Below are 72,089 nucleotides of genomic sequence, written 5' to 3' on the forward strand. Positions count from 1 at the left end.
TAAAAATAAAACACTACCCTGAAACTAACCGGCTTTCGTACTTGTGCATGAGAGTTGTCTGTCAAATATTTATTTCACAAAAAATGTATTGCATACCAATGAACTGAGCTCAAAGCAAAGCACTTTAATAATACACTTAGACAGAGCTCAATCCAGTGACATACTTTGTACTTCAGGTCCTTCATGAACATCCATCAACCAAAACCATATCTCAATAACATGCCATACTAGATGGTTTGATCAGAAGTCCTTAAAAAGCCATGATTTTTTTTTCTGTATTACTACTTCATCGTTAAGTCAGAAAGAGCGAATAAAGACATAACATTCGGAGAATAATAAATGCATATACTACTACTTCGTCAAAGTTTAACTATAGTCTGGTGGACGGTTATCTCATTGTTTTATTACATCTCATCGTTTTAATATATCTCACTTATAATATCCTTGAACATTTCATTAACAGTGAGCGAACTTTTTGCACTGAAAGTCGGGCTTTTTCAATATTTGTACCAGCAGTTGTATTTTTTTTTTGTGAAGGATTTTAACTGATTCACTCATTAAAAACGCTCCGATTTTAGCTTAAATATGAAAAATCTATCAAATATGCCAAAAACTGTAAATTTTCAGATGGTTTTTGTCAAAAATTAAATTGGCCTCATCAGTGTTCATCCTCGACATTTATACATGTTATGTATTACCATTAAACACAACTTACATTTCAATATCAAGAATGAACACGAATGCGGCCACTTTCAATTAAGACGAAAATCGTCTAAAATTTAACTACAATTCTGAAATTGTGAAGATTTCAGTAATTTAGCATGACTTAATGATTCAAGTACCCGATATATGTGCATTGTAATGCCACAACAGCCCATATTTATGTAGCAGAGGCAAATATACCTTTCAAAAAATAACTTAAAGTTTACGTTTTAACAATCTTGTTAAACTGCTATATTTTGGAGCCAAAAAGGGGTCTTACTGAACCTACTCCTTTGCCACAGTGACTATTTTCTTCCAAAAGCTTATGAATTCAAGATTCTTTTACAGTGATCACAAAAGTTGCTCGCAAAATGATAAAAATATTTTTGAAGTTTCGCAATGAATTACGCATAGTACGTATATGTCCACGCCTAATCTAAAGATGAGTGTTTCTAAAAATTACCACAAAATATCTTTTTCCAGTATTACTACATCTGAAAATTAGTAATAACATCACTTAACGTGTAGCGTCAAATCTAATTGCTTCCTTTATGACAAAAGTCGGATAAGATAAAATCACTTCTATACGTATAAGATGTAACATTCTCAAATTTGAAAGGCCTTCTATAGTAGTCCATTTTGTCAAGTAGTATTCCTCAAAAGTACATGCAGGTTATATACTTTGTTATCAAGTTAAAATAGACACAGTATGCATTTATTATAATATCATTCCCCATTTCAATTCTCAATTTTATTAAGTCTTCCATTATAACCCTGGTCAACCAATAAAACAACTAAAATCACAAATTTCTAGAAAAAAGTGCTATGTACTAATACTGATCTAATATAATTGCTTGGAGTACAATATTCTAATAAAAATAACCTTTACTCACAGACCACTGATCTCAATATTATCAGCTAAAATACGACAAGCTTTGTAGAAAAGCTTTTACTTGTTGTTTTATGATATTCCAATATTTTGTTTATATATATAGTACTAAGTCATGTAAGGAAGATTGCTTCTAATGAGAACCATTTAAACATCCACTAAAACCATTTATATTGTTTGGAGAAATAACGCACCACAACGACCTATTCTTATCGACAAACTATCGCCAGATTGTTTCTTAAAGGAACCATTAAAACTCCAGCTAAAACCGTTTATAATGTTTAAGAATTAACGCACCACTACGACCATTTAAATTAACAAAACCATAGCCAGATTGTTTCTTTCAAGAATCATTGTAAATTCAACTGATACCACTTTTAATGTTTTAGAAATAACGCACCACAACGACCTATTTTTATCGACAAACTATCGCCAGATTGTTTCTTAAAGGAACCATTAAAACTCCAGCTAAAACCGTTTATAATGTTTAAAAGTAACGCACAACAACGACCATTTTTAATCAACAATCTATTGCCAGATTGTTTCTTATAAGAACCATTTTCAGTTCCATCTAATACCTTGATAAATTTCTACAAAAAAACGCACCTCAGCAACCTTTCTAAAATAAATGTACAGCACAACAGATTATGAATCATAAACCCCTATGGGTAGTAGTGTGGTAGACTACTTTTTATCCTCCGAAAGTCTTTTAATTAGTTCCAGGATTATAATTTAAGTAATATACTATTTTTTAAGGTTCATGATTTTAAAGCCGACCTCTCTGATCACTGCCAGGTATCCACAATGTTAAAAGTTAACTGTATATTTAATGCAGTGCAAAAAGATGTTTACTCTATACCAAACCAATATATATGGGAAGAAAATTCTGCAGAGAAATTCCAAAATGCTCTAGCTTCACCATTAGTTCAAGAAAAAATAAAAACATTTAATAATACAAATTATACTGGTGACTCAAATATTATGATACAAGATCTGAATAATATCCTTTATGAGGCAGCTAATATTTCTATTAAGAAAAAGATTATAAAAAAGGTTAATAGTCCTGCTAAAGTGAAAAAAAGTCAACAGTCAAAATGGTTTGACCTACCCCTTATAAATATGAAAAAACAGTTATGCGATAAAGAAAAGCTTTTTAAAAAATATAACAAAGATCCTTATATTAGATCCTCATTCTTTGCTTTACTGAAAAAATACAGAAAAGCAAGAAAACTAAATATAGAGAATTCCGTGCTGATCTTATAGATCAACTTGATAATTTGCGTGAGGAAAACCCAAAAAGTCATTGGACTTTATTAGAATCACTTAAAAATTCAGACAAAAAAACAGAAAAATCATCAAATATAACAAGCACGGAGTGGGCTGAATATTTTAAAGATCTTAACAAAAAACCAGTAACTCCTTCTCCTAATATAATAGAATTTTTACATAATTTAGAAAATGCTAAAGTTTTTACTGAGTTAGACATCCTTATCACAGATAAAGAAATTTCTGATGCAATTCATACTTTAGAGAATAAAAAATCATGTGGCCCAGACAGTATTTCAAATGAAATGATAAAAAACAGTCAAAGTTTTATAATTAAAAGTTTAAATCGTGTTTTTAATAAAATACTTTCAACTGGAAACTATCCTCAGATATGAGCTAATGGTTTTATAACTGCCTTATTTAAAAATGGTTCAAAGGATGATCCATCAAATTATCGTGGACTAACTCTGACTAGTTGTCTCAGTAAAGTATTTAAAAAAATTCTTACTAAAAGATTAGAAAATTTTGTATTAAAAGAAATATCATTTGTCCTGAGCAAATTGGTTTCTGCAAAGGCAAGCGTATTTCAGATCATACATTTGTATGTTTGTCATGAAATGTCTTATTGATAAATATACTCAGACAGGTTTAAAACATTTATATACCTGCTTTATTGATTTTAAAAAAGCCTTTGATAAAGTTTGGCATGAAGGCTTATTTTATAAATTAAGAAAACTTGGTGTTAGTGATCTATTTTATAATGTTGTTAAAGATATATATAGTAAAACTTTATTGTCAGTGAAAATTGATCCTAATCATGTACATTTTGTAACTGACACTTTTTCATCTTTTATAGGAGTGAGACAGGGAGATAATTTAAGTCCCATCTTGTACAACATTTTTGTTAATGATATTCGAGATATATTTGATGAGGATTGCTTTCCAGTTAAACTAAAAAATACAAAACTTAATTGTCTGATGTATGCAGATGATCTAATTTTGCTTTCTGAAACTCCTGGGGGTCTACAAGAATGTCTTGATAAACTACAGATTTATTGCAATAATTGGGGACTGGAAGTTAATATTACTAAATCCAAAGTCATGATTTTTAGCAATTCTGGTAGACTTCTTTCTACTCAATTTCATTTAAATAATACCCCCTAACGAACACAAAAAAAGTATACCTACTTGGGTGTTAAATTTAGTATTAATGGCAAATTTACAGATGCCCAGCATGAAATGTATAATAAAGGGTTAAAGGCCTTATTTAAACTTAAAAAATGTTTCTCAGGTCATAAACCAAAAATAAAAACTCTCATTCATGTTTTTGACCATACAGTTAAATCAGTCTTAATGTATGGCAGTGAAATATGGGGTGACTTTAACTTTCACAAACTAAACACTCAAGGGAATAACTTTTTAAAAAAAAACTATGTGGAGACCTGGCAGTAGAGAAGGCTCATTTAAGCTTTTGTAAATTTATACTTGGAGTAAGTAAAAAAGCAACTAATATTGCAGTTATGGGTGAACTTGGCAGATATCCTCTTTTTTTGAGGTTTTGTTAAACATGTTTAAATATTATATACGTTTAAAAAAAATCTGATGACTTATTATTAAAAGAGGCTTTCAACCTCTCAAAATCTCTACATGATGAGCAGAAAAAGAGCTGGTATACCAGTATTCAAACTTTATTTAAACATGTTAAATACTTTAGCATCAATGAAAATTATGCACTTAATTTAAAGACTAAGTTAAAAAACAATTTATGTAAAAAGATGCAATCAAAATATGATTTAATATGGCAAACTGAGCTTAATAATGATTTCAGAGGCAATAAACTATATGGTAACAAGCTCAGAACTTATAGACTTTTTAAAAGCAGATTTTGCTTGTAAAATTACCTTTTGCAGGAAAATTTTAGATATAGACATCATTTAACAAAATTCCGTATCAGTGCTCACGATTTAGAGATTGAGAGGGGAAGGTACAAAAATTTGACAGTGTCAGAATGTATCTGTAAATTGTGTGGTACTGAGGTTGAGGATGAAATTCATTTTCTTCTTCAGTGCCACAAACTTTCAAATATTCGTTTCAATTTTTTAAATGAAATAAAACAACGGTTTAAAAATTTTAGTGGTTTAGATATTAAATCACAATTTATTTGGCTAATGTCCTCTGAAGATACTTTCATACTCCAGAAACTCGGAGAATTATTGCAAAATTTAACCTCATTTAGGAAAGTTTCCTCAAATGATATATAGATATAGAAATGCCCAGTGACCCCCCTTATATTGTTAAACACTGTGCTTGTTGTATTCTTGTATTTGTGTTGATATATATTTTTTGGTTTATTTTTCTTTTATAACATTGTGTCTTAATCATATTGAATCACTTGTAATCATTTGTATGTAATTAATGTTGATTGTTCTGCTCCTTGTGGGCGCTTTGATTAGCAAAAAAATATATTTGAATTTAAATTTAAACGCTAACGATAAGGAAACTACGGAAGCCGATAAGGGCCATTCAAAAAAAAAAAATATGTCGTAATTTCGACATAACATGTCGTTATAACGACATCGCTATGTCGTAATTTCGACATAACATGTCGTTATAACGACATCGTTATGTCGTAATTTCGACATAACATGTCGTTATTACGACATCGCTATGTCGTAATTTCGACATAACATGTCGTTATAACGACATTGCTTTGTCGTAATTTCGACATAACATGTCGTAATTTCGACATAACATGTCGTAATTTCGACATAACATGTCGTTATAACGACATCACTATGTCGTAATAACGACATATCTATACTTAAAGAATATGTATTATGATTGACAAGATACTAACAAATGACACAGAAATTAACAACTATAGGTCATCATAATGCCCCCTATAATTAGAAAAGGCCCCATAAATATAACAGAGGGAAAAAAGATACCATACGGAGAGTCCCCGAAATGCTGTGTGGCAGACAGTGTTATTATTTAATTATTAGCTCCCTTGGTAAAACTCCAAATTTCATATTTAATGTATTTTATTGTTAAATAATTTACAAGAAGCCTATAAAGTATATATTTGTTAATTGCATAGCTTTTGCTATTTGAATTCATTGGTTAAAGGTTTCTTTTTATATTGTAAAGTTAAATATTTGCATCGTCGCAAAATCCTAGGTTACCTTCTTTGAATACCTTCAGTGAGAAACTTATATATTTTTGAGATTCCATTTCAATAATTATAAATAAGAATAAGAATAATGCTTTGTGTTAAATTTGTGTAATATGTAATATATCTGTTGTATATAAATGATGAAGAATTGAATAAAGATAAAAAAAATAAAAAAATTTACTGGACTTTTAAAAATATCGTTTATCAAAGGGCTATACAGCCAGACAAGGGTGTATCAGATTTTTATTAGTTGGAAAATTATTTTTTGGATTGATATGGGGACTGATTTTGCAAGCCAAGCATCCCATCTCCCTTTACATAAGCGCAAACTACATGGCATCTTGTATTAAGGGTGAATTGAAGTATTGATAGCTCTATTTCTACTTTCAAACGTTGGGCACGATTTTCCGTTACACTTAAAATGCAGTGTCAAAGAGGGATTTGGACTTCGATTCATTTTTGCAAGTTTATTCGGTTTTTTTATAGTGTTGGCTGATTCTGGTTCTGTTCGTTTTGTGATGTCATTTTATCAAAAATTACCTCGAGTTGTGGAAATCGATTTAATAATGTTTACCCTTAAAGTTATTTCAATTAAAAATGCAGTACAGTCGCAAGTAATGTAGGAAGGAAAGACAGGACGGAAGTACATGTATACGATTTTCTATAATTTTTTTTTATCATAGGATAGGATGTTTAACTCTCAAGGTGCATATCATCCACTGTGATATCATCCGTCATTGTAAACTTTCTATATCTTAATTCAACCCCAATACAAATATATCTGACACTCTACAAGGAAATCGAAAATGTTTACCCTTGGTTTAATTTGAATAGAATTGTATTTTCTCTGGCACATATGTTTTCGAAATACACCCCTTCAATTACTTGAACCTAAGTTTGAGAATTATTTCCCCAAGTCATCTTCAAATATATACATTTTAAAATATAGTAATCTACTCCTGGATCGTCCGCGAAAAAGGCAAATGTAATCCCGGGTTTTTATTACTTCGATGAAACGGTTTTCGTCGCTGTTTGGGATTCGTCTTTCAATTACCTCCATTTCATGCACAAGTTTATATTGACGAAAAGTTCCGGCTTCGCTAGTACAGGAATTAATTTTTATCACGACAGTTATAACATGAATAGCAGGACAAATCGAGAAGTAAAACATTCCGTGAACTGGTATTAAGTCTTGTTTTGCGGACGAAATTGCGAAGATTCTGTTTTAAATCCTAGGGGTTGTAGGAACATCGTGCCCAACGTTTGAAAGTTGAAATAGAGCAAACAATACTACAAGTTACCATTGTTACATACATTCATATAGTATGCGCTATATATAAGGAGATAGAAAGAATTGCTTGCCTTGGTAGGACAAATGAAACGTGGTTTATTTTACAGCTTTTAGACCATTGGTATCTGTCACTCAGAGATGAGATCTATATATAAATTTCTTACTTTACGTATCTAAAGAAGGTAGCCTAGGATTTTGTGACAATGCAAATATCAAACTTTACAATATAAATAGAAATCTTTAACCAATAAATTCAAACAGCAAAAGATATGCAATTAACATATATATACTTCATAAGCTTCATGTAAATTATTTAACACTAAAATACATTAAATATGAAATTTGGAGTTTTACCAAGGGAGCTAATAATTAAATAATAACACTGTCTGCCACACAGCATTTCGGGGACTATCCCTCTAGTATCTTTCCTCCCTCTTTTATAGCTGACAATTCGGGGGCTAATCTAATTATTGGGGGTATTATGATGACCTATAGTTGTTAATTTCTGTGTCATTTAGTCTCTTGCAAATCATAATACATATTCTTTTAGTATAGATATGTCGTTATTACGACATAGCTATGTCGTTAAAACGACATAGTTATGTGGTTATTACGACATGATATGTCAAAATTACGACATAGCGATGTCGTTATAACGACATGTTATGTCGAAATTACGACATAGCGATGTCGTAATAACGACATGTTATGTCGAAATTACGACATGCTATGTCGTAATTACGACATAATTTTTTTTTTTTGAATGGCCCTTATCGGCTTCCGTAGGAAACAAAACACACGGTGAAAATAATAATGACGCATCATAGCTGTATACCACCATACATAACAATGAACTGAGCAACGAGTTAAATTAGCTAAGTCGTTATAAAAAGTTAGCTAAATTGATTAAACTAGTTAGTTAAGTTGTTAAAACAACTTGCTAAGTCGTTTAAATAAGTTAGCTAAGTCGTTGTAACAACTTAAAAATAAAACACTACCCTGAAACTAACCGGCTTTCGTACTTGTGCATGAGAGTCTGTCAAATATTTATTTCACAAAAAAATGTATTGCATACCAATTAACTGAGCTCAAAGCAAAGCACTTTAATAATACACTTAGACAGAGCTCAAAGCAAAGCACTTTAATAATACACTTAGACAGAGCTCAATCCAGTGACATACTTTGTACTACAGGTCCTTCATTAACATCCATCAACCAAAACCATATATAAATAACATGCCATACTAGATGGTTTGATCAGAAGTCCTGAACAAGACATGGTTTTTTTTACTGTATTTCTTCTTCATCGTTAAGTCAGAAAGGGCGAATAAAGACATTACATTCGGAGAATAATAAATGCATATACTACTACTTCATCAAAGTTTAACTATAGCCTGACGGACGGTTATATCATTGTCATACTACATCTCATTGTTTTCATATATCTCATTTATAATGACCTCGAAACATTTCATGAACAGTGAGCGAACTTTTTGCACTGAAAGTCAGGCTTTTCCAATGTTTGTATTAGCAAGCCGGTCATATTTGATATTTACCACAGTGACTATTTTCTTCCAAAAGCTTATGAATTCAATATTCTTTTACAGTGATCACAAAAGTTGCTCGCAAAATGATAAAATATTTTTTAAGTTTCGCAATGAATTACGCATAGTACGTATATGTCCACGCCTAATCTAAGGATGAGTGTTTCTAAAAATGATGTTTTTGCTTGATGTAAATACAAGTAAACAGTGTATGTATCTTCATTCACAGCGTCCGGCTTTTTAAGGCGACAATCTAGCGATTTCCGTTTTTGAAGGATCTACCACTTATCTACATATGCAAAAGCTAATATCTACACGGAAACAAAAATAAACACTATGAATTCAGATTGAAGCATATTTAGAGGTTTTAAAAGCAAAATGATGATTAGGAAAACATATTTTCTTCTTCTTCTTATAGGTATGTAACCATTTAAACTTAGACTATTTACTACATTGCATTCTCTTTCTTGTGGTTTTAAAATATATTGGCAGTTAACTTATAAAATATAAAATCCCCCCATCCTATTTGACTTTTTTCTTATTGGTATTTTATATAATGATCATATACACAACCATCAAACGAATCTTATTTTTTTAAGGGGAATGTCAGGCGACCCACGTCCAACAATAACATAGGTCAAGCCAAAATTCTATTTGTAGTTCACGGTCAAATACAAAACACTACACAGACGTGTCAAAAGTGATCTCTCAACATTCAAAAAATCAGAACAAGGCAAAAAACAGTCTGAATCCCGAGTTAAGATGAATTTAATGACGGGGAATGCGCTTTTTATGTTAATAAGATGTCTGCGATCTCCGTAATATATCAAACCGACTTTCAGGATATTTTATAAGTATAATATGGTATAGGCACTTACCAATAAAAAAATAACAACGGTGTATGGTAGTCTAATTATTCCTAAGCTTTTATAGATAGAATGCTCAAATTTGGCAAAAATTGTCTGAATTTTATGCGCTACATCTTATAGGGCTAAACTTTTTTTGACGGATGACCATTTCGAAGACAGCACTGTCATCTTAATCAATAACTGCATGGAAAAACGGTGTTGTCGCTAAATATACTCTAATAGACAACAACTGTTGCTGCAATTTTAATCTGACCTGAACGATATTTTGCCGTTCTGTAAAGACTGGCATGTCGGTAACTCGGTAGCTGCTAGTAACCTTTCTTAATTTATGTATCATTGTCATTTTGTTAAGTTTCTTTTGTTACATATTCTGAAATAAGGCTCTGACTGCTTTTAAATTGAGTTTTACTGTTCGTTTTGATGTGTGTTTGTTTAATCTACATTGGTTTGAGGTTTAGGAGTAGGGTTGAGATCTCACTAATCATGTTTAATCCCGTTGCTTTTTTTAGCCTGTCCCAAGTCAGGATCATCTAGTCTTTGCTAGTTATATATGTTTTATTTATTTTAGTTCATTTATATGCTAAGAAGTTTAGTATACCGTTCATTTCCCCTGAAGTAGTACACATTTATGTTTAGGGGCCAGCTGAAGTCCGCCTCCGGGTACGGGATTTTCTCGCTGTGTTGAAAACCCATTTGTAGCCTTCAGTTGGTTTTTTTACTCTTTGGTTCGGTTGTTGTCTCTTTAACACATACCCCCATTTCTATTCTCTATCTTACCCTTTAGTTTTCATTATACGTAATTGTGGTGTTAATTGTTAAGACACTTTGGACATCCTCGAACTTCTTTATACGTAACAATATTCATGTACACAAATGTTTAAACGAATGTTCACGTCAGCATTACAATCATATCTAAGTTACAGTTGTATTTATGTCTTTTGTAATTTTTTATTGAAAGCCGATTTTTATTGGAGACCCGATAATAGGGATGTGTGCAAGACCTTAAACTACTTTCCCATGAAAACAAGCTGTACATAAAGACTCTTGATTCAATCATACTGTTCGAGGTCTAAAACAATGGAAACTTTCTCATGAGTGTAGGAACAATGAATTACTCATAGAACTTCGGAAATAGAACCGTTTCACCAGCGGAAATATTTTCAATACGGCCTTGAATTATTTCTTAAACTGACTTTTACAGTTAATGTGTGTACTTTGAGGTTTCAACTACATAGTAATAAAATCATAACATGGACTGCAACTGTCAGGCTATTCTATGCGATTTGTAGCTGCTCATTCGTGTTTAATATACTGGTCATCTAAAACTGTTGACAAGTTTCCCAGATTAAAGTAGTTCTATGAACACGAGTTTCGATCTCTGGAATCTATATGAACCAACACAATGTTTCCAATGAACCGGTACATCTACTTATAGTCTTCAAGTCACTGATACTGCTATTCGTTCAGTAGTCAATTTATTCGGCACTGGTATGACTTTAAATTACAATCTTATTGTAAAGTTTCAGATTTTGAACAATTTAGTTTTACTAATTTTAGCAAGATCTGTTACCTCCGACGATTTAACGTTTCGTGATTTACCACAGTTTTCGTCGCTCGAACAAATTCGATGAAGGTTTTCCTAGAAATACGTTTCGTACATGCTAAAATCAAAATCATACGTTTATAGTATTAATTTATATAAATAGAAGATGTGGTATGATTGCCAATGAGACACCTATCCACAAAAGACCAAAATGACGTAGACATTAACACCTATAGGTCATCGTACGTACGGCCTTCAACAATGCTATATAGATTTAAATTGCAACTTTGATAGATTTTCAAGTTATATCATTATCTGAAGAGTAAACTAATGAGTGAATATAAAACTAACAAGATGTGGTATGATTTCCAATAAGACAACTCTCCACACGAGACCAAATGACACAAAAATTAGCAACGAAATGTCACTATACGGCCTTCGACAATGATTAAAAACCATATCGCATTGATGAACATTTGAAGTTAAGGTACAGTCTTTCGAATAACTATGAACAATTTGTATTATTTGTATTAAAATAAATGAGTGTAAAATGTGTACCACTGGAAGTCATACTTCGTCTCCTTTAAATAAAGAAAATGTATAGACCACAACACTTAGGTCATATTAGTAAATCAATATTTTAAAAGTTTTGAAACATCTTCAGATTTACTGTTATTTCATTTTCGTATATATACATTTAAGCATATTGCAAAAAAGTCTTCCTTTTTTTTTATTTTAGGTGATAATTACACTTGTGTAGTCTAGCCATGTACATATCATGTGTTATCAGTAAATTTCAGCCTTCTTTGACATAAGTAACATTTGTATACTTAACATCCTTCATAGATTTACTCAACTTCCTTCACGGAAGTGTCTTACTTTGTACATGAATGTGGTTGAGGAGCTTAGTAATATGTACTTTGAAAATATTGACTTTTTTTTCAAATTTCTATTTATAATCAGTATTTTTTTATGAGGTATAAGAAACTACTTCATATACACTGTAAAAATGGTGTTTATATATTGCCAATGCATTTTGTGCACTTTTTAACATGTTAAGGTGAAAAAACCCTCATCCCTAAACAAGTTTATGTAAAAATGTTAGGAATTAAAGGATTGGTGGTTATATTCAAAACGTGTGTACATTTAATATGCTAACTTAGAAATGTGTTTAGACATTAAACATAATCCCAAAAACCTCTCGATACAAGTGTTCATTTTCTAAGCACGATTAATCTTGTGTAAAATATTTTAACAAACAACTGCCGATGATAAGCTTCAATGTTGATATTTGAGTTGTTATGAATCTATAACTAATTGATATTGAAGAGGCGTCTGGTAAACGGACTTTCAAATTAAAAGACATTAATAGCAAAACTTTGCAGCTTTCTGAAGATGAACGTTTCAAACCATACTCTGTCTCATTAGTTAATCACAGATAAATCCTATCGAACATGTCTTGCGCTTAACAGTCTTGTAAATGTAACACTATTGTTGCAGATAAGGGTAATGGTTTGGTACCATTAAAACGTTTTAACCCGCTGCAAAAATCAGGAATCTGATGTTCAGTAGTTGTCGTTTGTTGATGTGCTTCAATTGTGTTTCTCGTTTCTCGTTTTTTATATAGATTAGACCGTATGTTTCCAGTTTGAATGGTTTTACACGAGTAAATTTTTGAGCTCTGTATAGCTTGCTGTTCGGTGTGAGCCAAGGCTCAGGGTTGAATACTGTACCTTGACCTTTAATGGTTTACTTTTATAACTTGTGATTCGGATGGAAAGTTGTCTCAATAGCACTCATACCACATCCTCCTGTATCTATTATAAATACCGGAGTATCAAATGTTAAGAGCACGTCTTACTTTCCTAATACAAATATGGTTTGGGCCTATAAGACCCTTTCCATCCGCAATCCTTGACTAAAGGCTTTATTTCAAGGAAAAACACACGTGAAACTCCTATTCTTTATTTGTTTTCGAATATTTTAGTAGTTGTAATCGTCAAAACATAAACTTCATCATACACATACAAACAGGACAGTGTATTGCTCAAGCCTTTTTTACGGTTTTATAGTTTCTAACTTAAAATCAAACTATTTAAAATGACGATTTTAGCTAAACGGGCGATCTTATGGCAAATTGATTATTTCTCAGCCGAGTGAGTGTTGAAGTTGCATGTTATTGCTGTTTTTAGCTGTACTTTCATTGGGTTTAAACACTTTTTAAATGTAAATATTAGAATATAATATTATTTCCACATATAATGGGGTGGAACTTATTATTATAAAATTAAGGAAATGTAGTTTGAATGCCAATGAGACATCTATACACCAATGTTTGAATGAATTAGATTAACTAGTAAGCAATTACAGGAAACTGTAAGTCCTTCGACAATGAGAAAGGCCCCGACATGAAAATATGAAATAATTAAATAAAACTAACTGCATAATTTATAACAAAACTTTTTACGAAAAACAAATATGACAAACATGAACAAACAACAACCACTGAACTACAGGCTCCTGGCTTGTGACAAGCACAGGAAAAATGTAACAGGTTAATCATGTCTGTGAGTGCTCAACCCTCCCATAACCTTTGACAGTGGTGTAGCAGTATAACATAAGAATAACACTAAAATATCAATCATGCAGTACACATCCAACATCCTATAGATTTTGCGTGAAGACGGCATTAACAGTCGGAGAAAACATGACCTTGTGTTTAGCCAAAGTATAAGTATCGACAGATTGTAGTACCGTGAATGTGCATATGTGTAATATTTAGTATGGTTTTTATACGCCCGTCAAAATTTTGACGGGACGTATTATGGTATACAAATATCCGCCGTCCGTCCGTCCGTCGGTCTGTCCGTCCGTCTGTCTGTCCGGCGTAAACATGTCGCACCGTAACTTGAGAACGACTTATCCAAATTTCATGAAAATATTTGGTGAAAATAAGATTAAAACTTTTTGAGTTACGGCACTTTGTAACTAAAACAGGGGTGTTTTTTTTTCACATGTCGCACTTTATCTCAAAAACGATCCTTGATTATGGCTTAAAACTTTGAACACTTCTTAGTTATATTAATCTTAATATCTGTATACTTTTTGGTGATGATTCAAAATTTTATTTTTTAGTTATTGAGTATTTTGTATAAAAGGGGGAGGTTTTTTTTACATGTCTCAACATATCTCAAAAACGATTTATGATTATTGCTTAAAACTTTACACACTTCTTTGTTATATTAATCTATCTAAAAGATCTGTATACTTTTTGGTTTTGATTCAAAATTTTATTTATGTGACATTTAGTTTTTTGTAAAAAAAAATACCAGGGTTGGGGGTTTCACATGTCCTGCCGTGTCTCAAAAATAATATATGGTTATTGCTTAAAACTTTCTCAGAAACTATTGATGATTATTGCATAAAACTTCCACACAAGACGTCGGGCGTATCATGCGCTCATGGCGCAGCTGTTTATTCTTTATTGATAGCAAAATCAATATGTACACCATTAAAAACAATTATAAACAAATTTTTAATTACAGTGTTGAATAGGTAACCTTCTAGAATAAGATTATTTAAAGGATGGATAAGTCTACCCGGATAGTATCTAAATTTTCGTGCTCGGTTTACAACATAACTGTCAAATTTTAGATGTGCTATTCTGTTTGAAATGAGTTTTCTTCGTGTACATCAAAACGCATAGAACACATATTTGTATTTGTGAAAGAATTTAGTAAAGGTTTTATAAAAAATAAGTGATTAAGAAATCTCTGACTTTATAATTTACCAGCAATACACGTTTTACGCTCATTAAAATCCAAAAGGTCACTTTAGACTAAACTATAGTGAATGAGTTGGGATATGCAAACACCGTACGATGGCGCCATAGGATCATCATGGTCCAAAAATGGAAATTTACAATAATTTTGTGTGTAAAGTTTCTGGTGTATTACTGACATATCTAAATCAAGGAAAGAAAGTAATTGCTGTTGATATTAGATTAATTCTAAGTAAATTTTGATTTCTTATTTTTACATTAGAATCCTGTCTGTTCACAATCGAGAAGTAGTCTTCCTAATAAAAGTTGTCCAATAATGTGTAAATAGACTAAATAAACCATTTATATTTTGCTAGGTTCAATAGCGTTTTCAAATGGAGCGACAACAGAATCGTCTGCCACTACAGATGCTATGGAGCCTACTACAATTGAACAGAGTTCCGAATCTGCTGCGGCAACAACAGCGATGTCAAATGACGCCGTAACCACCATGACGTCTGTTGATGCAACAACTAATCCCCAACTGGAGCCAACAACAGTCATGGCTGAAACAACACAAGAGGCTATGACAACAGAACCAATGATGGATACAACAACAACAATAATGATGGATCCAAAAACAACAAAAATTATGGAAACAACAACAGAAAAAATGATGGCCCCAACAACAACAAAAATGATGGACCCAACAACAGTTCCAATGGTAACAAGAATGGCGTTAACAACAACTCCCCCATGTTGTATGTATAATTCATACGGAATCGTCTTAGTGTTCCTATTTACAATGCTTTTAAAAGTCTATTTTATACCATGATTTATGGTAATGCAGGAACTGACATAAGAAAATATATTGCAAGTCGAGTGTAAATTATGAAATTATAAATACTAGTACATACTAAAATCCAGGAACGTTCAACTTTAAAACCCATTCAAAATCGATTAAATCATTTCATACTGACTTCAAGCTGCTATTAGAAATATTACCCTTATAATTAAAAGAACTTGTTGTTTAGTGCACAATTTTGATGTAAAGTATACAAAAAAGAAAATACTATATTGTAGTAAGTGTGTATAAGAAATGCTTCTATCTTTTAATGAAAAAATCTGTACTCTACACAATGAGAACGTCGATAAATGGCATTGAGATGAAGAACAGCAATAAAAGCGCGGTTCCTTTCGGGTTTTCGTTTTTTTTCAGTGCTTGATGTGATTTTGTATTTTGGGTGTATAGCCCATATCCTTGTATTTTTTCTCCTAAAGCAATAACATTTGACTGATTGGTTTAACTATTCAGTATTAGAAAACAAAATCCATTACTTTTATTTCGATTTCTTACTTTTATTTTATTTTCTAATGTCTTGCAGCTGGTTCAGGCTGTAATACCCAGACACAAGAATCAGATTTTGGAAGAGTGGGTCTGGTGGCTTTTGGACTTATGTTTGCAATTTCCATTATACTTCTTGTCTTGCTGATCGTCATGGTATATAAATTCAAGAGTAAGTCTGGTACCTATAAAACAAACGAGGGATCCAGTCCAAGGAATATGATGGATGGAATTCACATGACAATGCCAATGGATAATGGTGGACTCGATAACGTACACACCATTGACCTTGATAAAGGTGAAGAGGAAGACAGGTATTTACAAATATAGAAATGTGCGTTTGTGATTGGTCATTACACAAGACAGCTCTTATCTAATTGCTAATTGTTAACTATAGCGGCAGCCAAGTGTAAATCAAGTGAAATTGAGACACAATAAAAAAAAAGTTACTTTCTTGTCTTTTATATCTAGCTAGTGAAGGTATAATATATATTGTGATGACATCCGCATAATGGCTTATGTCTTTGTGTAAGCCTCAATAATAATAATAAAAGTTCAAAAAGTTCATTTTTATCATATAGCAGGAAAATTCATATTTTAAAAAATGGAACTGCAGCAGCCTGGCATTATCATGATAATCAATTATCGCCTTTTTCATCAAATACAAGGTCACAAATTCAAACTGCGAAATATTCATTAAATTTGAAGGCATTGGCTATTAAACTCTTATTCCCCAATTAATTCGAATTCTTATATTTGATTTTATAACATACTAAAACGCATATCCAAATTACAAAAAGTCTAAAATAAACAATTAATGATGCATGGACGTGATAGTATGTATCAAAATTTCGGATGTATCTTAGTCTTGCTGTAATATTATAAACTATCGAGGTAGTTTCCGAAGACTGTCTACCCGCGGTCGTTTACCCGATATGGACGTAATAAACATAAACGTACATATAGAAAGCGAACACCTCCAATTGGATTTTCTAGGGCTGTTTGATTTTATATAATGAATTAAGAAATATAATAATAATGAGTATTTGCGGATTGAATTTACTGACGATTGACTGTTTCATATAAATATTTGTACCTAATAAGTTTCTTTAACTAAATAACAGGACGATACATAAAGAGCTGTGATGTCTTCTACACTTATGTCTTATTAGAACCTTCATTTTAAATTGACTTCTTATCTTCAATGCATAATTTCCCTCCATCATTGCTGGTGATCCGATTGATAAATCTGTTGTAGAGTTGTCACTGGCTCAGACGCACTCATATATACACACATATATATATACAACTCGTCTAAACATCAACCCAACAATATATGTATATATACATATATATAAACACGCCTAAATTGAAAACTACGTTCAAACCTATGATTGCGTGGAATAAAAATCCCAATTGTTATACGTGTGCATGTAAAACAAATTGTGTTGTAGAAGAGTCTAAATACAGCACAAACAACATTTACCAACAGTCCAAAAAAATGAAAAAGTATATTTTAACAAAACGTATTTGACTACCATGTCGAAGAACTGATGTTCTTAAACCCTGCTGACTGCCATATATATATTTTTTTTTTCTGTTTTTATCTTATTCCCTACGGTAACTTATTCCGCTATTTTATAAAGCATTACTTCTTTTCTTTAATTCAGAGGTGCTGGAGTTAGTACGTTTGCGGCAGTGAATGAACAAGAAAAACAACATGGGAATGGAATAAAAAGTTCTTTCGGTACTACCGACAAATCCGAATTCAAAATGGCGGATTCGGGATCAATAAATAATTTGCTTCACACAGAAGAATCTGATAAGAACGATGATTCAGATAGAGAATCAGACACGGAGAATCCATCTACATTCATAGGACTGAAAGTCGAACCATCAACTGGCGCCTCGGTGGAATCGCTCGAACGATTGAAAGAAACTGATAACTTGATGGACGACGACGAAAAGGATGATGATCCCAGTAGTTCTGAATCAGAGGACGATGAAGATTTACCCCCGCCAGCCTTATCAGATTCAGACAATGATGATAAACATAAGGACGATTCCGAAGTCTAGGTTTTTTAATTGGCTATTTTATTTTATTTCAAAATCTGTTTCATTTTTCGGATTGTGATGTTGCTCGGTCTTTTTGTACACTATATACATAATTATGACTAATTTTCGTCGACAAAATAATTGATTTGATCACTAGGCCTGTAAAATGAATGATTGATTATGTGAATGTGTCGTTTTAATTTGTTTATTTGCGTTCTAATCAAATTGCTCATCATGATCATCATCATTATCATTATTATCATCATCATCATTATCATCACCATGTAACGTCATCATCATCATGTAATACATGTATTATTGTATATACAAATGAGTAAACCTATTTTTACCAGATCAAGAATACTTTCTCAATTTTATTATTTCAATTTCTGTCTATTTCTTAACTAAAAAGTTGCATATTTTATTATCAATAGATTAAAAAATTGTCAAGTTTAAGACTAATGACGCGCCGTATCAAAGGATTAGTGGTCAATGACATACGGACATAACTCTACTGATATATTTCAAGTATAAGTGGGGATACTCGAAAATCTTCAAACAAGTTTTTAGACATCTATAACGTAACTATCCGATCAAACTTGAAAATAAAATAACTTGAAAAAAGTAATCGAGAACTTAAGTGGTTAAATCTCGCGCCTTCACTACTTGGTGTATTGGAGCAGATGGTCTGTGTTATCTGTTGGGCCTCATTCTCAGTGTACATATCCTATAAGGTTATTAGTATGATTGTATTTAATTGTATTTGAGTGATTGTGTGTTGTTAAAACATCTATAGACAGTTTCAACCATTAATAAATTAACAAATAAAGATTTAGTTTAATGTGACGTATTCTGTTGATTATCAAGGAAATTACATTTCCTGTGTAAAATCTGTAAAATCTGACGTACAGGACGAGAAGAAATTAGTATAAACGGTTTATCTGATTTTACATGTTAATCGGATAATAACATAATATCTTTATGAATGGTGTTTGAAGAAATATTCTCATTTTTATACACAATAAAACACTAAGATCCTCAGCTTAGATCCGATGGATCGCCTGTCTCTCCCTTTTGATGATTGCAAATTTTCTCTTCTGTGTTTTAATGGATGTATGCCAATAAAACACTAAGATCCTCAGGTTAGATTCAATGGATCGACTATATTTCCCTTTTGATGATGGCAAAGTATGTCTTCTGTGTTTAAATGGATTTCTACCATGTTTGCAACTTCCAAGTAAGGACCGAAGCTCATTAATTCTGGAATCAAATGCAAGACTTCGGGAAAGGTCGGAGAGCCGACAACCCTGCTTCGGAAGTTGCCATGTTTGTCGAAGTTGGTCAGTCCTCATCTTTGAACATTTGTGATACGGTGCTTTTTGTTCACAATTTACTTTTTGTCCTTTTTGCTTTTGTCTGATAATTTTGCTTTTTGTCCGACACTTTTGCTTTTTGTCTTGTTATATTGCATCTAAAGTATGCATTCTTTGAAATAAAAGAACACTAGTAATGAACGCTGACATATCCCACGCCCTCCAAAATTTTACTGGATAAAAAAATAAGTCAATGTTATAATTTTCTTGTGTATATGCACGGCATTTCTACCTCAGGAATTATAGATTAACATAGCTGTATTTTGCAAAAAAAAAAATTACATTTCTGGTCCTTAGTGTACTTTATTTGGTCTTCTTAACATTTTTTTTTTATTAGAGTCTGGCGCAAAAAATAAAATTTCATTCCTTGTATCTATGAAGAGTTTATCTACATTGTATGATTGTCCTTGCAGTCTACAAAGTAACATACAAATCCTGTTGTGTAGTATCAGAGGAAATGCAATTGACAAACTGTTGCTTTAGTATATTAAGGCCAAAATTCAAAGTTCAAAGAGACATAACTCTAATAAAAAAAATATTGAATCATAACTTCCTGTCGATATTACATGTACGAAGAAGACATCCATTTGGACAAAGATATGCCTGGTTAATATAGTATTCCTTATTAAATATTTGGGTACTTTAACTAAGCTTAATATATCAAATATACTACAAGTAGGATTTGTAGTTTGGTCATAATAAAAAAGAAGAAAGGAAAAAACGTTCACTAAATACTGCAGAAAAGTCGTGGAATACATTAAAATCCGATTTGCGGTCAGGAGCTTAAGTAAGACCCATTGGTGCCCTTCGGCTGTTATTTGCTCTTTGGTCGGGTTGTTGTCTCTTTTACATATTCCCCATTTCCATTGGAAGTTTTTGGTCCACAAAATGATATCGATACGCGAATAATGTCTGTAACATTATAAAAGTCAGTGGTAGCTGTTACCCTGTATAAAGCAACTTTTCTTGTTAATAAAGCAAACCCCTCATCAAAGTCAGCTTCATGATAACATATTTGGAAAACCACACCAGTTGTGAAATGTACACGTTATCTGATGCAGCAAGAGGAACTGAAAGACGGGAAATTTGTGATGTTTCATATGTATCGTCTCTATTGTGCATTTTAGTTTCAGTTTCCCATTTTGTACAAATACTCTAAAATATGACAGTATTTACTCATATCGTCAATGTTCGTTTGGATTAATCCATTCAGCTTGTTGAATAAAGTATTGTCAACAGTAAGTCCAACATCAAGGCATCTGGTTTTATTGTTGAAAATGTCCATTTATATACCTAAATTTTGTTTTCCCTTTCTTCAATTCTTATTACAGTTTAAAGACGTACTATGAAAGACGCCTCTGGAAGTTAAAACCATAATTACTCAACAAAGGCGACAACACCGTTAGATAAACCTGAATTACAACAGTAAATTAGAGTTATCTCTCCTGACATACTGATTTATTTAGCAATGATAAATCTCTTGAAAACATCTATAATTTTCATGTTTTTTATGAATTATTCGTAATAAATGATAGGGTCATAAATGCTCTTGTTTATATTGACGATTGACAGCTTGATATGTGTTTGAGCAAACTTAAAATAATGCATGCGATAACTCGTGTTGAGGTCATTGATTGACCTCTGAAATCTTTACAGCTTAAAGCATTTTTTACTCAATGTGGAAAAAAACATTACAGTTTTCTAAGTTTTCTAAACAAGAGAAGTGCTATTCGACATATGTATAAAAAAGAACCAAAAGGTATGAATATATGTTGACCTTTTGTTTAATTCATGACATCAAACTCAGCAATAGTATGTCAGCAGCATAAGTTGTTGCTCATTTTAGCATCAAAGTGGTTCTAATTTAGTATCAATTGAATGTTTAAAGAATTTAAAAGACATGATGAGAAATGCCATAACCAGAATCATGTATGTTTTTCAAACGATGTCAAATCTATCTCTTTTTGAGCTAAATTTGGAAAGTTTTTAGACTAGTTTGATAGATAAAGGTTAAATTTGAGACGACGATGTTATTATCGGTTCAGCTCAGTATTGTACACTGTGTTAAATTGCATTTGATTTTTTCTTTTAATAATATATCTATTTTCAATATACAAATTTAAGTTGAACCAAACAGCATAACAGTTTGCACTTTCTTTGGCATGTCTAGCCTTTGGAACTTCTTATATTCTACAAAAGAGACTTTTGTTTTTAGAAATATCCCTCGGATGTTCATTATTTTGACACTCACATCAAATAAAACAAGTAAGTTGGTCATGATGGCAAATATCTTAAGGATTCGTCCTCATCTTCGTCATAATATGACGACATAGATGCAAAACCGGAAGTTCTTCCTGTAAGATCGGTTGACGCAGAATGAAGAAAGTCACGTGTTTCCCCGTTCCCTGGTAAAAGTTTGCAACTCAATTCATCAATTTGACTGATGAAAGCTACCATTTTTCTACAACTGTCAATCTTGTGATCATAGTAATGGTACGCCAATATTGACCACGGAAGAAGAGTAGATATCACGGCTTGTTTCAAAGAAAAAGAGCACGATGCGATCACTTTTTCTAATAAAGCTAGGTACGAATTCAAAATCCTTGATATAGGTATGTCCACATACTTTAAACTGACCATTATGCATTGATCATCGCACATGTGAATTGTTTTGAACAATTGTAAAAGTTCAGCTAAGTCTTGGTCATTGTGACATTTTGCAATAAATGGATAAAGTTCAACTAGGAGATCTAGCAATCTCTTACACAATATAGGCGCAGAGGCCGTAAAGATTTCCTCTAAGGGCGCTTCACATGCCACTAAATTGACGGTACTTTTTATATTCTCGTGTAATCTTTCATACACCAGCCATGGTACTTTGGACTGAAGAGCCCAAACAAACATACCCGCCATCGCTCTGTCCCAGTTTGCTCCGAGGTAACCAGTATGAAGTCGGCCAAAATCCCGGCTATCAAAATTAATAAACTCCTCTGGTTTTTTAAAAGGGATATGCGATGTAGTTGATAGTTGACAGAGGGGCCAAGGATCCTCTTCAAGCATGAACTCAACAATGTGATCGACTATTTTACCCTGAAAATTTCGACATGTTTTCAGGAAAAAGTAGGATTCTGTAATTCCTTCTAATGTTTCATTCTTTCTCACATAAATAGGACCTCCAGGTTTGTGAACGTCGTACAGAGGTAGATTGTTGTATTTACTTTTAGTCAGAAGAAATCTGGAGACAGATTTGTGTTCTGATTGGTAATCCATAACTTCAAGATAATACATATTTAACTGACTAAGCAAATTTTCTTTCTCAGATTTTGGAAATGAAAATGAGAATTTCACGTTTCCAATTCTGGATTCATCCGTCAATCCTATATTTTCGGATTTGTCGGGTTTGTACCATAAACCCCGAATTTTAGGAAAGTCTCGAAGTACTGAGTAATCTTGTGTAGGCAAAATAGTTGTTGACTGATGAGCAATAATTTTGATCGCATCATCAAAAGGCATAACACTGCTGACACAGTCAAATTTTGTATAATAAACTTGGAGTATATTTGGCCAGTGTTCCTCTAAGATCGACTCCGGAATCAGACAGTACTGTGTTGTGGTAACGGCTGGTCGCCACAATGTTAGTGTCTCATCTTCAAGCAAAATGTCTGTTATCTTCTCTGGATAATTGAACCGCTGAAAAAAATAAAATTAAACTTGGTAAGGAAATCATGCAAGATATGAATAAATTCGGTTTTCTTTACACTCACACAATGGGAAAATGTACTAATATACTATATAGCAAATGTGAGATTTGAGGAAGCGCATAAGAGTTAAGTATGTCAAACATTATCACTGAACAAGTACACATGTTTACTTTGTGGCCAACTGAAGCACACCTTCGATTGCGGGATTTTCCATCTGCATGTGTTGAAGACTAATTTGGGGCCTTCGGTTGTTTTTAAGTCTTTGGTCAGATTGTTGTCTCTTTAACACTTTCCCATTTCCATTCTCAGTTATATACAGTGTTTAATATTCGGAGCATGCATTCGAAAAAGGAAATACATGTGCATTTAATCCCCTATACGATTATCAGTTAACAATCTGGATATATAGTTGAGCTCTTACATTTACAAATATAAATTATATAGTTACAACATTTTTCTACGATGTTAAGCTATCTGTAAATAAATCGGAATCTAACTTCCGTAATTGGACAATGTTTTTGAGTTTAAAGAAATGTAATATGCATTTAGAAGTCGAACTACATCTCATTATCGAATAACGATACAAAGCATTTATAATTTTTGAGATACAGTGAAATAAAAAGGAGTGGTATGATAAGAGCCTGGAATTGACAAATTAGAAAAACTTTTCAAGGTTTTTGAGTTTGTAGAAGGAACACTTCTGCACTTGCGGAGTTCAAACCAACAAACTGAACGCTAACAGGCTAATGATACTGTTGATGAACTTCTTAGACCACTCGCCCACTGTGAACCATCACCTTAATTTTTTTTTTTTAATTTACCGGAAAAAAGAGAGATATTTTATCTTTCTCCCACCCCCTTTCTCCGTTCTCCTACCCCTTTCTCCCTGTCTCCCTTACCCCTGTCCTCCCCCTCGTAGAAGTTGCATTATTAAAAAATATAAATTAAAATACTAGCAATCTTGATCGATTTAAAACCACGAACTACTACAAGTTGTTTGTTTAAAATATTTATTAGTTTAAAATGATTTTATAAATTGCATTATTGCTTGGTTATTTAGTAACCAAGTATTAAAGTTGGTTAGATAATATGTGTCTTTACGTGGGTACTTATAAATCAAAATTCAATAGGCAGATTTAAAAGTCATAAATGTTCAATATTATCTGTTACAAAAACTTCACCGATACTTGAAATTGGTAAGATTAATCCGAATCAAAAGAAAATTGTTCAATGAATGCAATCCACAAATATTCACACACAAACACACATTTTTTGTCTGTTGAAAACCTTTCTTAAATCATTTAAACATTAGATTCATTAACAAAGTTTTACTAAAAACAAAGCTTAGCTACCTTGGTTTAGGAAAATTGTATCAAATTGTATATTTAAATATTTATGTCAAATGAAATTATATATTTCCCCAAAGTGAAGTACAAATAAGCGTGTTGCTTCTTTCAGGACAAAGTGAAGAATCGGAATTATGTATTTCATTAATAGACGTTAAAATGCCGGTGACTAGTCAAACACAGTTCATGATACAGAGATGTGGAATAAATAAACAAGACAACTACATGTATTCCTCAAAGAGTGAAAATACAAACGTTACCTTTAAACTTTAAACGAGAGGAGTTATCAACAAAAGGTTCTAGTCAGAAGGAAAAGTTGAAATAAAAACACTAAAGCACCAATTCATGCATGAACAATAATGAACAACAATCCTATATAAAAAAAGCAATGGACTACAGGCACATTATTTGGAACTGGTATTTTCAGTAAATAATTCAGTTTAAAATTGGAAAGTAATGTACCTAAACAAAAAATTTCAAACTGTAAGCAATCAACTAAAATGAAGTCAGAGATAACTAGTGCTTGTCGCTTTGGTTTATTAAAAGTATGTACAGGGGTTATGTCTCGTGTTTAAAAAAAACCACCAAGAGCGTACCTCCTTGCACTATTAGAATAAAATAAACTCTAAAGTACATTCGTATAGCCGGTATAATTTATTATCAACCAGTCAAATAGACTATATGTATATGTTTTCTGTATATATTGTTTTATAAGGACCTATGTTTTCCTTGTCTATTCCAGTGTTATAAAGTTAAGTCTTTTCCTGTATTGAATAATTTTGTACATTCTATGAACTGTAATTTATGGTGGCCGGATGCGGCCATTTCGTCTTTTCGCGTTTTCTCCTTTCACTTTCACGCGAAATCGCGAAATCGAGAAAGCGAAAACGCGAAAACGCGGAAACGCAAAATGAATTAGATTTCTCGATTTCGCGTTTTCGCTTTCGCATGCGTTCGTTGTTAACTTCCGAGACGAAATCGAGAAATCGGGAAATCGAGAAATTGAGAAAGCGAAAACGCGAAATCGGGAAATCGAGAAAGTGAAAACGCGAAAACGCGAAATCGAGAAAGCGAAAATGCGAAATCGAGAAAGCGAAAACGCGAAAACGCGAAATCGAGAAATATATTTCATTTTGCGTTTTCGCGTTTTCGCGTTTTTGCTTTCTTGATTTCGGGTTTTCGCTTTCTCGATTTCGCGATTTCGCGTGAAAGGAGAAAACGCGAAAACGCGAAAAGACGAAATGGCCGCATCCGGCCACCATAGTAAGTCCCCTTATCGATCAAAACATTTTGTAACTGGATTGTTCTATCATTGACTTATCTATGCATGACATACACCATCTCTCCCTTAAGACCATTAATAACAATTTGTAACAAACTGCATTTTCAAGTTTGCTTTCAATTTAGTATTAAAAGTATTGCGACTCGAAAAAAACAACTATTGAAGTTTCTTTGAGCAAACAAAAAAACAACTAAGCAAATAAAACAACACAGAAGTTTACCGTTTAGAAGTTACATACTTATTTGTAGATTTTATATGTTATCATTGTAGATAAAAAGAACTGTGATATTTCACGTCTCTATGCTATGTGTTTGTTTTGCTTTCATCTTTTTTTAATCATGAAGTTATATTACTTTATAAAAAGTGTTAAAAACAAGTTATATGCGTGTTTATCAATGGCCTCAAAACAAATTTGTATGGCATATAAAAAAACGGGCACCAATACTGAAGCAGAAAGTTTTCGCTTTGCGCAATTAAGCATAATGTGTATTTTCTGTGAACTTTCATTTTCCTCTTTCATTCTACTCGTGTTTTTTCTTAACCCGCAATATTTTCATCAAGGAAAATTACGTAGTGTTTAATAAGATTATTGATTGATTGGTCGGTAAATATTGCGATGAACAACAGCAATAAAAGTGTAATGGTCTTTTAATTTTGGTGTTGTCAAATGTGTTTTGTGATTCTGTATTATGAACTACAAACCGTCTTTACCTTCTTTATTATAAATGATTAAATGAAAAAACGGACTCATCGACGAAACAGCAACACAATGTTCTACTCTATATCGTCTTCGCTGGTCAAGGGTAACAATCCAGTCCCCTCTCGTAACCCTTGGCTAGCGAAGATGCCTCTGTATATATATATATATATATCAATAAGAAGCTGAGCAATTTAAGTAAATTTAACCGTTAGAACTCATCATTCTCAGACGTTTATATTTATATTGCATACCATATATATTTAATACATAAAACATTAAATTAGGTACGTTTGCATTTGAAGTGTTTACGTAATATAGTGATCTATACAGTATATGAGATATTTGATGTTGTGCATTTTTACCTAATAAAATAATCGTATGTATGTAAACGTTATGAAATTGTCTTTTCTGTTATAATATAAGTGGTTTTCAAGTATATTGATATTTTAATCAATTCCATTCGTCTGTATTCAGGCTGAATAAATATATATCAGTCGCAAAGTGCATTTAACAAGACAGCGAAAATGAGTAAAATCGTAAATTTTCTGATTAACAATTTCGAAATTTCAAATTTGAGACCAATAACGACAGGGTAAGGCTACCGAATAAGCGAAGTAATGGCATCATAAATTTTAATTTCATCAAAATAAAACATGAATATAAAAAAGAAGTTGTGGTATGATTGCCAATGAGACAACTATCCACAAAAGACCAAAATGACACACATTAACGACTATAGATCACCGTACGGCCTTCAGCAATGAGCAAAGCTCATACCGCATAGTCAGCTATAAAAGGCCCCGATAAGACAATGTAAAACAATTCAAACGAGAAAACTAACGGCCTTATTTATTTTAAAAAAAGAGGGGGATAGTCTTGTGTTTTGTCTTTTTCTCGGTCGCTTGTTGAATTAATAGAATACCGTTGACAAAAAATGCAGCAACAACAATTTGCCTAATCTTCTAGGGTAGGGTGGTTGGCTTTCATTTTTTTTTTTTACAAATAGACATTTTTATTCTATTGTAAAGTTAAGCACACACATTTCTTGGATGGTATCCAAATTTCATTATTTTGAATTGAAGTAATGTAAACTACAATTGTACAAACTTTAACATCGAAACGTGTAAATAAAAACTATTTCTTACGAAAATTAGATTAAGATTTACGAAAAACGAACGTGTGGGCTATAGGTCAATGAAAAATCAACAACAAAAAACAACATGACAAAACCAAAAAGACATCTTTTATATCCTTTTAAGTCCACTTTTTAGAACACTGAAAGAAGATAATTTGAATGTAAATATTTTCAGTTTTGATTCTGTTAGATTCTCACTGTCCCCCTGCAGAGTAAATCCATTATCAATATAACTGTCAATGATATGACATCTATCAATTGATAAAAACGTGTACTTACGACTTAAACCTTGCAACTTTAATCAACCATTTATTCTTTACAAGGATTTCTTTTCACAAATAGAAAGCTCGGTCCATATTAATTTTGTCCTTCATTTAATTAGATACAAAAATATTGACAAATTCCAATTTTATTCATGTATAGAATGTCAAAATTAGAAATAAATCAAGTCGAACTGAAATCGAATCTTCACTTAATCAGCTGTGTTTTTCATCGAAAAATATTCTGAGTATTATTGTGCTACCTCGGTACAAGGATTCATTAAATAAACCAAATCACGGTATAACTGTTTACAAAATTTATAATTTTTAAAAAACTATGGCTTTTCTAACTCAGGCATAAATTACCATAGCTGTATTTGGCAAAACTTTTAGGAATTTTGGTCCTCAATGCTCTTCAACTTCGTACTTTATTTGGCCTTTTCAACTTTTTGGGGTTCGAGCGTCACTGATGAGCCTTTTGTAGACGAAACGCGCGTCTGGCGTATATACAAAATGTAGTCCTGGTATCTATGATGAGTTTATTGATACGTGTTTATGGTCAGTGATATGATAAATGTTACATTCTCTCTGTAGTTGTTGCTTCCTTATCAGTCGAGAGTATAAAGGGAAGTGAAGAGTTAAGGAGAATGTTCTTCAATTTTCAATTAACAATTTTACATACACATTTTGACCCATTATAATATTAAGACTATAAAATGCCTCTAAGACAATTGTGGTACAGTTCTGCATTCTTGTATTTTTAATACTTTTGTAAAATTCTTATTTTGATAAAAAAAAAAAATAATAATAATAATCACGAGCATACTGTATGTTAATTTGAGCACGATCTTACGGTATGAACATTTGAACACGGTCTTACGGTATGAACATTTGAGCAGGGTCTTTACGATATGAACATTTGAGTACGGCCTTACGGCATGGATATTTGATCACGGTCTTACGATATGAACATTTGAGCACGGTCTTACGATATGAACATTTCAACACGGTCTTACGGTATGAACATTTGAGCACGGTCTTACTGTATTAACATTTCATTTTTACCGTATTATGATTTCTGCTTTTGCCCACCGTCTTACAAAACTAACATTTGCCCAACAATCACAGTTAATGTGATAAACGAAATTAAGAGTTGTGACCAGGTATTTTATTGTTTGATAACTGAGGGCAATATAAATGACAACCTAATAATATATACATTTTCTATCCTTGTAAGTGTCTGTCATCTAGTACATGTATTTCCTTGTAGGTCAATTTGTCAGTTTTAATTATGGATACGGTTCGTTATTCGGCACGTGTCGTTCTAAATGTTTCATTTAATGTCTGAACCTTATTGTTCTGGATCTTTAATTAAGATATAACTGTTCGGTTACTTACAATAGTGCTCTGGCAAAGGTTAATTCATTTAAAAAAAACATTTCTCAACATCTTGTCTCCGATCTCAATATATTATTCTATGGACTTGGTACCTGTATAGTTTTCTTACAAAGATCCATTATTAACGTAGTTGTCCGTATGCCGCACATTCTGTAATTCAGTGTCGTGAAAAAAATCAAAAAATTATAGTTAGAAGGGGGATGTGAAAGTTAACAGGAAAATTTTAAACCCTTAAAAGACGGATTTTTTGGGTATATAGAAATGCACATCTGTATTTGAAATATGTTTTACTTTATTTCTTTTGAATGAAATAACACAGCATGACACTCTTTCGCTAACTTTTTATTTTTTCTCAATAGCATCAAACCACATTTTTAATTTTAAGAAGATGACAAAATATTTCAATAACTGAAGATACCCCCTTCAGAGATAAATAGACATTTGTATTGTGAATCTAATCCCTCTCCAATAGAGTAACGCCTTCTGTAGATAAATACTAAGGACTTTACTTCATAGGTTTAATCAAGCTTACCGTCTTTATAAACTGGTAGTTTTATTATAGAAAGTTAGTACCAAACGAATTTACTGTTGATTAGATAAAACGAAAAGTTGTAGATATAAATTTGAAGGCTGTAGAAAATAACCTGTTCATACTCTTGTTTTATGGGTCTCCTTTATTACTTACAGTTAAGGTGTTAATTTAAAAGCAGAAAAAAACATTTAACGTTTTTCTTTTTATTGAAGTCTGAGACTACTATAACATAACACATGTGTTATGGTAGTCTCAGTTGAAGTGCATATAAGGTAACATCGTTTGTTCTCTAAGATGCTTACAAATGTAGCTTGTAAGTTTGTTTAACAGGTTGAATGCTGAAGACCCTGCACTTCTTCTGTATATAGATCAAACATAAAGACAAAGTCAGTCCTTTTCTTATCCAATTTATATTAAACGTGCTTTTATTATGATAGGGGTATCTTTTTCAAGTAGAAACTGGCTACCCCTTTGGCGTTGTAGAATATTTGTTTTATTTGTTAACTTAAAATTTTAGTTACTATTTCACTCAATTAATGTAAGCTAGAAAAATATACAGAGTTTGAAATTCGAAGTTACATTATCAAATATATTGTATATGCTAATCCAATCACGTTATATCGATCTATACAATAACTTGAGAAATATTCAAAGGTTATCTTATTGTTCATCTTTTAGATTTTAAAAACTGATTCATTTCAAAACACAATTAACATTTTTGTGACATTGGGAGTTTAAATTGCTTCTTTAATCGACCGAAATTTACAAGGCGTCACCTATCAACACCAATTTTTATACGAATTGGTTCTATGTGATTCGATATTGGTATTCTACGACACAATAGCAAACACAGAATTTGTAGGCAGTGGCGGATTCGGGGGAGGGTTCCGGGTGTTGAAATCCACCTTTTTACATAATGTATAATCAATGCGTTCGAATGAAAACATATGGTTGAACCCCTTATTTTTGAATAGCTGGATCCGCCCAGGTAGGTAACAAGTGGAAGTACATGTATGAGTCCCAAGTTAGGGACCTCGACGTGTTTGTAATGGAGGGGATTTTGTTGGGATCGTCACATTTTTCTAGATTTAGAGTTTGACATGCTGTAAATACTTTAAGATTAAAATCTAAATTTGTACAACATGTCTTATAACTTATATTTTCAAGTTTATCAATTCATACAATCATATTATTTTGTTTATAGTCGATACTTGTCAATACCTTAAGCAAAGTATGTATTCGTGTACTATTACAATACTTAACCATTTACTAAACAAAGTACGTTCACCTGCAATTAAATTCTATACTTTACAACACACTAAGGTTTGTGATATCCTTTCGTAGGAAAAATATTTTTTGATTGTTAGAACTGAGCAGACGATATTAGAGTTGATATCAGTTGTCACGTGTTATATATATTTAAATATTGTCTTGTGCATCATTTTTCTGAGTGATCTCTTTCAGTAACGATTTGATGCATTTCTTCAAAACCATTATTGGGCTAACCACTATACCATTCTGTGAAACATATTTATGGTGTCTGTTTTAAATAAAAAGTAAAATCTCAAAAATACTGAACTTAGAGGAAAATCAATTCGGAAAGTCCATAATCACATGGCAAAATCAAATAACAAAACGCATAAAAAACGAATGGACAAGAACTGTTATATTCCTGACTTGGAACAAGCATTTTCAAATGTAGAAAGTGGTGGACCAAACCTTGTTTTAAAGCGCTAACCCTCTCACTTTGATGACAGTCTCATCAACTTCCGTTATATTTACATTGATGCGTTAACTAAAATATTTTCTATTTCAGAAATGGACCGAGATTTAAACTGGTTCAAAAGTTATATTTAAAATAAGTGTTTACTAAAGGGTTTGTTTATTCTATTGTTTACTTGTTGTCTCCGTGCACGCTGGCGTATCTTAGTAACTTGATAGTAACTGTTATCTCGGAATTTTTAGTATATGTAGTCTGAGCGAATTACTAGCTTATGCTTTAATATTTTATACCACACTATGAAATAGATACGTTGCATTTTTCTATAAAGAAAAATAGAGTTATCTTTTATTGTTGTCCAAAGGCTTGTCAAGATCTTTTATAACCAAAGGTTACTGACCACAATATGATAACTGGATTGGTGTCAAAGACCTTTGAATTACTTGAAAAGTGCTTCATTTGAGAAGTAAATAGAGTTATATAGCTTAAGTGATATTTACTTAAAGATAATGTACTTTTGCAATGTTTATTGAGCCTACTTAAGTTAATATTTTGAAACAATATAATAATTGAAACGAAAACCTAGTACGAAAGAATAAAAACCACTGTGTGTTCTAATAACTTTGTGACGCAAAGACGTGTGTTCTATTTATTTTGTGTTGCAAAGTCTTGGGAAGAAATAAAAACTATAAAAACAATAGATTGTTTAAAACATAGCTTCATATGCAAGGGAATGATGTCATTGATGATGACATATTTGCCCTTTTGGTCATAATGCTTTTAAACTGTAGAACACTAGAAAATTGATATATCATTTTATAATCACCACTTTTTTTAACTCTCTAAATTTTCATTGCACCCTAACCCCCATAATGCTGCTGAATGTATATGTTTGAGTAGAATGTGAAACGGACAACCACAAAGATTTGAGTATTATATCTTAAAATCGTTCCGTAGTTGTTTATGCTCTACACGAGTATATATTTGGGTTCATATTCTGATTTTTACGCCCCACCTACGATAGAAGAGGGGTATTATGTTTTCTGGTCTGTCTGTCCGTTCGTTCGTCTATTCGTCCGTCCGTCTGTCCCACTTCTGGTTAAAGTTTTTGTTCAAGGTAGTTTTTGATGAAGTTAAAGTCCAATCAATTTGAAACTTAGTACACATGTTCCCAATGATATGATCTTTCTAATTTTAATTCTAATTACGGTCCACTGAACATGGAAAATGATAGTGCGAGTGGGGCATCCGTGTACTATGGACACATTCTTGTTTTATAACTACAGCAGAACACAACAGAAAATGTTATTTTCACTAGTGAACTCACTTTGTCACAATTGTATTGTAGACGAAAAAAGATCCAACAGGACTGTAGAAATTGTACTATTAGCCAAAGCCAACAGCTAGACAATAAACCTACTAACTAATTTTAAAATGATCGCATAATCTAGCTCATAATGTTATCATTAACAAGGTAACAGTCTAATGCATTCAAATATATATTAAAAAATTTGTAAAAAAAAGAGACTATAAAAACTATGAATTAAATTTCAAATTGTTGACATATACTAGTATACAATATCATTAACTCCATATTTCTTTTGTTTATTTGAACAAAGAATAATTAGTTTCGTGACATTATGGTTAAGTTAGTTATACGTCAAAAACTTTAAGGTGTTAAAGAAATCATTGAATGCATGTAGGTTGTGTGACATCTGAAATGCTGGCACTGAAATGGGTTATGATATTAAATACTTTTTTTCTGGTCCTGAATATCATGTAGACTTGTCACCTTTTTTAATCATAACTATTATGCCAGATGATTTAAAACTATGCAGTAGGCGATGCATAGACAGATTACAAATAGTACTAGGTCTGTTGTTAAATACAATCTGTACTTTGTTGTTTATAAATAATTGATACATATACTACTGTTAATGTTTGGTCTTACTTTGTTTATGAAATTTGTAAGGACATTACTTATTTCAAAAGGTCAAAAGGTTTCTGTTTAATGCTAACAAAACGCTATTCGTTAACTCAATTTGGTTGTAACGGTTGTAAACTGCTGTTGATTGATCTATTGGTTGATCTTGGTTGTTGTTGTCTTAACGGCCAGTTTCAATAATTTAATGCATTTGAAGGATAAATTTACAATTTCTACAAGATGTTGTCAATAACACGCTTATTTGCCAATTGCTTGGTTTTAATAAAAAAAGAAAATGATTATGTATTCCACCAGATTTCAGAGGTTTGAAATTACACATTACAGTACGGTTTTTTATGGTGCATATCATGAAAACAAGTATCGTCAGGCAACGAATGGTATATTAAGCCTATTTGCCTTTATTGTTAATTTTAATGGACCATTTAATAACTTTATTGTGTAATACGATGCATAATTAATATCTGATTAGTTTTAATCTCAAGTTGATAGCGTTTCCTTTAAATTTATTTCATTATACATTAACTAATATAGACATTTAAACTGATATAAATAGTTATCAAAGGTACCAAAATGTCACCAATTCAACAGTCTTTGATAAATTCCATATTAACATGCGTTAAACGAACAAGAATTTTAAAATATCGTCGAAACGTCTAACGTTGATAAACATTTCAACGTTTATAAATATTTTTGATTTGAGCGTCACTGATGAGTCTTGTGTAGACGAAACGCGCGTCTGGCGTACCAAATTATAATCCTGGTACCTTTGATAACTATCAACCACATCTGATATTGTTGGTTTCAGCAGCGCTTAACCTATAAGTGTACACGTGGGTACCTGAGCTAACACGTTTTATTATTAGAATACTGAAATTTGCCTTCTTTATTTCATTGTTCAAGTTAGTGGTCATCCTCTTAGGTGAATGCACAGTGTAGTCTTTTTATTTAACTAAGATAGACAAAGGAGAAGGTGTGTGCGCATGTGAAACTTGTTTGACCCTACCATATAATGTAACTGTACCACATCAGACTTTCTAGACCATATGTTTGTTGGTGTTGTTTTTCTTTGTAAGTCTGCTTTTTTTACACATGAACTAGATGTTGGTGGTTGGTTTGGTCTCTTGTACTGTTCTGTTATCATTGTATGTACTATTCATATTGGAATTTCCTACTTTAAAGGATTGACTTTTGTTTAAATAAATTGCCGTTCTACAGATCATAGACCAGATGCCGACATCTTAAGACAACGTCACAACAAGAAAAGATATTCATACTCAGTACGCTTTATCTGGCATAGGTATAATACAATACCTGAATGGCTGGCACGCCTGGGAAATAGGTCTTATCGGGTCATTTGGCAAATTTTTTTATTGAAATGTAGGTTTCAGTACTAAAATATTTAACAACTGTATAACAATATTAAATCTAAGATAAAACATTAAGATATACTTTAAAACACATTGAAATGATTGCTTATCTACAAAGGCGAATTCCAAGGACATCTATCGATTATCGAATCAAATTTAAAAAAGTATTTGATTTAAGTGTTTATTTCAAAGTTTCAATAAAGATATCAAGGAATGTCTGAAATAAAAAAAAATATGTAAGAATATTGGTAGCACCCGAAGGGGTCGTTTTTGAATTGCTTTTAACTTTTTGACAAATTAGAAATTGAATAATCAGTGATTGTTGCGAACTATAGGATGATGCAAAAATAATCGTTGTTTTGAATAAAAAAAATGATACAGCAAATTCCGTATTATATTGAGAACCACGAACACATTTATCCATATTCAAATTCAATCAATTTCTAACTCAGCAAGTTCAAATGAATTTAGGAAACTGGTGACTGAAATCAAAGTCTTCAAAGCTTCTTACATCGATTTAATGAAATCTAAATAATCGATTATCCAAAGTCAAGTATGGTTTTTATAATTCCTAGACGGATTTAAGAGTAATGCAATTCAAATAAACTATTGACGCTAAATATTATCACGGCATCAGATATGTGGGAGTTGATAACAATATATTACTTGATTCCATAGAGAATTGTTAAGTTGTCTGAAATGGCATAGAAAGCAAGTAACATGAATCTTTTAAAAGTGACATAGAAGGCAAGCAAACCTATTATAAAATGACATAGAGGCCCATAAAAACGAATTTGTAATGACATAGTCGGCAATCAAAACATTTCTGAAATGACATGGAAGGCATGCAAAACCAATCTGAAATGACATAGAAGGCAAAATCAGGAAAATAAGCCAGAGAAGCAAGAAAATATCTAACGCATAGAATAATTAGAGCATATTTGATACCGTCGATTTCTCTTTTGCTAATTGTCACACTTTGTCATGACATGGTCTTTTATGGGTTACTACAGGATACGGCGTTTGTACATTGGTTTTTTTATAGATACAGGTAGAAAGTTGTCTTGTTTGGTAACCTGGCCTATTCTCCCTATTTTCATATCCATATTCGTTAATAAAGACGTTAAATTATACATATTTCTCTATTTTTATTATGAACTCTGTCAACCTTTTATCGAGTTATAGTGTTATACTAAACATCGTCTAGCATATTTTCTGAAAGATAACTAGATTACATGTTTTTTCGTTAGATATGTAATGAAATTGACCTTTCCAAAATGTATGTGCAGGTTGATACATATTTTGCGTGGATTTTTATCGATATAAATCTGCTTAGTTAATATTCTATGCATGAAGAAGGTATATAATTAATATTCAACGTTCACCCTTCGACGTATGTCTCGTCTAATTTTCATTGAAGAATGTCTTTCCTTATGAAGTGTTAATATTTACTGGATCCGCATTTCTCTCATACTTAAGACATAACAGCTACTCGATTTTATTTTAAAGAGGTTGCGTTCTTTCGTTAGACTGTTTTCACGTGTTTTTGTGACATTATCATCTAACCCTTATTCTATCTTTTATACGGATATTATATAACACCTTTGTAAAAATTGGCATGATTTCAATATTTTCATTTGTACTTATTATCATATTTTAGGTAAAGATTAGAAAAGACGCATTTGTAATTGAAAAACTGTGACATATTCCGAACTTTTTTTCGTACTTGCATGTTATTAAAACCCTATGATATCTATATTTGTTCTCACCGGTAGCGTTTTTATTTATATTCTGTAGAAAATCACAAAGCAAATATCTATATTCTGTAATTAGGTGATATGAATGGGAATAACGTGTGATCGCTTGTTTAACATTAAAATTTTAAATATACGTTTTATGTACAGGTATAATTTCAATTTGGTTTGTTTAAATGTAGTGAAATTAACTAGTTAGTAGATATGAGCTTACAGTTTGCTTACTTTAATAGTATCGCCATGTCATTTTACGAATCTTATTTAATGTTGTCCAATTCAAAACCCCTATACGCGTGTCACGATCCCTCCAATTGGATTATTCAAATTAACGGTAGGCTCGAAAATGATGATCATATGAGGCTCTACAGCATGTTCATGGATATATGTTATAGCCGGAGGGTGTAACATTCTCTTTTTCTTTTTACTAACTCCAGCACTAAAAATACTTTTCTAAGCCAAATTTAGAGAGAAAAATGAAGTGCCATGTTGCCTCGAATGTAGTTCTTTATTTGCTTCTAAGAAATCAAGAACTTGGTTGAGAATATATTAGAAAATATTGTTACCTACAAAAAATTTATATTCTTCTCGTTCTAGGTTTTCTTTAACTTTTCCAAGTATATGTTACAGTAATTCTGTATATTAAAAATACTTGATAGATGAACTCAAACACCGGCATGTATTTTTTTTTCAGTTAAATAGGTCATTATCATCCCATTGCTCACAAAATTGAATATATTTTTTTGTCTTTTAGACATGCTTTTTTTTAAATAATGGTAACGTCATGAGCTGACTTTAATACATATTATATGAAAGCTGTATACAAAGTATTGTATATCGTTTTCTTCTGTTTTTCGCACAGTCATGAACCGTTCACAAGCAATATTTTCAAGAGAAAACACGATTCAGCAATCAATATTAACATATTAACAATAAAAACCAATTACAATTTCTTATTTATTTCAATTAAAATGAATTAAAATAAATTTCGGTAAAGCCAAACCCACACTTTGTATTGAATACAACACACGTTTTTCTTTAGGGGTTTGTCTATTTTATTGTACACTTGCTGTCTCCTTACACGCTGACTTATCTTGTTTTATAGTTGTCTCATTCTCTTTGGTACATATGATCAGAGCAAGTTACTCGCGTTTTGTGTCTCATTTTGTACCATCTTAGAATTGAAATAGATACGTTGCATTTTTCTATAAAGCAAAGTAGAGCCATCTTTGGTAAGTGTTGAAAGGCTGGTCCATATCGTTGATATCTAAAGGTAACTGACCACAATATGATAAGTCTTATTTATCATATGATGAGTTTTATTGATAAAATGATTTGTGTCAAAGACTCCAGAATTGCTTGAAAAGTGCTTCATTTAAGAAGTAAATAGAGTTATAAAGCTAAAGTGATAAATAGGACAATAGATAATGTACTATTGGACTTTTTACCGAGCCTACTAAAGTTAGTATTGAAACAATATCATAATTAAAAAGAAAGCCTGGTGCGAAATGATAAACTCCTCTGTGTTCTATTTCCTTTTTGACGCAAAGAAATGAGCAAATAATACAAATAAACACATCATGGATTCCAGGATTGAAATTTTATATTTACACCAGGAGCAAAATTATCAAAACAATAGATTTGTTTTAAACAAATTTTGATATGAAAAGAATTTAAATGATGAAGTCACATTTGCTCTTTTGGTCCTTGTGCTATACAATTGTGGAAAATGAATGTAACAAATACAAACACAACCTTTTTAATCTCAAAATTTCAATCATATCCCCCACCAAAAAAAATGATAATATAAAATAAGCTGCCTATGTTATGATTGAATACATGTGTGCTAATGAAATCCTTTATACCACATTTCAATCTCTATAGGGCTCATTTTTGTATAGTTATACATAGTTATAGAACTAATGCAAAATGCAAAAATGCTGGGGAACATATCTTAAGAAGAGATTCCTCTATCAGGCCATTACAGTTTGCCACCATAGAACCCCTATCAGGCCATTACAGTTTGCCACAATAGAACTCCTATCAGGTCATTACAGTTTGCCACAATAGAACTCGTCCCTGAGAAGTTTTCACTTATGAACCCACTTTGTAACAATTTCGTTGTTTTTATTAATTGAATAAAAAAAATTGACAATATATATTATACTGAGCATTGCAGGACTGTAGAACATGTATTTATATAGACGACGTTCAAGCAGCTAGACAATTATCCCACTAGCTAGATGATTGGATAATAGCATAATCTATCCCAAAATGTTATCATTTACCAAGGTAACAGTTTAATGTATTCAATGATACGTGTTTATGCGAACAACTGCTACAAAAATGATTGTTGTTTTTACAAAATCATTGAATGAAACTTGAAATTATTTACATATGTAATTACTCTATCAGTAACTATACTTCTTTTGTTTCTTTGCACAACATGAAATTATTTTCGTGACATTAATCATTGGTTAATGAGTCTTGGTTGGAACAGGTCAAAAAAGTTTAATTGAAATAACTGAATACATGTAGGTTGTATGACATCTGAAATGCTGGCACTGAAATAGGTTATGATATTAAATACTTTTTTTCTGATCCTGAATATCATGTAGACTTGTCACCCATAAGCTAACTTAAGTTTATAAGAGCATTTATTTATTTCAACAGGTCAAACGGTTTCTGGTTAATACACAAAAAAAACATTCGTTAACCAAATTTGGTTGTAAGAGTTGGAAACTGTTGTTAAATGATTTATTGGTTGTTGTTGACAAGACAGTTTCAGCTATTTGATGCATATGCAGGAAGGTATGGGAGGGTTGAGATCTCATAAACATGTTTAAGCCCGCCGCAGTTTTGCGTCGGTCCCAAGTCATGAGCCTCTGGCCTTAGTTAGTCTTGAATTATTTTTTATTTTAGTTTCTTGTGTACAATTTGGAGTTTAGTATGGCGTTCATTATCACTGAACTATATATTTGTTTAGGGGCCAACTGAAGGACGCCTCCGGGTGCGGGAATGTATTGCTGCATTGAAGACCTATTGGTGACCTTCTGCTGTTGTTTGTTCTATGGTTGGGCTGAAAAATAAGGGTGTAATAGAATGGGCTAGCGCCATGTAACAGACGACGGATCAATCAGAGAGTTGTTGCAAGGGTTCTTTAACATACAGAAAGCGTGACATTCACCATAGCCGGGGTATCGGATTTAACGTCGTATATGTTTGAGAATGTATGCATTCAGCATAACGAACGAACAACCACTTTAATTGAAGCGAAAATAAAATGATCACTGCACATGTTAGGACAAAGCTGAAATTCCTGTTCTATATGTTTCTGGTATTTCAAAGTGTTGTGGTGTTGTGTTCGGGACGCCACTTGCCTTGCTTGTGACGAAAATGCCGCCTCAGACTTAAAATTTAGAACATCCATCGAAAGGCTAATAATAAAGAGAGCAACAAATTTATAATTCAAGATTTAAACCTTCGTTAGGTGGAATTTGCGTCAGGAAGTCTAATATTGTCAATTGTTTGGTTTTAATAAAGAAAACTAGATATCATTGAGATGGGAGCCATCTCTGTGGGCCCCGCTGTCAATAACGTGGGGTAAATAAGTTGTATGGATAATCTGATATGAAGCAGTATTTGAAGTTATTACATAGTCTCATGTGTGATTTTGATTAAGATTTTAAGTTAAAACTGATAAATATTCTCATCTTACTTTTATAGTATAATAGTGATATGACTGCATGATGTGAACTCATTGTTGACTACTCTAAGGTGACTTCTGGATATATGGATTGATGTTTGAACAATATGTTTAAAGGTGCTGCCCAATTGATATTTGTCACATATTTTTAGAATTATGCCTTCAATATATTATGACCCACCAAGTATAAAGTATGAAATATTAACGGTTCTCGAGAGGTAGAGCGGACACAATTTGTTAAGAACAACGAACGGATGGACAGACCGACAGACTGACCATAGACCTAGGATGCATACATTATGACACATTCTCTGGTGTTGGTTAATATATATGTTAAGTTGAAAATGTTTGTCAGGTATAAAGTATGAAATAATAAGAGCTGTCCTCTCAAAATATAGTGTGGATCAAATTTGTTAGCGATGGACAGACCAACAGACAGACAGACCTTTGACCTTGGAAGTGGTACATACATCATGACACACCCTCTGGTGTTGGTTAAAATGGATGTCAAGTATAATATTTGAAATCATAACGGTTCTCAAGATATAGAGCGGACACAATCTTCACCACAGGACACAGGGTTGTCAACTCGAAACCAAAGTTTTTTTTACTTTGACCTTTGACCTAGGAAGTTGTATATACATCATGACACGCCCTCTGGTGGTGGTTAAAATGGATGTCAAGTATAAACTTTGAAATCATAACGGTTATCTAGATATGTAGCGGACACGATCTTCACCACAGGACACAGGATTGTCAACTCGAAACCAAAGTTTTTGACCTTGACCTTTGACCTAGGAAGTTGTACATAAATCATGACACGCCCTCTGGTGGTTGATAAAATGGATGTCAAGTATAAACTTTGAAATCATAATGGTTATCTAGATATGGAGCGGACACGATCTTCACCACAGGACACGGGGTTGTCAACTGAAACCAAAGTTTTTGACCTTGACCTTTGACCTAGGAAGATGTACATACAACATGACACACCCTCTGGTGTTGGTTAATAATCATGTTAAGTATTAAGTATGAAATCATAATGGTTCTCTAGATATGGAGCGGACACGAAAGTGTTACGGACGGACGGACAGACTGATCACTATAGGGCGACCCGCCTTTGGCGGGGCCCTAATTATTATGTTTTCCATAAGATTTCAGAGGTATGAAATTATAATTTGTAACATTACAGTATCAGACTTTTATGTTGCTTATCTAGAGAACAATTATTGTCAGACAACAAAGGGCATATGGAACTTTTCTGTTTATATTGTAAATTTATAATGATCCCTTTAATAATGTTATTGTGTAAAACGAGGCATAATTTACATCTTATTGGTTTTAATCTCAAGTTGATAACGTCTTCTTGATTTTCTTTCATTATACATTACTCAATATAAACTGATATAAAATGTCACCAATTCAATAGTGTTTGATAAAGTCCATATTAACATGTGTTAAACGAACACGAATTTTAAAATATCGTTGAAACGTCTAACGTTGACAAACATTTCAAATGCATCGTTGTTTATCTTAGATTTTATTTAGCAGCAGCGTTTAATTAACAGCTGTGCACGTGGCTATCTTAACTAGCTTCCACCTTTCATTCTGTAATAATTTGCACTTTGCAGACTTTTTATATAATATAGATAGACAAAAGAGAAGGTGTATGCGCATGTGAAACTTGTTGGACCCTACCATATATTGTGTCTGTAACAAGTCGGGCTATCTGAACCATGTGTTTGTCGGTGTTATGTCTTTAATCTTTATGTTGAGGTTTTTGTTTCTTTGCAGGACACGGATTTTGGTGGTAGGTGTGGTATATTGTACAGTCCAAAATGTTTGATATTTCCTGTTGTCATATGTATGTACTATTACTATTGGATTTCCGAATCTAATGTTTAATATTCGTTTAAATAAATTTACGGTATGTGCGGCATACAATACCAAATTCCGAAATCTTGAGACAATGTAATCACAAAGAAAGATATTCCTACTCAGTACGCTTTATCTGGCACATGTATAATACAACACCTGAATGGCTGGCACGCCTGGGAAATGGGTTTTATCGGGTCATTTGCCTAATTTTTTATTGAAATGTAGGTTTCGGTACTAAAATATTTAACAATTGCATAACAATATTAAATCTAAGATAAAACATATAGATATACTTTGAAACACATTAAAAATTACTATATATCTGAAAAGTCGAATTTCAAGGGCATCTGTTGCTTATCGAATTAATTTAAAAAGCAATAGCATAGTCACTTTGCTGAACTATTTACCTCAAAGTTTGCATAAAGATATCAATGAATGACTGAAATAAAGTTGTCATGTTAGATTATAGGTAGCACTTCTTTCGATTACATTTCAGTAATTGTTTTAAACTTTTTTGAAAATGTAAAAGTGACTTTTCAGTAATTGTTATCCAACCATAGACATATGTGAAGGGGGAAGAAAGATACCAAAGGGACAGTCAAACTCATAAATCTAAAACAAACTGACAACGCCATGGCTAAAATTGAAAAAGACAAACTGACAAACAATTTTGAAATTACATAAAAGACAAGAAAAAAGAATTTGAAATGACATAGACGGCAAACAAACATTTCTGAAATGACATGGAAGGCAAGCAAAACGTTTATGATATGACATTAAAGGCCATCTAAACGAACTTTAAATGACATAGACAGCAAGCTAAATGTTTCTGACGTGACATGGAAGGCAAGAAAAACGAATCTAGAATTCGTTGTTTAAGACGTTAAATTAGACACATTTCACCTGTGTTTATTACAAACGCTTTTGTCAAGTTTTAGCCCTAATCAAAGTAAAAAAAAAGTTCTTCAAGTACATTTTCCAAATGTAACCTACACTACATGTATTTTTGTTAAAGGTGTAATGTAATTGGCCTTTTTATATTTAATGTACAGTCTGATACATAGTTTTCGTGGATCTTCATCGATATATTTCTGTTTTGTTATTCTATACATGTAGAAGGTATATAATTAATATGCAACGTTCTACCTTCGATGTATATCTAGTTTAATTTCCATTGAAGAAATTATTTCCTTATAGAGTGTTAATGTTCGCATTTCTCTCATGCTAAAGACATAACAGCTACTCGATTTTATTTTAAAGTGGTTCGGTTCTTTCCTTAGACAGTTTTCACATGTTTTTGTGACATTATCATCTAACCCTTATTCTATCTTTTATACGGATATTATATAACACCTTTGTAAAACCTGGCATGATTTCAATATTTTCACTTGTACTTATTATCATATTTTAGGTAAAGATTAGAAAAGACGCATTTGTAATTGAAAAACTGTGACATATTGCGAATTTTTTTTCGTACTTGCATGTTTTTAAAACCCTATGATATCTATATTTGTTCTCACCGGTAGAGTTTTTATTTATATGCTGTAGAAAATCACAAAGCAAATATCTATATTCTGTAATTAGGTGATATGAATGGGAGTAACGTGTGATCGCTTGTTTAAAATTAAAATTTTAAATATACGTTTTATGTACAGGTATAACTTCAATTTGGTTTGTTTAAATGTAGTGACATTAACTAGTTAGTAGATATGAGCTTACAGTTTGCTTACTTTAATATTATCGCCATGTTATTTTACAAATCTTATTTAATGTTGTCCAATTCGAAACCACTGTACGCGTGCCACGATCACTCCAATTAGATTATTCAAATCAACGGTAGGCTCGAAAATGATCATGTGAGACTCTACAGCATTTTCATGGATATGTTATAGCCAGAAGGTGTAATATTCTCTTTTTCATTTTACTAACACCAGCACTAAGAATACTTTTCTAAGCCAAATTAAGAGAGAAATTTGAAGTGACATGTTGCCTCAAATGTAGTTCTTTATTTGCTTCTACGAAATCAAGAACTTGGTCGAGAATATATTAGAAAATATCGTTACCTATAAAAAAATATATATTCTTCCCGTTATAGGGTTTCTTTAACTTTTTCAAGTATATGTTACAGTTTACTCTGTATATTAAAAGTACTTGATAGATGAAATCAAACACCGGTATGTATTTTATTTTCAAGTCATATAGGTCATTTTCATACCATTTCTCACAAAATTGAATATATTTTTTGTCTTTTAGACATGCTTTTATGTACAATAATGGTAAGGTCACGGGCTGACTTTAATACACATCATTATAAAAGTTGTATACAAAGTATTTTATACCGTTTTTCGCATAGTCATGAACCGTTAACAAGAAATAATTTCAAGAGCAAACACGATTCAGCAATCAATATTAACATATTAACAATAAAACTCAATTACAATTTCAAATTTATGTCAATTAAAATGAATGAATTAAAATGATTTTTAATAGAGCAAAACCCACTCGTTGTATTTAATACACAACTAGTTTTTCTTTAGGGTTTGTTTATTGTATTGTACACTTGCTGTCTCCTTACACGCTGACATATCTTGGTTTATAGTTGTCTCATTCTCTTTGGTACATATGATCAGAGCAAGTTACTCGCGTTTTCTGTCTCATTTCATACCATCTTAAAATTGAACTAGAAACTTTCCATTGTTCTATAAGTCAAAGTAGAGCTATCTTTGATTATTGTTGAAAGGCTCGTCAAGATCGTTGATATCCAAAGTTAAGTGACCATCATATGATAAGTCTTATAGATAACTGGATTTGTTTCAAAGACTCCAGAATTGCTTGAAACGCGCTTCATTTCAGAAATAAATAGATTTATAAAGCTTAAGTGATATTTATGACAATAAATAATGTACAGTTGGGCTGTTTATCGAGCCTACTTAAGTTAATATTGAAACAATATAATAATTAAAAAGAAAAATCAGTGTGAGATAATAAAATCCCCTGTGGTTTATTTCCTTTTTGACGCAAAGACGTGGGCAAATAATACAAATGATAGTAATCAAAGGTACCAGGATTATAATTTAGTACGCCAGACGCGCGTTTCGTCTACATAAGGCTCATCATAGACGCTCAAATCAAAATATTTATAAAACCAAACATGTACAAAGTTGGAGAGCATTAAGGATCCAAAATTCCCAAAAGTTGTGCCAAATACGGCTAAGGTAATCTATGCCTGGGATAAGAAAATCCTTAGTTTTTCGAAAAATTTAAAGTTTTGTAAACAGGAAATTTATAAAAATGACCACGTTATTGATATTCATGTCAACACCGAAGTGTTGACTACTGGGCTGGTGATACCCTCGGGGACGAAACGTCCACCAGTAGTGGCATCGACCCAGTGGTGATAATAGTTATCAAAGGTACGAGGATTATAATTTAGTACGCGAATAAACTCTTCATAGATTCCAGAACTCGTCCCTGAGAAATTTACACTTGTGAACTTACTTTGTAACAATTTCGTTGTTTTTATTAATTGAATAAAAAAAATTGACAATATATATTATATTGAACATGGCAGGACTGTAGAACATGTATTTATAGAGGACGTTCAAGCAGCTAGACAATTATCCCCTAGCTAGATGATTGGATAATAGCATAATCTATCCCAAAATGTTATCATTTACCAAGGTAACAGTTTAATGTATTCAATGATACATGTTTATGCGAAAAAAATGCTACAAAAATTATTGTTGCTTTTACAAAATCGATGAATTAAAGTCCAAATTGTTGAAACATATGATTATAATATCAGTAACTACATGTCTTTTGTTTCTTTGCACAACGTGAAATTATTTTCGTGACATTAATCATGGGTTATTGGGTCATGGTTGGTATAGGTAAAAAAAAATGAAATCATTGAATACATGTAGGTTGTATGACATCTGAAATGCTGGCACTGAAATAGGTTATGATATCAGATATTTATTTTCTGTTCCTGAATATCATGTAGACTTGTCACCCTTTTTAATCACAACTTTGTAACAGATGATTTAAAACTATGCAGTAGATGATGCATGGACAGATTACAAATTATAACATGCTTGCTGTCAAATACAATCTGAATTTCATTGTTTACAAATAACTGATACATATACATTTGTTTGCTTTATTTTACTTCCACAATCTAACTTAGATTGCCAAGTTTATAAGAGCATTTATTTATTTCAACAGGTCAAACGGTTACTGGTTATGCACAAAACTTCGTTATCCCAATTTGGTTGTTAGAGTTGGAAACTGTTGTTAAATATTTATTGGTTATTGTTGACGACGTCCAGTTTCAGTTTTTCAATGCATATTCATGACAAAATTACGATTTCTGCAAGGTATGGGAGCGACACGGATACAGGGCTGGAAAATTGGATATCCACTGAAAAAAAGGGTGTAATAGAAAGGGGTAGGGTCCTGCAACAGGCAACCTACGGATCCATCAGAGGTTGTTGCAACATGCACATGTTAGGACAAAGCTGAAATTCCTGTTCTATATGTTTGTGGTATTTCAAGGTTTAAGTTCTCAGAATGTGTTGTGTTCTAGTCCCACTTTCCTTATTTCCGACGGGGATGCCACGAAGAAGTATAAATATAGAACACCTATCGAAAGGCTATAATGCAAAAAAAGCAACAAATCTAGAATTAAAGATTTGAACCTTCGTGAGGTCAATTTTACCTCAGGAAGTCTCATATTGTCAATAACACGCTCATTTAACAACTGTTTTGGTTTTAATAAAGGAAAATAATTATGTATTCCACCAGATTTCAGAGGTATGAAATTACAAATTTGTAACCATGATAACTTATAGAAATTTGTAACATTACAGTATTAGATCTTCATGTTGCTTATATATAGAACAATTATAGGCAGTCAACAAATGGCAAATTGTGCTTTTCTGTCGTGCTTGCAACTTTATAATGGACCATTTAATAACTTTATTGTGTAAAACGATGCATTATTAATATCTTATTAGTTTTAATCTCAATTTGATAGTGTTTGCTTGATTTTCTTTCATTATACATTAATCAATATAAACATTTAAACTGATATAAAATGTCACCAATTCAACAGTCTTTGATAAAGTCCATATTAACATGCTTTAAACGAACACGAATTTTAAAATATCGTTGAAACGTTTAACGTTGGCAAACATTTCAAAAGCTTCGTTGTTTTTTAGATTTTATTTAGCAGCAGCGTTCAATCAACAGCTGTGCACGTGGCTATCTTAGCTAGCTTCCAGTAGTAGCGATTAAGTGGTCGTTATGTGATAACTTGCACTTTGCAGACTTTTTACAAAATATAGATAGACAAAAAATAGGTGTATGCGCATGTGAAACTTGTTGGATCCTACCATATATTGTGTCTGTAACAAGTCGGGCTATCTGGACTATATGTTTTTACGGTGTTATGTCTTTAATTTGTATGTTCATGAGTTTTTATTTCGTTACAGGACACGGATTTTGGTGGTAGGTGTGGTATATTGTACAGTTCAATATGTCTGATTTCCTGTTTTCCTATGTATGTACTTTTACTATTTGATTTCCAAATCTAAGGTTTGATTTTTGTTTAAATAAATTTACGGTATGTGCGGCATTAGAACCAAATTCCGAAATCTTGAGACAATGTGATCACAAAGAAAGATATTCCTATACAAATATATCATGCTTACAAGGGGTATTTGCCAAAATACCGGTTGAGAGGTACAAATTTCCAGAGCCGATAGGCGAGGGAAATTTGATTACCTCGAAACCGGTATTTTTGGCAAATACCCCTTGTAAGCATGATATAATTGTTTAATTCCACCAAAGGCTCCACCTCAGTGAGTTTATTATAATCAAGTATCATATGGAATTTCTACTTGGATGTATATTGTTTGTATACACTGCAGCTGTGATATTTGCGCAGTCAAATTGCATTGACCGTATAATCATTTTTTATCATATTTGTATGTATAGTCACTAGCTGACCTTTTTATGATAATATGCTGGTTCTCGGCTGACTACTTCATTTGTTCATCAGTTTGATTGAAACGTAATACAAGTGGATTCCAGTTGTATGTGACCGGTTGACAATTCATTTTCGTTGAGTTTTATTTATGACGTCATAGTACAGGTTCGCGGAATTTTTACGTCATTCAATAATGATGTTTTTTATCCTTAATATTTCACCTGGAACCGTATATTTAGAATGACCATGATTTTGTCAAATTAGAATAGAAATAATTCATTGAGTTATTTTTAGACATGGTGTTCCCCTTCTGCCATGGTATTTGCTAGGGTATTCCCCATCTGCCATGGTATTTGCTAGCAAATACCCCGGCACATGGAATTCCCTAATGACAAATACCCCGGCAGAGAAAAGAAAATCTCAATTCATAGAAATTGGTAAAAAATACCATGGTTCTCATCCAATCAAAATACAGCATTATTACATAAGGTGGAATTATATTCAGTACGCTTTATCTGGCACAGGTATAATACAATACATGAATGACTGGGAAATAGGTTTTATCGGGTCATTTGGCTAATTTTTTATTGAAATGTAGTTTTCAGTACTAAAATATTTAATAATTGCATAACATTATTAAATATAAGATAAAACATTAAGATATACTTTGAAACACATTAAAAAATACTATCTATCTGAAAAGTCGAATTTCAAGGACATCTATTGCTTATCGAATTAAATTTAAAAAGCAATAGCATAGTCACTTTGCTGAAACTATTTACTTCAAAGTTTGCATAAAGATATCAATGAATGACTGAAATAAAGTTGTCATGTTAGAGTATAGGTAGCACTTCTTTCGATTACTTTTCAGTAATTGTTTTTAACTTTTTTGAAAATGTAAAAGTACTATTCAGTAATTGTTGCCAACCATAGACACATGTTAAGGGGGACGAAAGATAGCAAAGGGACAGTCAAACTCATAAATCTAAAACAAACTGACAACGCCATGGCTAAAAGTGAAAAAGACAAACGGACAAACAATTCTGAAATTACATAGAAGGCAAGAAAAACGAATTTGAAATGACATAGACATCAAACAAACATTTCTGAAATGACATGGAAGGCAATCAAAACGTTTATGATATGACATTAAAGGCCATCTAAACGAACTTTAAATGACATAGACAGCAAGCTAAATGTTTCTGACGTGACATGGAAGGCAGGAAAAACGAATCTAGAATTCGTTATTTAAGACGTTAAATTAGACACATTTCACTTGTATTTATTACATACTTTTTTAGCCCTAATCAAAGTAAAGTTCTTCAAGTACATTTACCAAATGTAACCTACATTACATGTATTTTTGTTAAAGGTGTAATGTAATTGGCCTTTTCAAATTAAATGTATTGTTTGATGCCTATGTTGCGTGAATCTTTATCGATATATTTCTGTTTTGTTATTCTATACATGTAGAAGGTATATAATTAATATGCAACGTTCTACCTTCGATGTATATCTAGTTTAATTTCCATTGAAGAAATTCTTTCCTTATAGAGTGTTCATTGAGTCCGCATTTCTCTCATACTTAAGACATAACAGCTACTCGATTTTATTTAGAAGTGGTTGCGTTCTTTCGTTAGACTGTTTTCACGTGTTTTTGTGACATTATCATCTAACCCTTATTCTATCTTTTATACGGATATTATATAATACCGTTGTAAAACCTGGCATGATTTCAATATTTTCACTTGTACTTATTATCATATTATAAGTAAAGATTAGAAAAGACGCAATTGTAATTGAACACGGTGATATATTTGTATATTTTATTATTCTTAGTTGCATGTTATTTAATCCTATGATATTTATATTTGTTCTCAGCGGTAGTGTTTATATTTATATTCTGTAGAAAATCAAAAAGCAAATATGTATATTGTATAATTGGGTTCCATGAATGGAAGTTACGTGTGATCGCTTGTTTGAAATTAACATTTTAAATATACGTTTTAAAAATAACCTTAATGGATTCATTTAAATGTAGTAAAATTTACTATTTAGTAGATGTGACTAAATTCAGTGGCGGATCTATACATTTTAAAAAGGTGGGCCACCTGGCTGCCTAAGAGGGGCCTAAGAGGGGCATCCTCCCGTCAGGTTTCAGTGATTCCGACGGTATATAACCAACAAAAAATGTTAAATACACCATGAGAAGATCCTTCAAAGTTAAATTAAATTATAAATAGACTATTATTCAGATTAAACTGAGGAAAACACTCATTATTAATTTTATAAATATGAAGCGCATTTCTTGTTCTATCTTCTTTATGAACGCTAAAAGGAGAGTATTTTGTAGTCAAGGATGTATAAGAACAGTTGAAGGGCTACATTACAAAAAAGGACCTTGGATACATCTACGGTCATTAATGATTGGATTTCCCTTGCTGTTTGCACCGGAATCAGAATACTGCACTGTGTTAAATAAAATAAGGTAGAAAATAACATGACACTTTACCTCGAACGCCTTACTTTAGTTGTTTCTAAGTAAATGAGAAGACTATTAAATATTTAAACTATTGTCACCCACAATAACCTACTATATACTTCCCGTTATATTATATTCTGTTTTCAGATTTCTCAGTACATATATATATTCTTTACATTAAAAGTATTCGGTATTCATTTTTAGATAAAATCAAACATTGGTGTGCATTTAACTTATTCAAGAAAACGATGATATGGGTTCTACTCAAGGCATTTTCACTTCTTCCAACGTTTAATATTTGTTTTGCTCTATGAAGCAGTATTATTCAAATAACATTGCTTTAAATGCAAAACAAATTTATGGTACTATGTTTGCATTTTTAACCTAACGTCGGTCGCCAAACATCAACATAAAAGTAGTATACAAATTAGTATACAACGTTTTCCTTTTTTTTTTTTTATTTGAATGAAACTGTAAGAAGGGTATTATATATTAACGGGGAAGCATGATGCTGCAATATATATATATATATATTCACAATAAAACCCAATTAAAGTATTTAGATTTATATCAATTAGAATATTTAGATGTATATCAATTAAATGTAGTGAAATGAATTTCGGTAGAGCGAAACCCACACGTTGTATTGAAAATTAAATATTGTTTTATTCATTTAACCACATATACCTCTAACAATTCAACGTCAATGTGGTAAAGATAACAAAACCATGAAAAATTACATTAAAATATTTTAAACTTAAATTAAGTGGAGATGCTAGGCATTGTCATTTACACCTGTAATCAAATGACTATCTTATATCATTTTTAAATCAATTTCATTTGAACCGACATGCGATTGCGTATACTACGCTTAAATTGAATTTATAAATCAATTTCATTTTAACCGACATGCGATTGCGTATATTACGCTTAAATTGAATTTATAAATCGATTTCGTTTGATAGTGCATGCATATATATATCAATAGATATAGAAAGATATGGTATGAGTGCCAATGAGACAACTCTCCATCCAAGTCACAACTTATAAAAGTAAACCATTTTAAGTCATGATACGGTCTTCAACACAGAGCCTTGGCTCACACCGAACAGCAAGCTATAAAGGGCCCCAAAAATTTCTAGTGTAAAACCAATAAAACGGGAAAACTAACGGTCTAATATTTATAAAAACGAGAAACGAGAAACAATTATGAACCACATAAACAAACGACAACCTGAATATTTATAAGTATTTTTTAAAAGTAAGCAACAGAAATGAAATAAAAGTTTTTGAGTCTTACCACTCTGTGTTTCTCTGCATATTTTTTAGGCTTTGGTCTGTTCTTCATCCAGTAGCTAGTTTCCTTATCCAATATGTTATCCTTTTGGTCACTGTATCCATTAATCATTCCGTTTGAATTGCAGTCTCCGTATCCAGTCATGACTGCGTCAAAGTTGCACTCCATATCATAACTGTCCCCTCATATAAATACTACTTAAAAGTCAATTCAACCATCCTGCACTATATATAACCGATCTTAAAGTGTATAACACTCATTGGACCGAATACAACATTTTACGTTCGTAGCTGATAACCGATAATTCATAAATATTAAACCTACATAAAATCGTTCAAATACCTGTGATAGAATCTACAGAACAACAAACCACTTTGAATATTGATTGATCTCATACATGACAGGTATGAATTAAAACGACACGTCAAAATTGTCTTTTAATCCGTCATAAGGTTCAAGAACTTTAATATATATATAAACAGAATACCTATATGTGTATTGGGTATAGGTATTGAAATAATTGCTTTAAAATATGAAAATTAACACTGTTGGTACAAAAGATTATTTTTGGTGTAATATCGTAATGTAAATGTGTTGAATTATTTTTCTTAAGCCTGTGAAAACAAATTGAATACCAGCCCAAAAACTAAACACTTAAAGGTTAAAAGATCAAAAGTTGATCTTTTATAAAAGGAAGTTTGATGTCATCCTATTATAAACAAAATAAATATATAAAGTATATTTTTGAGGCTATATAAAAACGATATTCAATACGAAAAAGATTTCATCAATTGAAATGATGTTTCGTTAAAAAATTATGGATTTCTCCAAATTTTTTTTATGATTTCTTGTATTTCAATTGACGACAATCAAAACTACCACAAAATACAGACGATATGGTCCTTGCTAATTAAAATGATTATCTGTTTAATGTATTGCTAATACCATATACGGCTTAAAATCAAAATACAATAAATACTTTTACTGAAGTAACAACAGTCATGCTAAATTTTCTGGGTATTCTAAAAAAAAAATAACCCTCATACGATTGCGATGGCTTGGCATATGCTCTCATGGCCATTGTCTTTTTGTTCGTCTTTTCATTTTCATTATCATTTCTGAATCTATGAAGCCACATTGATCCAATTTTGACAAAAATAATATAAAGACATCATTTTATACAACAATATTAAATTCGGCTTTCGCTGAGAAAATAAATGACCACCAGAAGTAAATTAGTATGCAGATAGTCAGATTTCAAATTTAAGCACTTAAAAACTTTTACTACTAATTCAGTTTCCAGCCTATGCAATGCATGGTTTTTAGTCACTTTACTTTCGGTTCTTGTTAGTTTTATCAGCAACTCACCAGGCGCTTTTAATAGGCTGTGCACTTTGAAAAATGTTCACAAATCGTTGTCAATATAATGAAATTTTATGCGACTGGCATACACGTGAGAGGTTTAGCTAGATATAAAACCAGGTTAAGTCCACCAATTTCTACATTAGAAAATGTCTGTACTATGTCAGGAAAATGACAGTTGTTATCAATTCGTCTGGTATGTTTAAGTTTTTGATTTTGCCATTTTATAAGGGACTTTCCGTTTGAAATTTTTCTCGGTGTTCGGTATTTTTGTGAATTTAAAAAATTTGTGTCCAACCGGCATGATATTAAGTTCAATTTGATAAATGATGCAGTTAAACAAAATCAATTGTGCTGGACAACGCTCTAAATGAAAGTTAACCAACCATTGGTTCATTTCTTTTGTTATATTTAGTTATACAAATGCACGTTATATGTTCAGTGATCTGAATTCTAGGGGAATCTATAGTACCGAAAAACTGAAATCAAACACGTTTTATGCCGATGGTGTCTTTTTCCTAATGTATATTTGGCAACTGTAGAATTCATAAGAATCTGTACTAGCTGTTTTATTATATCTTTGTTTTCATTCCAGCATTTATTATTATAAACAAAGGTATTTCGCCTATTTGTAGCTATATTAACAAGCTCAGTTAATATCGTCTTAGAGTAGTTATTGCATGCGAATAAATAAGGCAAAATATATTATCATGGTATTGTATTATGAATCTAGAGATAAAAATGCATAATTGCAAATTATATTTATAAAACGACGTCGTAACATTTAAAACCAGGCCCCAGGTTCCAAGTTCGTCCATGCATATATATTTGATGTATCGGATGGAAGAGAAGCCCACGTGCACACTTTATATAGTCAAAACATGTACTTTTATTTCTATTTCAGAACTGTCAGTCTGTTATGTTGCTTGAAATAATGGTCATTGTTATATGATGGTGTTGTAATCACGGATACGCAGTCTTGAAACTTAATTAAAAAAAAACAGCTTACGATAATTTTTAACTATAAAAAGAAAAAAACAATTACTCCTTTTTTTTTTTAGACAAATGAAGGAATTTTCATGAAAGCAAATGATTTTGGGCTACGTTGACAATTCCATATACACCCATCTTAGGTCGTGAACAATACAATTGAACATTTTCTCAGTGGTCTGATCTCATTCATAACGTATTACCCAACCCGTACAATGCAATACCCTTCCCTTTGTTTTAGCCTACTAACTGCACTTAAAATGTTAAAGGTTTAAAACGTACAGTGCCTGATTGCACATAAAGATTAGCATAATATAACCATTACAAATGTGAACTTTAAACAACAAAATGATAAAGGTGCAGAAATTGCATACCTACACATTTAATTCTTTAAAACTTTACATTTTGTATTTGTAGTATATACTATACCAATAAACATCATCATGAAATAATATATGTATAATTTATAAACGTGCCTTTTGATACATTTTGGAGTTTATTGATATTGCGTCAAAAAAGAAATCAGGCATTCTCAGCTATATTACAGATTTCTGGATATAACAGGGAAAAAAACTGTTGAATTTATTAAAAGAAAGGTTTGGTACCGTAACAGACTTGCAGATCAACCTAAAAAGTCTTAATACTTGCGAGCAAGTGATGAATATATCATTTCCAGTAAAAGGAGACATCCTGATGTATTAACTACTAGTCTGTTACTATTTTCAATAGATTTACCCTAGCTACGCGACAGATATCACACACGGAGAAGAAACCGCTTTACTTTCATACCAGTATTTTTTCCATGCTGTTCTTTTTGTTCAAAATATAAAGTAAATTAGTAATTAAAATAACGAACTCCGAGCAAAATTCTAAATGGAATGTCACTAAGCAAATGGCAAAATCAAAAGCTCAAACACATCAAACAATTGGATAACAACTGTCATATTCCTGACTTGGTATGTAGGTTTTTCATATGTACGAAATGGCGAATTACACCTAGCTTTATAGCTAGCTAAACATTAAACTATAGTTAAACATTAAACAAGTTACCCTTGTGGCCATGATGTCTAATGTTATAATTCAAGATATATTTTAAATTGTTCCCGTGGTATCTTTTTACTTCTATTGGTAATTTCTTCTCATTTTTTTGCATACTAGTAATTGATAGATTGTGCATATGTTCTGGACCATATGAGTATTTGGACCATATGCGTATACGCATATGGTCGACCATACGCGTAAGGTCTGACCGTACGCGTATGGTCGGACCATATGAGTATATACTCGTATGGTTATTAACGGCACGGACCATATGAGTATTTTGACCATATATAGGTGTTTTTTTTCAAATATGCATTACACCGTTTCAATAATACAATAAACTTTATCTAAAAAAACAATGATGGTTACATGACAATGTATTAATTCAAAGGCTACGTTAAAATTAAATATTGATGCCAAAGTGAATTTTCATCGCTTATTACATTCTTGCATGTAGGCTTATTGGGACAGTTACTTCCACACGCACGGTAACATAACTTTTTTCGAATTTGCACGTCATGGCTGTGCACGATCTTTATCAGTTACACATTTTGTTTGCAAGTGAAAATATAGCCTTCTTTGCAGCTGCATGCAGTGATGCCGAGGTTTTGGGTTATTCCGATGTGTCTACGGTGTTTATGAAGCTCTGGATTTCAAATATCGTAATATGACTACAGTACACCATATTCACAAAACAACTTTAATAAAATATGTTCTTTGGAAGTAACTTCTTGTGTGACAGATTATTGAGCAATTTTTGGAAGTTATCTTTTCAAGTCGACATATTCACTCGTAATAACAAATCGGTGATGGACATCGGTATAAAATGTTTTATTATAGATTTGACTAGGTAGTAAAATTAACTATGTGAAACTTCTCATTTTTATTCAGTTTATCTCTTTATTATGATATGATAATAAAATTACCAATATGATATAGCGTAATTTTAAGGAACGGTCATACCATATGAAGAGTTTAGAAGTATTCAAAGTAGCCTGAAACAGAGTGTTAATTACCCCGACCATATGAGTTTATAACCATATGGTCATGACCATACGCGTATGGTCCAAATACTCATATGGTCCGGAACACATATTTTACAGTTGTACACCTGTTATATGATAGAATTGTTAGATGACAATTTTCCCCTTTTTAAACAGTTTTTTTTACCCATGGTCAGATCTTTAAAACTTTACAGAAAGCTTACAAACATATAGAGGTTGTCACAGTGGAGATGTTTGTTCATTTATAGATTTTATACGTCGATATATTTATTATTTATTTATATATATTATAACATTGTTTAGAGTCTTTGGTTAATTTGGAGATAACGTTTTGGTGTGTGACAATTGAAACCGTGATAATGTCATATGTCCCATTCGTGTCCTTTCGCAAGCAGCGCACTAGTTACATGTAATGACGAAATACAAAATAAGTGAGTTAAACAGCAATTTTTTTATTCAAATTTATATTACATAAGTGTGCGACTAGGGAAATCGAAATATCTTTTAAATTGAATTTGAACTAATACACAATAGGAGTTTTTCAGATTTCAAATGTCTACAGCATGTATGACTTCTTTCAATTAATAGATATAGGAAGATGTGGTGTGAGTGTCAATGAGACAACTCTCCATCCAAATAACAATTTAAAAAGTAAACCATTATAGGTTAAAGTAAGGCCTTCAACACAGATCCTTGGCTCACACCGAACAACAAGCTATAAAGGGCCCCAAAATTACTAGTGTAAAACCATTCAAACGGGAAAACCAACGGTCTTATCTATATAAACATAACGAGAAATGTTTGCATTCAAAGTTTAGAGAACATGCAGGTTCTTCGATTTAGATGCAAGTAAAACGACTACCGGTACACATGTTTTCAGTATCTATATAGCTTTAAAAGTAGAAATTAGTAAATACTGTTGCAAACGCGTTATGGAATGGGTTTTTATGCTGTGTGTTTGAGTGCTTTCCTGTATAGAACCATAAATGAAATATTTTTGCCAACCAGAAGTGTTCACCAGAGACCAAATTACATAGTTGTAATTACTATAGGTCATCGCACGACCTTCTACAATGAGCAAACCTCATACAGCTTAGCACGCTGTTAAAAGGCTATGACAATAATATATAAACAAGAAAAACAAGAAAACAAAGGGCTTGATATTTGTTTCAAACAATAAACGATAAACGAATATGATAAATGGATTTAATAAAGATTTGATAGTGGAAGGGACACCACTCCAAGGTCTTTAAACATATTCTGCTCAATATCAGTCCAATCAGTTCTAGCAAAGAGAAAATAAAGATATATACATTCCATTTTCATCCCCATGTGTATTTTAATGATGTATCGACGATTTGTTCATTCAAATTACTCAGCTACTTTTGCATAGGTGCTATTTCTGTACTAAAAATCTGTAGTACTAGAAATTTACTTTTAATTTTCGGTACTATTTTGTTACTATAAAATTATTGTAATATTTAGGTACCTGTTTTTTACAGTACTTAATTTGTACTTGAAATTGAGGTACTACAGATTTTGGGTTACTACCGTTACATTTTCAGCATTTGGAAAGTTTTTCTATTTCAAATCTCTTAAACTTGTGATTTTTAAACATGGAATATTGAACTATTTCTGTACCCAAATGTTTAGTACAATTCAAGTACTGTAAAATACAAGTACCTAAATATAACAATAATTTTAAAGTAAAGAAATAGTACTAACTATTAAAAGTAAACATATTTTTAGTACAGAAAAAGTACCTATGTAAAAGTAGCTGTGTAGAAAGAGAGCAAAACTATCGGTATGTTTCTATAGATAAAGTTTTTATTGACAAAAAATAGTAGAATTTTAAAGACTTTGAAGTTTAATTATTTTCAAAAAAAAATTATTTATTCAATCAGCACAACCTGCATATATGCTAGACAAATGACTAAACAATCCAATATGTATGCAAAAATTATAGCACAAGAAATCTGTATTTAACGGGCATAAACGATACATCACCAATACTACTGAATTTCATTTATCTAAATATTATGTTTTGTAAGTGGAAACATACATTAAGGGTGGTCTGCTGCGAATTTCTCGAAGATGTTATAATAAATGTTTGTATATGTACAAATGTTTGTAATCATTGGTAAATGTTTAACTACAAACATCGACGATATAATCATATAATATTTCCACAGATAACGAAATAAAAGGTCCCAGTAGAAAACAAATACGGAACGCATTATTGATGACGCGTGTTTTTGAAATTTGAATCTGCTGTTTCTCCTATGGTTGGCGCTGATGTCAAAATGATTCTGTTCATGAGGAAACAAGCAAAGCCGGAGTTCTGGTGTGGTAATTTGTGCTAATGAAGTATGTAGTTAGTATTGATAACAAAAGACTCTTGATTGATGATCGAATGAAGCGAGGTCGAGTTGTCAAACATGTAATAATATCATGTAGAATTTCTTAAACGCACTATTCTTTTGTTCAAAACCGGTTAAACTAATATTCATCTATCATAATGAGCATCTAACCATATGTAATGGCTGGTAACGATACAAACAGGAATATGACAGGAGGGATTCAAAACTTACAAGACGAAAAAAGTAAAATTACATAAATATTGAACTTCGAGGAAAATTCAAAACGGAAAATCCCTATTCAAATGTCAAAATCAAAAGCTCAATCATATCAAACGAATGGATAAAAACTGTCATATTGGTACAGGCATGTTCTTAAGTAGAAAATGGTTGATTAATGTTTTATAGCTAGCTAAAACTCTCAATTGTATGACAGTCACATAAAATTCCATTATACTGATAACGATGTGTGAACAAAACAAACGAACATAATAGGTAAAATATCAAAAATTAGGGTACAGTAGCACACATTGTGTCATAATCTTAATCACTACGAAAAACAAATGTTACAGAGCTCAACAGGCATTTAGACAAAGCTCATTAGCAAAAATAAAGTCAAGAATACAGAAAAATTTCCATAGCAAAATATTTTTTCCCCAACACGAGTATGTATTCATCTTTTCTGAGACCACTGTATAATATGTCAGTTTTTAATCACCGTTTTCGGAATTCGTGTGTGAAAAAGGATGAATGGTTGCCTATAATTGCTGTTTTATTTCAACTTTGGTGGATAGTTGTCTCATTGACAATCATACAACATCTCCTTTTCATGTAGTTATAATTATGCTAATGAGACGAAAACTATTATCTTTCCCATTCGAATATATTCTTCCATGCTAACATAAAAAATCAAACTTTAATTGTTTTATTTTGGTATACGCAATTGTTTTGAAATGCAATCATCATCACTGACAGAATAAAGGATAATTTCTCAAAATTATTCAACTCCAAGATTTTTTCATAAATAAAAATTGTAAGTTTTCTGCCAAATGGCAAACACGAAAAACGGAAAAGATATAGCAGTAAACAAAACACAAAATAGAAAACTAAAGACCAAGGATCATGAATCCCGAAAATTCAATCTTTGATAGTATGTGCTCCTTACGTGTAAGCACACCTGGTGCAACTAGTGCATGGAATACGTCGTGTTGTTCATAACGGCCTTTTTGGATTTTCGAAGGAATTGATTCAACTTAACTGCATAAAATTCTTGATTTAATATTTTCTTTCTAATCAGTAACTTTTTTAAAAGGAAAATACACAGCGCATAAAAACTGCATTAATATACTGTGCATTAAATTTACATTGATGTCATATTAAAATAATTCACTGCTACCTAATAATAAGAATTTGGAGAAAACTAGCAGGTTGATGCCATCTCCCGTTTTCGCCCTTCATATTCTTAAAGTCGAAAATGCGAAAAAAGCAAAATCGGAAAGAAAAATTATTTCGTGTTTTCACGTTTTCGTTTCGTGATTTCAAGGTGACCTTCAGCATATGAAGGGGTGGCGGCGACCGTATTTTATTTAATATTTTGTTGACTAATTGATTGTATTCCAAGATAGGCGACCATTAATTGAGTATTTGATGCCGGGTTGATCTTTTTTTTAGGGGGAGGGGAATGCGTAAGTGAAAATGAATATTGGATACTACCAAATCAAGCATTAAATCAAATCTTCAAACACAAAACTATCATCTCAACCCTTTTACTAGTGAATGAAATTGCTGCAAAAATTATTTATATCATGCATGACTGCGCGTGCACGAAAATTTCATACCAACAATCGTGGAATTTATGTCCTGAAAATATAGCGCTATCCAATAAAAACAACTAGTAAGTCGCACTTTATTTTTCGTTTACTTTTTTATATACTTATTTGAATGTGTTTGATTATATAAATTCACAATAAAACGACGAAGATTATATAACTTTCTCGCGACTTATATTAATTATTGCATTATCATTGAAAATCTTGCACTTTTTTACCATAAAGTTTGGCGACAGAGAGTAAGATTCAAAGTGTGTGATCTAAAACCATGTAAAAGAAAACTTGTGTGAAATTAAGGCTAATACTTATATCCTCGTTTCATCGTGTAAAAAAATCATAATTATTTCTGAAAGTATATTTTCCTATGCTGATTAACCATGAAAATCTTATATGAAGATACATTTTAATACTGTTAGTATTATAAGTGAACCTTTACTAACGTAGGAAAAAGAATTTTGTTTATTTAACGTTATTTATACAAACATGTAAGAGGTTTTCGTCAGTATTCCTTACGTCTGCGAAGTCATTCAAGTTTTTCTTTCTCTACATTCAGCTATTAGATGTAATGAGGCGAAAAATTTGACGGAGACAAAAATGTTTTAGCGTGTAATTAAATAAAGACATGTGGCTTAATATATCGCTTGCTTCCAATCAGTTAGTTCTATGAATATGCAAGAAAAGTATTTTTTTCCAAATTACAAAATAAAAAAACCAAAATGGCAATTCAATTTTCCGAGTATGTTTTTTTTCAACTCGCAGCGTGAAAGTGAAACTTGAAAAAAATATAAATATTCAATATATCAGAAAATATGCTTTTTATTGTAAGTATTGAGGAATGGATATTCCCTACCACGTCTTGTTTGTGTTTTTCATTGTGTTTTTTTCTTTGTATCGCCTTTTTTAAATGATTTGTAGTGTGTTCTTTTTTATTGTGCAATTACACGGCAACTGTCCAGGTTTAGGGACCAAAGGTATCTCGGAACTTGATTTTGTTTTCAAATGATCTATATTCTATATATTTGTACCTGTAATGTTTGGTGCACTATCAGTTACAAATGAAAGTGAACAGTGTCCAAATTGCCCCTAAATGACGACTTTGTATTCTATTGGAATAAACCTTTTTTGTATAAATCTAAAGCAAGCAATGGTTTTATCAGATTGAATAAATGGAAAGTTAGGTACAGTATTAACTGGTGAACTTTGGTAAGTACTCGAACATATGAATTCCATCTATTTGAAAATAAAGAATGTACGGGCTTAATTCAACTTGGAATTTAATGCTTGGGATTAAGAATAAATCCAATGCCTCATACTGTTATGTTTTATTTACATCACTGCGATTGAAAGCACACGAAAAACTTTGGCAAATAAACTAGAACATATTATCCATTATGTGTTTCGTATAGAATTTCGTTATTTTGACTTTTGAAAGAAAACACACGCGAATGTTATAACAACAAACGCGTGAGCTATTCCTCTACAGCGCGGTTATGTTTCCTTTGTAATATTCACTTCGGGATTACGAAAGTTTGTCTTCCGGTGTTAACACTTTGCCTATCTAATCCTGAAAATGTAGCATTAATCCATTTATACGTAAGACGCTGTCTGTTTTAAGGAAAAGAAAATATGCAAAACTATTTTACTGTAACTAGATGACAACTTGTGAGAAATCTCGTAATATTATCCACAATACTTGGGATTTTTTGTAGCGGAAGTATGATTCAAAATCCGTTCTTTTCTGTAGAAGTATTTATAAGCCATATGTTATGTAGTTAACTAGCTGGTAAAACACATGTTTATAAAAAGTATGTATCCTTGTAAATATATATAATTAACAAAAAAATATCCAAGTTAAATGTTTCAAATTGTTACCTGTCACGGAGACGACTGAAATATTGGCAAAATGAAAAGATTGATTAATTGTATAGAGGTTGATTAACATTGAGCAGCATATATTTCATGCATAGTTAGCACGAATACTAGAACACTGTATAAAACTTGCCGAGAAATAGGTATAGGACGTATAGGTGATAGAACGATTTCTATTGCCTGGGTGAAAGCGTTATCCAGGATTGAGTCTTTACAATGTTCGCAATCTACTAAAAAAGCGCTTTGTCCAAACTCAACCCACAGTAATGTGTAGTCATATTGTACATACTCTTCTACTCACCTATGGCGCGAATCAACTGGTCATCACTGTTGACCACTTTGGTTTATTCATCATTGATTCATAGGAACCCTCTACCAAATTAGCGCGAATCCACTGGTCATCACTGTTGACTACTTTGGTTTATTCATCGTTGATACATAGGAACCCTCTACCAACCTAGCGTGAATCCACTGGTCATCACTGTTGACCACTTTGGTTTATTTATAATTGATACATAGGAACCCTCTACCAACCTAGCGCGAATCCACTGGTCTTCACTGTTGACCACTTTGTTTTATTCATCATTGAAACATAGGCACAATTGTCGCTGAAAATAAGCAACACGACAGGTGTCACTTGGATGTAAAGCATGACTGACTGCTTATCCTTCTGGGGTGTCTGATTCCACTCCGATTTAGGTGAAAATTATGAGGGTTAACTCTCTACATTTCTTTGTATATTGTTTGTGGACCGTCTTTTTAACCTTTTTGTCGTATTGTCATTCCTTCAAGTTCTCCGACAAGTGGTTTTGGATTGTCACTTATTATCATATATACGATTAAATAATATATTATTAATAATTTTAATTTGTTGGGTATTTTTGATTTTGCTAGTTTTATACTTTTGCAGTAAAAGTTACACATGATACTATCATTAATACAGCAATAATTATGACCTAATATATGAGTCTAGTGAAGAGGAGCCGTGAGGATCCTGTACCGGAAAACATCTTTAAGTATCTTTAAGTAAGTATTACTATACATGGCGTACACCAATCAAAAAGAGCAAATCAACGGCTTAAGTTGTGCTTATATTAAACGAAAACATATATGACATACAGAAACTACCGACAAACACCGAATTAAAGACTCCAGACCTGGGAAAGGGAAGCACATATAGAATGTGGTGGGGCTCATTTAACTTGAAATATATTTTGTTCTCCTCACAAGAACACGCGGGTTGTTATCAACGTTGTGGCAGGGTTTAACATGTGTGCGAGTTTTTCAACACTCTTACTTACTTGAAATAATTTGGTATACCGGTGTTACAGCTTTCATGGTTTTGGATTTTGCAATCTATATATAAATTTATTTTTTGTCAAATCATCAGTCATGTCAAAAATAATCCATCTGCTTTGCATGTTATAGTGATATTTTGCGGTTAACATGTTGTAATGTACTATTACATTATTTTTATATACTGTATATGTAATTATCTGTCCTGAGTGTTCTTCTTGTCATTTGTACTGTTTTCCCGTCACGTAGTTTTGTCATTTTAGCGGCATTTTTAACATTGTCATGTATTAGTAAGCGGGTGGTTTGGTTAGCCATGAAACCAGGTTCAATCCAACATTTTTTTCTTAAGATGTTCTGTACCAAGTCATGAATATAGTAGTTGCTATCAAATAGTTAATTTTTATGTATTTAAATCGACTCCTCTTTCATTTCAGACAGTCTGAACCTGCGTGAATCAGAACAAACTCTTTAAAATTGTCAATATGTCTAATTCATAATCATTGTTTATAATATTACATATTGGTATAGTCATTATTTGCAATACTTATTATGTATGACCAACTATGTAATTAATATACCATGAGCCTTAACCATTTATTGTTGATGAGTTTGTGCTAATAAAATAGTTGTATTTGTATTTGTATCTTGGCGTTTGTTTTGGTTTCAGTTTAGTGGTTCTTATGCTCTGTTGTTTCCCTCTTAAAGTTGATGTGTTTCCCTCGAATTTTTAGGCAGTACGGAGGGCATAGAGATAAGTTTTAAAAATCCAACGCCGTTTGAACCATTTCTTGTAATATTTCTATGGGCGCATAGGTGGTCTTTTGCATAGAAAAACACTCTGTTTTCAGGCAAAAAAAATCAATTCTAAGCGTTGAAAAAAACTTTCAACTTTTTAAAACTTTGTGCGTCCATAAGGCTATTTGGGAGATATAGATATATACAGTCACGTCCGATCAGAATGAGGACGTTAGATTCGATACCCAATTAATGGCGAGTTAATGACGAGTACCACACAATCGGTAAGTATAATAACACTTGCAAAAGCACTCCGAAGGGTCCGGAAGTGATCTGTTAAAAATATCTGCTTAATTCAACATGTCATAATTTTCCTGTTGCAAGCCAAAATATCTGCTTAATCCAACATACCATAATTTTCCTGTTCAAGCCAAAATATCTGCTTAATCCAACATTCCATAATTTTCCTGTTGCAAGCCAAAATATCTGCTTAATCCAATATACCATAGTTTTCCTGTTGCAAGCCAAAATATCTGCTTAATCCAATATACCATAGTTTTCCTGTTGCAAGCCAAAATATCTGCTTAATCCAATATACCATAGTTTTCCTGTTGCAAGCCAAAATATCTGCTTAATCCAATATACCATAGTTTTCCTGTTGCAAGCCAAAATATCTGCTTAATCCAACATACCATACTTTTCCTGTTGCAGTCAAAATTTCTGTCCTTCATCAAGGTCGACCTTATTATTGATAAGATGGTAAATTGGTCTCCTGAATATGCATGACATTATGCCACTGGGCGTTATGCATCATTTAAACATTTGAATAATCAAACTACATGCAATAAATCCAACCCATCATACAAAGTTCAATCAGGAATCCTCGAAACAACCACCAAAACGCACTTGAAATTAGGTGCTACGGAAGATACTAGTTGCTGATCTTTTAAGGAAGTTAAAAAAATTATACATTGAATTTTTTTTTATAACGGACTTCACTATTATTTTAAGTCCCTTTTGGTCATATATATTTCAACTGTGTGGGTTTCTAGACATCATCGGCTCTGTGCGTTCCTGATTACGAGGAATCCAGCAAAGCGCTTCAAACACATAACATAAAGTGTTCTTTTCATTTTTTTTCATTTTTTTTTTTGCTAAATGTATAAAAATATATTCCTTAATTTGCAAGAAAAACTAATTTCTTAAGGAGAATGTTAAAAATCAAATACTAGTACATGTATACTTATATATTGATAATTGTCGAATATATGTTAGGGTGTCTCTATATTTATAGAAGCAGTAGTAATACTAGAATTCCATATTTGTACTTTTAATATTATGTAATAGTTGCACGAAATCTGACACTGCAGTTTATGTTATACAATGGTATTTTAGAATGATAACATAAAAAATAAGTATAGATAGGTTTGTCATAACAAATGATGTATCCAGATGTACCAGTTCTACACACTGTCCATCACGAATTCGGTAAAAGTACAGTTTGACATGACATGGTAGTTTACATTTAGTATATAAGATTCAGGGGAAGGAGAATATGACGCACTTTAAAAACAGATATTTTATTTTTATTTACTGCACTCACTCTCTCTCTCTCTCTTAGTATCCTTGTATCTTCCTTTATGGTATTCGTAAGAAGCATTTCAATGTCAATAATATGTATGATTTATTCAATAATGTTCCATTAACAAATATTGTTGCATTTTTAAAAGAAATTGGAATTTATTATAGAATATAAATGTTATTATATTTAAATCGTTTTTAATTTTTATCACGTTATTTTATTGTTGATTTTTATTTGTATATAATCAATTTGCTTTAGTCAAGAATTTTAGTATATTGAAGGACTTTTTGTCTTATTTTAAAAATATGCTATAAATTGTAAAAATCTCGCAGCGATACAGCCTTTTTGTGCTAATGCGGCGTAAAGCAACCAACAATCAATCAATCAATCTTCCTTATATTTTTTACTTCTTTCCTACCTTTCTGTTTACTTCTTTTCTTTTCGTTTTTTTGGGGGGAAGGGAGGGGGGTCAGAATATGGACTAACTATGAAAATGAAAATGGCTCAACTAATCATATCGATACAAAGTTAAAAAAACAAAAGTCTATCAATGCAGATTATAACAGAACATGTCAGATAGTTTGCACTGCTTGTATTGTCTAAACATTTTGAGAAATATTAGCTTACACTTTTCCTTTTACTTTTGGTTGAAGTTAAATTGTGATGAATGAAAGCCTCTGTAGAAATCAACAGGCAGATGAAATTGACCGTATAAATGTCCATTTCAAGCCGAGTGTTAAAGTTTTGATGATAAATGATAGATGTTTACGATAAATAAAATTGTAAAAACTATCAACAAAAATATAGTATAGAAGTTTATTTCATATGTCATGCTTATATGATTGGATAAATTTATTTGAATATGTATATTTTATTTCTCTAAGATATATTATCGTAAACTTTAAATCAAATTACTTAAATTTTAAGCTAAAAAAAATCAAATAGACTGTAATATTCTAGTATTAAATTATAAACAAATATATAATATATTTTTAATAACTATAAATGATTAAAAAATGTATCTGGCTTGTTGGTGGATGGTACCCATCGTCGGAGGAGTGATAGTCTGGCAGCAGCTTGTATATATATACCCATGGATAAATTAGGAAGTTGAAAATAAAATATTTTACTCTTATATATATGAAATAAAATTAAAAAAAAACTGTTTATCACCAAATAATAAATAAAATCTTATGCATTATATATTAAGTTTATTTTTAACTTGCTTGATATTTTTCTTTAAAAAAAGCATTCTGTATTTGAGATCGATGTTTTTTCTTGGATCTAAAAACAATCATAACCATTAAAATACATAGGCTATTTTCAAATTACTTGTTAATCTATTTTTCATATATATTAGTGCACAAAGAATACCAATATTTACACAAAAAACATGTAGTTTTATGTATCCCAATCAGTTTTATTTATGTTGTTTCATTTCTAACCAGAAAAGTACTTGACCTTTGGTAGCAATACACAGTTAGAAGTTTAGTTTCGCATTATGGCCCCTGTGAATTTTTTAAATGTGAAAGTTTTTGTACAATAAAATTGATTTTTAGGTAATTGAAGAATAACATAGCCTTCTTAGTGGGTTTATATGAACATTTAGATTGATTTTAACATGTTTTATAGGCCATTTCAATGATTGACAGTCCGTATTTTCCTATCCGTACCGTTCATAGGTCCATAAATTATTGTAGTGTTTATCAACAAAGATTTTGCGCTCGATCTTTTCAATTCAATTTTATGGAAAAACGAGCAGGAAGACATATGATTTTTTTTGGACCACTTGATAGATATAAACCTATGGATTCAGGAAAGGTATCACTGTAATTCATTGAAATTTTCCTTTAGACCAAATTTTGGAGACTTTTGTGACATGTTCACCCCCCTTTTTTGCTATATTTTGTATCTAAGAAATGCAGATTGTTGCCATGGTTACACCCAAAAGGGATTATATTTCACCCTTATGACCATTAGAAATCAAATCTATGGAAGATTCTCTTTCTACAAGTATATACATGCATAACACACATATAAAGCCTTCTTTGTTAGACAGGAGGGGAAAGGGGGTGTTTAAAAATTATGAGTGTCAATTTTAAGTTTTTTTCCTAACTGTGTATTGCTACCTTTATGAAACACATGCAGATATTTGTGTCGACGTGTATGTATACGCGTTTTCTATGTATCTATGCATAAAAGTATTGGCGCAAAACTGTTCAAAATAGACAAAACCTATAGGGCAGCTTAGCGTACTAACCTCGCCAATGGGCATGACTCTTTACGGTACTATAATAGAACAAGGATTAATCGACGAATTTAAAAAAAAAACGAAAATAAGATATTAGACAATAGTAAGGCATACCGAATGTTTCACTCGTACACAGTTTAAAGAGCAAGAGAGGAGAAAGATACCAAAAGGGACCTTCATAGTCGTAAATCAAATAAACTGACAATGCAATTACTAAAAAATAATAATCAACTGTTCACAAATTCAATATAGAAAACTAAAGGCTGAGCAACACGAACCCTATAAAAAAAAAACTTAGGTGTTCTCAGATTTCTCTACACAGGAATTCCACCAAACAATCGATATGGCGTCCATAAGACATTTAAATAGATGACTTTACCCTTACTCCATTTGTTCAATACATTATATTTCTTGTTGCTGGTCGGAAGTCTAGCTGACCTATTCCGAGTTATTTCTTGTTGCTGGTCAGAAGTCTAGCTGACCTATCCCGAGTTATTTCTTGTTGCTGGTCGGAAGTCTAGCTGACCTATCCCGAGTTATTTCTTGTTGCTGGTCGGAAGTCTAGCTGACCTATCCGGAGTTATCTAATATATCGCATCTCCTTTAACTCATCATATAAAATATGCAAGCTTCCATTTATAATATACCTAAGCTAATACAGTTTAGTTCATTAATCTGTGCTATTCAAATATCGGGGCAAATTTGTAATAATCATTTACAACTACAGTGTGGTAAACTGTTTATAATTATGTAAATTATAAATATTATTTCCGCAATATATAATATTTTTGTTCGGAAGTCAACATTTACGTTACAATCGGACTAATGCAATTTAGATGATCGACACATACAAATAAATAAAGATATGTCAGATTTGTTTGCTTACTGTTTTCAGCATAAAATTCAAACTAATTTTCTGCCAAAACACAAAAACTCAACATTAAAAAGAAAAACACATTTTCAAAAATCCATTTCCTTTCAATAGATGCCTATATCTTGGAACACCGCGGTTCGTTGTTATTATATTTCTGCAAATTATATACAAATATACAACCAAAGAAAACACAAAAGTGATGAGGATGATGTGTTTTGCCGTTCGTGCCCCCTCAGTAGTAATTTTGACACGCGGTGTGCAAATTGAATCAAGTCAAGTTTACTTTTCTGGCGAACGTGTCGGCAGGCAATAACCATGAAATTGAAAACAAACTCCACTCAAATAGCACACAATTTTGGCATAAATGATCGTAAGTGATGATTTGACGGGAAATATTAGACTGATTTCATTTACATATTCTGTGTTGTCAATGTGTGTTAACGTTATCGTATAATTAGGTATCAAATCACAACAAACTTTAGAGAAGAAATGTGACAACTTTTCCAGAAACTGTCAGTTGTGCCCGGTCTGTGAGAACTAATTTTAAAATCATATAGACCGCAACGTACTTTTTATAAATGCTTCAATTATATTTTATAGTTCCCAGTTGAAAAAAAACGGTTGAAAATATTGAAATTGTTGTGTGTTGTGTACTATTTTTTTATGGTCTATTTTTTTCTTTTTCAGCCATTGCGTTGTCAGTTCATTTTCGACTTATTAGTTTGAATGTTCCTTCTATATCATTCGCCGCTCTTTTAGATAATTTGGAATAAGAAAATGTTTAATGGTGACAGGAAAACTACATCCAAACTATAAACCTTTTAACCGATCAATAGATCATAATTATTGCAATAATTAATTTCACTTTAAAAAGAGTAGAGTTTTCCTGTCGAATATCGGGGGTTAACTCTGAGCACTTCGGCTTCTACGTAACACGGACAAAACCTGACCACCACGACATACCAAAGAGTGCTAAAAATGACGTTAAACCACCAAAAACCAATCAATGTAACTGGGTGAGACATACTAAAATATAATTAAAAAAACCGATAAAACGATTGAAATACTACTTCATTTTGCAACGACTAAGAAACATCTTACAGGCACCAATACTCTGTCGTATTAAAGGCATAAATTACAACTTGACTGAAAAGTCACTCGGCTAAGGTGCAACCAACACATGTATACGCGTTTATCTTTAACTGAGTTAACTACTATCCACACATTTTTGTGATTTCTCATTTGCAAAAAATAAAATCTCTTTTTTTTTTTAGATATTGAAATGTCTTATATAATGTCGCATGCAAATGTTGTAAGCAGTTCACCATCAGAGAAACATACATACGTTGTCGTTTTGACGAAACAAAATAGGTATTCGTGCAATTCACAATCTTCTATAATGTAACAGCATCATAGAAATGTTTGAATAACCTTTTTTTTATATATAGATGGAGATTTTAAGCAAGGGCTATCTTTGAAACAACAAATTGTTTTCATAATGAAAAATAAGACCCAACAACTGTTCTCAGAACATTACATACAAAACTGGACATCGTGCAATACGAAGCACAACTTGTTATTTAGGTACTTCGGAAACCGAAATGAGGAACACGAAGACATGAATTGATGCAACGAAAAGTCTTAACTGGCGTTTATCTGTTACATGTAAGATATAACATACTTATGGAAAATATGTAGCGGGAAATTTTATTTATTATAATAATAGAAAAGGAAATAAACTTAAATCCTTTAACCAATTTATCATCTGTTTGCAGCAAATTATCTGTTAAATTTGGTTGATAATTTGTTTGTCATTAAATTTATTTCAATAGGGAAATTATGAATATAGATATATTATCTATTCATAACAAACTACATTTGTAATCATGAGACACGACTCATTTCTACAAACTGCCATTCTTCATATCGTACTGACAGTATTCTCTTTTGAAGAATAATTGTTATATAATATGCAATATATTAAATACATTTTTTGACAATATTTATATGAAATATGACTCTTATTATTGCAACTTTCAATGAATAAAATGCGTATACGTGAAATATTATTTCATTTTTTTCACATTTGATGCTGCTAACTAGATTTTTTTTCTCTTTGACTATTATTTTATTGATACTAGAATAACGTGTAAATGCTACTAAAAAAATTTGTCGGTTAAAAGTGTGGGTCGATCATCATATATGCGCCTTAAATTAATTTATTTGCGCCATAGTCATGCGCCAATGCAACGTTGATCACATTTGCGACACTAAATTTTTGAGAATTGAAGGATTTGCTAGAAAAAGCCGAAATGAAAAATTCCCCATTTCCATTCTCAATTTTAAATGTAATAACAATTCAGTAAGTGAACTGTTAAATAAAACGCAAATCTTAGTATATATATTGATAAAAATGAGGTAGATTGAATGTTCAGTTACATAACGATTTTACTCGAGGTCATTTCCTATAGTTCAATAAATTACTAGCATGCATTAAATTTATTGACTAGTATGTAAAGATAAAATTGTATTTGGTTTAATTGTTCTAAAGGCTCATTGATTTCAAGAAAGTGAAGGAATATGAGTGTAATGGCTATC

The 72,089-nt window shown here is 31.8% G+C and overlaps 2 protein-coding genes across 2 annotated transcripts; one reads left to right on the forward strand and one right to left on the reverse strand.

Moving 5' to 3' along the window:
* The first annotated feature begins 9,084 nt into the window (after nt 1–9,084).
* On the forward strand, nt 9,085–19,274 carry LOC134693881 (uncharacterized). The gene is made up of 4 exons (XM_063554825.1): nt 9,085–9,285; nt 15,417–15,800; nt 16,425–16,698; nt 18,055–19,274. Exons 1-4 carry the CDS (start codon nt 9,246–9,248, stop codon nt 18,458–18,460), a joined length of 1,104 nt encoding a protein of 367 aa, XP_063410895.1. The 5' UTR covers nt 9,085–9,245; the 3' UTR covers nt 18,461–19,274.
* Nucleotides 19,275–21,306: 2,032 nt separating this feature from the next.
* On the reverse strand, nt 21,307–52,732 carry LOC134693882 (uncharacterized). Its single transcript, XM_063554826.1, has 2 exons — nt 52,305–52,732; nt 21,307–23,502 (listed from the first exon to the last, which is right to left on the reverse strand). Exons 1-2 carry the CDS (start codon nt 52,467–52,469, stop codon nt 22,087–22,089), a joined length of 1,581 nt encoding a protein of 526 aa, XP_063410896.1. The 5' UTR covers nt 52,470–52,732; the 3' UTR covers nt 21,307–22,086.
* Between the last annotated feature and the right edge of the window lie 19,357 nt (nt 52,733–72,089).

The sequence above is a fragment of the Mytilus trossulus genome, chromosome 12 (genome assembly GCF_036588685.1).
Source record: "Mytilus trossulus isolate FHL-02 chromosome 12, PNRI_Mtr1.1.1.hap1, whole genome shotgun sequence".
Taxonomy (NCBI): domain Eukaryota; kingdom Metazoa; phylum Mollusca; class Bivalvia; order Mytilida; family Mytilidae; genus Mytilus; species Mytilus trossulus.

Bases quoted from the DNA above. Each gene is read 5' to 3' on its own strand.
- LOC134693881 (XM_063554825.1), top strand. From the start codon at position 9,246: ATGATGATTAGGAAAACATATTTTCTTCTTCTTCTTATAG. The intron at 15,801-16,424 runs GTATGTATAATT...AATGTCTTGCAG, and splicing joins AACAACAACTCCCCCATGTT to CTGGTTCAGGCTGTAATACC. The intron at 16,699-18,054 runs GTATTTACAAAT...TCTTTAATTCAG, and splicing joins AAAGGTGAAGAGGAAGACAG to AGGTGCTGGAGTTAGTACGT.
- LOC134693882 (XM_063554826.1), bottom strand. From the start codon at position 52,469: ATGGAGTGCAACTTTGACGCAGTCATGACTGGATACGGAGACTGCAAT. The intron at 23,503-52,304 runs GTAAGACTCAAA...TATTTTTTTCAG, and splicing joins ATGCAGAGAAACACAGAGTG to CGGTTCAATTATCCAGAGAA.